We start from the raw sequence: 53,367 nt of genomic DNA, 5'->3' as shown, positions 1-53,367 counted from the left end.
TACGTAATATTTTTCAAGACTATATTCTATTTTTATTCATTACTTAGACCTAAAAAGGTGTTTTTTGGAAATGCGCGGTCAGTCTAGGATCGATCCCCATCGGCGGGTATATAAAAGACCATGGTATGTGATATCCTGTCTGTGGGATGGTACATATAAACGATCCCTTGCTAAAAAAAAATGTAGCGGGTTTCCAAGGCGCGTGTGCAGGGAGTTCAGCGGGGTTGGAGTTATAGACTGTGTTGAGCGAAGTTTATATGGGGCCATGCTCCCCCCAAAAATACATTTCATTTTTTTTTAAGCTTGGGCAAGTAAGGGTTTCGACCTCCAATACCCTCCCCCTGCACATGCACCCGATTCCTCTCTAAGATTATATGTCAAAATTACCAAATGTTAGACATCCAACAGCAGATGGAAGGAAGGATAGGATATGTTTTATTTAACGACGCACTCGACACATTTTATTTACGGTTGTATGGGGTCGGATGATTATTAAATCAATATGCTTTATCTTTGATGTCGTTAAACAACCCTAACTTTACCCTTTCCAAACGAAATAATATTTATTTGAATTTGTCGATTTTAACACGTAAAATTAAGAAGTGAAAACGTTCATTGTCTACTTTAGTATATTTTATTTTAAAAATATATACATGATTAATGTGTTACTAGTATACAAACTAAACTTTGAAAGTTCTATTAACACTTTATAAAATATCAATTCTGAAATAGGAAGGTACGACTGTCGATAATACGTTGTCAAGATCAACCCGGTTTTAACTAAATACTCTAGTACCGTATCCTCAACCGAACGTTCTTCGTACAGCGCAAGATTTCTCTTAATTTTTTGAGACGAACCCTACAATTTGAAATCGACAAACGCACGTGTTAAATGAAACTGACAACAGGCTGTCGTTTGTGCTTTGCCGAGCTATGGCGGCACAGGCGACGAATCAAGCGTATACGTTTGACGATATCCGTTCATAGCGAACACACACGACTTTTTTAAAAGTGCATTTGAGCTTGTATTTCACATCTGTACATGATGTTATAATATGGTAACCAGAGAATGTAACTTTCAAAGTGTAATGCATTTAAATATTTTTTTTTAGATTAACCATTTGGAGTATACACACAATGTATGTGTATCAATCCTTGGGAGACACGCTTCTTATACTAGCCGCCGATATAATTTGAAATATTACCATTTTACATTTAAATGCTATTTTTCCGAATGTTTCTTTACAACAAATCACTCATATTTCAAACTTTTATTTCTAGCTATTCTCTTATTAGGACATAGCATTCGTATTTCGTTCTGTTATCTATACTTAGTCATATTATACATATAGCATATGTTTATAATAAATATTTTATATTCTGTTTCGATATATTTGTTTGATTTAATTTGTTTTGTTTTGAAGTTTTTTTCACGACACAATTAAGAGTACATTAGCTATTGAATGTTTAACAAAATGTGATAATTCTGAGATATAGCCAGCAAGGGATCGTGTATTATATGGACAGCAAATGCCACGGTTTTTGATATACCAGTCGTAGGGGTGGGGGAGTGGAGGGAAGAGAAATCAGTCTAGGTCTGGGTTTTTGTTTCGACTGATCTGGCCTGGCCTGGGCTTATAAAAGCTTTTCGAGTCTAGACACGATACTCTTTCATTCAACTTATTTTTGTGCTTATATCCAATTAAGGTTCAAGCACGCTGTCCTGGGCACACACCTCAGCTATCTGGGCTGTCTGTCCAAGACAGTGGGTTAGTTGTTAGGTGGTTAGTCGTTAGTGAGAGAGAAGAGGGTGTAGTGGCCTTACACCTACCTATTGAGCCCTTAAGAACTCGCTCTGGGTTGGAACCGGTACCGGGCTGCGAACCCTGTATCTACCAGCTTGTAGTCCGATGGCTAACCACTGCGCCACCGAGGCCGGTCACGATACTCTAATAGAGTCTGAGACGTGAACGTGAAATTGTATGTGTATGACGTCATTAGATTTTGAGATTATAAGCACGGGCACAGGTCTATCTGGGTCTGGGTTTAGTCGGGTCTGGTTTGGGTCTCGGTTTGATCGGGTGTGGTGTTGCATTTCATTTCATTTCAACTTATTTTCTTGCTTATATCCAATTAAGGTTCAAGCACGCTGTCCTGGGCACATACCTCAGCTATCTGGACGGTCTGTCCAGGGGAGTGGGTTAGTTGTTTGTGGTTAGTGAGAAAGAAGAGGGTGTAGTGGTCTTACACCTACCCACTGAGTCGTTAAAATTCGCTACGGGTGGGAGCCGGTACCGGGCTGCGAACCATGTACCTACCATCCTGTAGTCCGATGGCGTAACCACGACATTACCGAGGCTGTTACGGGTGGGTTCTGGTTCTGTATTTGGTCTGGTCGGTTCTGGTTCTGTGCTTGGTCTGGTCAGGTCAAGGTCTGTGTTTGTTGTTGTCTGGGTCTGTGTTTGGTCTGATCTAGTCTGGGTCCGGGTTTTGTCGGGTCGGGTCGGATCTGGTCGGTTCTGGTTCTGTATTTGGTCTGGTCAGGTCACGGTCTGTGTTTGGTGTGGTCTGGGTCTGTGTTTGGTCTGGTTTGGTTTGGCCTGGGTCTGGCCTCGCCTTGTTCGGTCTGGGTCTGTGTTTGGCGTGGTCTAGTCTGGGTCCGGGTTTCGTCGGGTCGGGTCGGGTCGGGTCGGGTCTAGATTTGGTCTGGTCTGGTCTGGATTGAGGAATAAAACATGATAGTCAACAAATTTGTTGGGGCTTGTACAACGTTGACTGCGCCTTTTTAAATCTCCAGTTTTAACATTATCAATAAGAGTGTGCTTTCAAAGAAATGACCACCAACTTGAAGACACCTTCGAGAGAGAGATAGAGAGAGATAGAGAGAGATAGAGAGAGAGATTATATATATATATATATATATATATATAGAGAGAGAGAGAGAGAGATATAGAGAGAGATATAGAGAGAGATATAGAGATATAGAACAATACATTTTAGTTAGTTTTAGTACTGTCTATAAAAGATAGCACGCACGCACACACACGTAGGCACACAGATTTGACAGGACAGTAATCTAAAACGATGTGAGTCATCGAACTCGAATACTTCTTTTTGGTGACCGATATATATGCGAATTAGGGCGATATGAACTGCACACACTGAATGTAAACATCGGCACAGTTCTATAATCACGTTAGATATGGCGACAATATTAACTCAAGCCACGAAGATACTTTATAGAAAACTGCTTCTAAATCTAGAGCAGGTAGGTTTTAGTTTATTTAATTTTGTATGGAATTCTAAAGCGGAGATGGGTGATCTGAGGGGTGTGGGGGCATTTCCCACCATCCCTGAAGCTGACGCGACCGAAAAGGTAAACGTTTTGAACTTCAAGTGTGGCACCCACACTCATTCCCCACCCACAGGTACTTACCGGACTGATCTGTACCACATTTAAAATGTGCGACAGGCCATGGCCCCCAGGAACGAAGGTGGGAGATGGGGTGTAAAGTTTAATTCGTTTTCAAAACGCAGTGTGGTATTGCACCAAATAACATCAGGTGAGGTTACTAATCAAGTGCTAGTATTATGCAACGCATACCAAGTAAGGGCGGTCCTGAAATTGATCGCAGGGAGGGTGCATGATTCACCTTAAAGGGACACTCCTGAGTTTGCTGCAATTTTTAAGAGACTTTTTTAACGATTGTAATTACATATCAAATATATATTTCTGTATAATATATTAGTGACTGTATATTAAACGTGTTTCTAATCGTTCTAATATTTTTACTAGGTTAAATTTCATTTTATTTTCTAAAATATGTTTTATTTTGTACGTACGAAATTATTTGAAGTTTGGGCTTCTTACAAATATTAAGACGACCAGAAACACATTGAATATACAGACACTGATATTCTAAACAACTTAATATATTTAATATGTAAGTTTAATCGTAGAAATATTTTATTAGTCGGAAACATCTTACAATGCATTAAACTCAGGAATGTCCCTTTAATTGATATTTTATGCACAGTGGTCTGTCACATCTTTTGCACTATACATACTATAACATATGGGGTTGGGTTTTTTAAAATATTATTTCGTGGGTGATAGTTATATTTATTTTTATCTTTCACCCCCCCCCCCCCCCCCCCCCCCCAATCATGTGTCCAATCATACTTAGAACCGCCATTAACGCTTGACATGATAAAACTCCTGTCTAAACTGGCTAGATACTAGTATAAGCTCGTAGTATGCTAAGTAATTGTCGGTGTGTTTATCATTATAAATGAAAACAGATTTTATCTGGAATACCAAACATTGCTATGGGGTCGGATCTAGCTCAGTGGGTAGTGCACTCGTTTTGTTATGCCAGTGTTGTAGGATCAAACCTCATTGACGGATTCATTTGAATTTTATTCCCCGTTCCAACCAATGCCTAGCCCGAGTACCCTGACGGTAAGAGAGCTAGACGGACATTTGGACGGTTGGTAGCCGCCCTATTACACCGTCCAAATGTCCGTCTAGCCATCTTACCGTCAGAGTATTCGGGATAACCAATGCCCAGCCACCGGCCCGTGGTATGTACTATCCTGTCCGTGGGAAAGTGCATATAAAAAAATCCTTTCTTGCTAATGTGAAAATGTTTGGGCTTTCCTCTGAAGGCTATGTGTTATGTTTGATATTTATTAGCCAAATTTAAAAGCAAGCGTCAAGAAGAAAACACATTCAGATCTCACTACATCAGGGCTCGAACTTAAGAATTTGTCTCAGACGGCAATTTTTCAAATGTGCAAATGTTAAATATTGGTAGATAAATGTACACCAGGTGTATACACTTTGCCATTGTCGACGAGCTTTACTGATGGCACAAAAGTGCCGTCGGTGATGCTCTCTACCAACGGCAATTTATATCTCAACGACGGCAAGTGCCGTCCGTGCCATCGTTAAGTTCGAGCCCTGCTACATATATGCCAGCTGCTATTGCTATCTGTGATAAATAGCTCAAATACAGCGTCATATTTCGTATAGTAATTTATTCTCACTCTAAAATTTAAAACATTAATTTTACGTCAGGATTTAAAAAAAAAAAACCCGATCTAGTTATGTAGTATCTGTCCTTACGAGTGATGTCGGAATCGATTTACACCGGCCTCCTGTTTTCGCCCTATACCTATGTCCGCAAAAGTCAAAGGACAACATATGTGTGGAATCCAGGCTGGATACATACCGTTGATAAATATAAATTGTTTTAAAGATGCTCAGTTGTTAGAACCGAATACGTCAGTCACAACTGTGTAATGTATTGAGACTTCTACAACGACAACAGCAGCAGCAACAACAACAAACTCTGAGTTTGAAACTCACGAAAAACCTATTGATATGCCAGGTTGCCCTGGCTATGACGTCACAATGCAGCCATAATTGCGAGCAGAACAGAAGCCAAATACCCACTTACCTCCCACCTCACACACCCAAAAAAAACCACACAACCCGAAACAAACCATAACAATAAACACCGCGCCCCCCAAAAAACAACAACAACAAACAAATAAACCCCCCCCCCAAAAAAAAAAAAAAACCCAAAAACAACCCCACAACAACACAACAACAACAACTCCACAACAAAAAACAACTAAACAACCACAAAAAACCCATTATATAACAACAACAGTAACAAAAACAACACGAACACCAAAAGAAACTCCCAAAAATCTTATTGGTATACCAGGTTGCCGTGATTATGACATCATAATGAAACAATAATTACGAGAACAATGATGACAAACAAGAAAAACTCAGGATGGCACAAGTCGAAGTAAACATGACGCATGCTAACTGCGTCAGCCGACTTTTAGTCTGTGTTAGTAGAATAAAAAAATCCATATCATACCTCAGTTATGTAAACAACATGATTAATGCCGAAACATACCTTTTGCGGCGTATCTCGTTTGACGGTCATTGTTGTGATAATTATTATTTTCATTGTGACGTCATAGCCATGGCAACATAACTGTCAGCAGGCCGCGCCTAGCACCTCCTGCAGGAAGCGTATCCCCACATGTCAAACAATATGCCAAGTCTTCGAACTTTCAATTATTTCGATTTTTGAATATTTATTTATTTATTTATTTGTAGTAAAATAATTATTTTCTCAATATCCTGTTGCTGAATCAGGGATAATTTGGACAGATTTAACGTCAAACAATTCTGGCCGAATTTATGAAGTCTGTTTTTCTTAAACGCATGTGTTTAAGTATTGTACATGTGTGCAGTTACACACGCGTAAAACAAATGTTTTTTGTACATTCGGTACTTGTAATCTCATAGGTTGCTGGTGAATCAGGTGTAACAGGACTTGGAATAAGATTTGTCCACAGTACTGGCTGGAGATGCAGTCCCACTGCCGTCCAGAATGGCAGACGTCTTAATGTGGGTGTCATGGGGGCTGGTCGCATAGCAACGACGGTGCATCTCGGGAATATAATCAATCACCGCAGACTTAATTTGAAATGGATCACAGAGGACAACCCAGAACGAGTCCAGATCGTGAAGGATCTCTTTGATCTTGACGACAAGCTATTCTTGACGTCACGTGTTCTTCCAGACCTTCTGTCCAGCAAAGAGTGAGTCGCTATATGGCTATAGGCGTGTTCAGGAGGGCGAGCGCTCGCGAACATTTTAACTGGTACTATCGTCTTCTGTCGTATCTCATTCATGTCGGGTTCAGACACAAAAACCAGTCTAGCATCCACCTGACCATGTCTCAGATGTAGTTCAGTGTATTAAAGCGTTCGGTTAAAAAAAACGATGGGTCGTAGTATTGATCGCCATCCCAACCAGTGTTCCACGAAGGATACTTCAACGGTTGGTGTGTATTGTCCTGAATAAAAGATCCCTTGCTGCTTTTCAGCAGGAGTAACCTATGTGGTAGAAGCTAATATATTATTTTGTCTTGGCCTATGTATCTGTATGTATGTATGCCTCAACCCTCCCACATCATCTCCCTCCAGCTCTCACTCCCCTTGCCCTCTCACTCCCTCCTTTCTCTCTCTCTCTCTCTCTCTCTCTCTCTCTCTCTCTCTCTCTCTCTCTCTCTCTCTCTTCTCTCTCGCATACCAACCAGTGCCCCACAACTCATATCAAACTGCGTGGTAAGCACTATCATATCTATGGAAAAGTACATATAAAAGATTACTTACTGCTTTTTCAATAGGAGAATATAATTTGGCGACAAAGGTTTTCGCCCTCACCTCAATCACTTACTCTCTCTTTCTCTCTTACTGTCATATCTCTGTCTCTCTGTCTCTGTCTGTCTGTCTGTCTGTCTGTCTGTCTCTCTCTCTCTCTCTCTCTAGATAGTTGTGGTTTGAAATGTGCCGTCGTGCCGAGGTGTTGTTAAACAGATATTCTTTTCCATTAACTTCCACTTAAATACTCGTAGATTAAAATGTATAAACAAACAATCCCTTTTTATGTTCTACTTTCAGTTTGGATGCCGTGTTTGTGTTTACACCGACCGATTCACATTATAGCATCGTGTGTGAAAGCTTAAGCAAAGGTAGTTTTTTGTGCGTGTACGGGTTTATGTGTGGGTGCGCGCAGGCATGTTTACAGGACAAGAGCGTGCATGTGTGTAACTCTGTGTGTGTGTGCGCGTGCATGCGTGCGTGAGCTGTATATCTCTTTATCTTTTAACAGTAAAAAAAACCCCTGTAATAGATGAAAATATTTTATTAAAACTGAAGGTTTGTATTTTATATAATTAGTAAATTATGACATTATGTTGTCGCGAGATTGTGAGTTTATTAAAACTGGATGTGTGTTTGAATTTTGCATAAATAGTAAATGACGTTATAATAATTGAGATTTTGAATTTATTAAAACTGTAGTTGTGTTTGTATTTTGCATTAGTAAATTATCTTTTAGTATGTCGTGGCAACACGGCAGCGTTAAACAGTGTGCTGTGGTGGCCTGTCTATCACTCTATATTAGATTGTTATTCTATTTTACTAATTTCAGGCAAATCAGTGTTTGTTGAAAAACCTACCGGAGAGAATATGAAGGAAATACGAAGTTGCTACGAACATTCGGAAAAGTTCGGAAAACCTCTCCTTACGGCATTCCAAAGGTAAACAACAGGGAAAGAAGGGGATGTTAGTTATGTTGGTGTGCGGGGTGGGGGTGGGGGGGTGTTGGTGGAGGGGGCTTTATGGTTTATGTTGTTGAATGCCCCCCACCCCCACTCCGCTCCGCTCCAAGAAAATTATTTTTACTGTATTTTTATGAGGAGCATTACCCGATCCCCCTAAATTTTACCCCCTCTGCAGTCCATCTCTGCGCAGTTTTTTCACGCGCACATATAGCGACACCTCAGCACATTTTAAACTACTTGCTGTTTGATATCTAACATAATATTGTTATTTCGACATTTGGTTGATGGAGAGAACGAGAAAACCCACTGCCGCCGCATAGGCTTTTCCTTTCGATAAAGGAGCGAGATATTTTTTAATATAATATTCTCTTTCCAATAGATAGGAAAGTATATGCCATGACTTTGGTAATCTCCTTTGATTAAACAATGTCCTCAGAGTATTGCTGAAGAAAACGTCTGTCCAGGGTTGTCATTAAATGTGTATTTCCTTTTTGCTTAAACAATGTGCTAGAGTGTCACAAGCAACCTTTGCTTAACTGGACAAAGGCCGTGGTATGTGCTTTCCTGTTTGTGGAAAAGTGCATATATAAGATCCCTTGCTGCATTAGAATTTTTTTTAGCGGGTTTCCTCTGATGACTACGAGTCAGAATTATCAAATGTTTGACATCCAATAGCCGATTATTAATTAATCATTGTGCTCCAGTGGTGTCATTGAAAAAAAAAAACTTGAACTTTATTACATTTTTGTTGTTGTTGTTGGTTTAACAGTGTATTAGAGTATGCTTAAGTAATCAGTCTTTTTCTTTCCTCAGACGGTTTGACCCTGCTTTCCAAAAGGTTGTATCAGCAGCTCATAGCAAGTCGATTGGAGATATTCAGATGCTGAACTTTAGATCCAGAGACTCTCCTAAACCATCATACGATTTTCTGGGTGCTGTAGGTACATGTAAGTACCCGTTTCATCAGTTCATAACGTTAATGGAACTCCTGAAGTCACCGTCTTCCTTTCTGTCAGTCAGTCAGTCAGTCTCTCTCTCTCTCTCTCTCTCTCTCTCTCTCTCTCTCTCTCTCTCTCTCTCTCTCTCTCTCTCTCTGTGTTTCTCTCATAACGTTAATGGGACTCCTGAAGTCACCGTCTTCCTCTCTGTCTTTTTCTCTTAACGTCAATGGGACTCCTAGTCACTGTCTTCCTCTCTCTCTCTCTCTCTCTCTCTCTCTCTCTCTCTCTCTCTCTCTCTCTCATAACGTTAATGGGACTCCTAAAGTCACTGTCTTCCTCTCTGTCTTTCTCTCTCCGTCTCTTTCTCTCCGTTTTTCTTCTCCTCCCTCTGTCTTCCTCTCTCTCTCCTCAATGTCGAAATAACCATATTATATTAAATACCAAGTAGCTGTAGTTTAAAACGTGCTGAGGTGTTGTTAAACAGATATTCATTTCCTTTTCGTCTTTGGCCCCAAACCCGCCGAAGCTAGGCCTGGGCTTGGCGAGTATCATGGACCAGAAACGCGCTGAATCGAACAAGACATGATTCGAGTCGGCGCGAAAAACAGATCTGGCAGCAGACGACATAGAACGTCCTCTGTATTTTGACAGCGACAGATTCACCAGACTCAGACACAGCTTCATTGTATTTTGGACATTACTGGCAGTGCTTTTTAATGTACTGAAATTGTTTTCTCTTCCAGCCAGCACGGGATGCGGCATTCTAACAGACCTGGCGGTACACGACATTGACTTGATGGTGTGGATCACAAGGGCACAGAGACCAGAGAGTGTGTACGTGGTAACCCACACTCACGACACCAAGATGGCCGAGTTTGGAGAGGCCGACACGATGGTGGCTGTCGTCAAGTATAAATGCGGCATCCTGGCAACTCTTGACGCCAGCCGGTATGCCGCATACGGGTACGACATGAGACTAGAGGTACGTATAAAACGATAAACACTGGCGGACATTTGTAAACTGCGAAATCTTTATATTTTTTACTCAAAAAAATTAAAAGCACCACAAATGACCCCGCCAGCTACCTGGTCCGGCTGTTGGTGCACCTGGCAGCGCGGGCTGTCCCTCATCCCACTCACCCCAAACCCTTTCCTGTCCTGGACGGAGGAGCCGGCATGGGCCCATGACAGGCTTGCTCTGAATGTGCACGTTAAGTCCTATATGACCTGACCTCATCATGGCATTTGATATACTAGTCGTGGGGCACTGGTTGGTATTGAATTTGCCTATACATGTTTTGATAAGTATACAAAAGATACCTTAAATATACTTGTATGTTTTGCATACACGTTATTTAGGTAGCACTATATCAAATAACACGCGGCTAGATCAAAGTTCGAAGTAGACCTAACGTTTAATAGAGCGGTTAATACTACCAGTCGTGTCATTGTTGATAAATGTGACAGTGTTTGTACCGGCCTCGGTGGCGCAGTGGTTAAGCCATCGGACTACAGGCTGGTAGGTACAGGGTTCGCAGCCCGGTACCGGCTCCAACCCAGAGCGAGTTCTTAAGGGCTCAATGGGTAGGTGTAAGGCCACTACACCCTCTTCTCTCTCACTAACGACTAACCAACTAACAACTAACCCACTGTCCTGGACAGACAGCCCAGATAGCTGAGGTGTGTGCCCAGGACAGCGTGCTTGAACCTTAATTGGATATAAGCACGAAAATAAGTTGAAATGAAATAAAAAATGACAGTGTTTGTTGTAAAAAAGAAAGTGTTTTATTTGAGCAATAATTGTATGTAATTTTATTTAATTCAGAATCACTGTGTCGATATCATTGGCCTTGAAACATATATGGGGTACCGGTAAAACTAAATACTATAATTTTATGCAAAATTAGGAGTATTGTAAAAAAAACCACACATAAAAAACACTTCCCGCTATATCGAAAATGAGCCATCAAAGGTTCCACTTTCTTCAGTTAATAGTTTGAGAGAGGAGTTGTAATATTCATATTATGGATCATAATTTGGTTGATACATCGCATCTAGTATTTTGGTTTAAACAATATTTATTTCTGTTTATATTAACAGATGGGATTGGTCAACAGGCATAGCCTATATAAAGACCTTTCCCTACATTTGAAATTGAAATATTAACTGGTCAACATGGACATTTTAGAAAGTACAAGATATGCATTTAGTGTTGAAGAATGTAAAACTATTGTATATTTAACCTGTCAAAATATAAATATTTGTGTATAGGTTAGAACAGAGAAACAAGAAAAATAAAGGAGAAGGTGAACGGTTTTATCAGTCAAAACGTTTGCTTTGTTGTGTTAAGTTGGGATCGCCATATATTAGTGTTGATATTTAATTTCAAATGATTTAACATGGATAAATAGGATTTTTAGCCACATACATTAACTTTGTCGACTATGGGATTTTTATTTCCTATAGTGCTACATATAATGTTTCTTTGCAAGGTATTTGGCTCAGACGGACTGGCGACAGTGGAAAATCCAAAGGTTTCGTCAGAAGTGATAGACATGGGACGCGGGGCTAGAATGACGAGGCTGAATGAATCATTTACTCAAAGATTCCGAGAGTCGTACATTAATGAGATAGACCATTTCATCGACTGCGTTGACGGTAGGTCATTGGGATCATTTGATCAGAGATTCCGAGAGTCGTACATCAATGAGATAGACCATTTCATCGACTGCGTTGACGGTAGGTCATTGGGATCATTTGATCAGAGATTCCGAGAGTCGTTCGTCAATGAGATAGACCATTTCATCGACTGCGTTGACGGTAGGTCATTGGGATCATTTGATCAGAGATTCCGAGAGTCGTTCGTCAATGAGATAGACCATTTCGTCGACTGCGTTGACGGTAGGTCATTGGGATCATTTAATCAGAGATTCCGAGAGTCGTACATCAATGAGATAGACCATTTCGTCGACTGCGTTGACAGTAGGTCATTGGGATCATTTAATCAGAGATTCCGAGAGTCGTACATCAATGAGATAGACCATTTCGTCGACTGCGTTGACGGTAGGTCATTGGGATCATTTAATCGGAGATTCCGAGAGTCGTACATCAATGAGATAGACCATTTCGTCGACTGCGTTGACGGTAGGTCATTGGGATCATTTAATCAGAGATTCCGAGAGTCGTACATCAATGAGATAGACCATTTCGTCGACTGCGTTGACGGTAGGTCATTGGGATCATTTAATCAGAGATTCTGAGAGTCGTACATCAATGAGATAGACCATTTGGTCGACTGCGTTGACGGTAGGTCATTGGGATCATTTAATCAGAGATTCTGAGAGTCGTACATCAATGAAATAGACCATTTCATCGACTGCGTTGACGGTAGGTCATTGCTTTGCTGCGTTAAGGATAGCTGACTGCTTAACTGTGTTGATGGTAGGTCACTGAATTGTTGAATGTAGGTCATTATTTAACTGTATTGATGGTAGGTCATTGCACTGTTGAATGTAGATCGGTGTTAAAGCGTGTTGATGGGGGTCACCAAAAAGTTGAATGTAGGTCATTGTTAAACTGTGTTGATAATATGTCACTGAACTGCTGAACGTAGGTCATTGTTAAACTGTTTTGATGGTAGGCCATCGAAAAGTTAAATGTCGGTGATTGTTAAACTGTGTTGATGGTAGGACACTGAACTGTTGAAAGTAGGACATTGTTATGATGATAGATCACCGAACTGTTGAACGTAGGACATTGTTATGATGATAGGTCACCGAACTGTTGAACGTAGGACATTGTTATGATGATAGGTCACCGAACTGTTGAACGTAGGACATTGTTAAGATGATATGTCACCGAACTGTTGAACGTAGGACATTGTTATGATGATAGGTCACCGAACTGTTGAACGTAGGCCATTGTTATGATGATAGATCACCGAACTGTTGAACGTAGGTCATTGTTAAACAGTGTTGAGATGTTTTCTCTGTAACTATCAGATATTAATGGAGACCCAATTGCTTTTTATATTATCAAATTAGATATTGAAACATTTTGTGTGGAATCGATCAATGTGTAGTTAGTGGGCACAAATAAATGTAAAAGTAAAACAGATATGAAACTTGCAAGTATACTCTTCAAAAAAAGAAACGCAAAAGGGTACAAATGGGTTATAACTCCGATTTTATGTTTCCTACCGGTTCATGCTTTGTGAATATAAGGTCATTGCATGTCCCAAACACATTCCCACGGTTACATTCGATAAAACGCAGCTACTGTACAATAAAGTTCCAAAATGTGAATATTCGCAAAAACGCAGCCACGTGCAAACCATGTCACCACTGCACGTGCGTTGTCTGCACGTGCAACATGAACACCAACAGTATAAAAGTGCAGGGTGTTCGCTTGCCTGGCCTCTGAATCTGGCCGACAGTTGACAATCCAGGACATGCCACGTCTCAGTGAACCGCAGAGAAACAATGCCATCGGCCGACTAGACGCAGGCGAATCCAGAACGGCCGTTGCCAGGGCATTCCATGTGTCCCCAAGCACCATCTCCAGACTGTGGGACCGTTACCAGCAACATGGATCAACACGTGACCTCCCTAGATCCGGTCGACCACGGGTCACTACCCCCCGGGCAGGACCGCTACATCCGGGTACGCCACCTTCGGGAACGATTGACTACTGCCACCTCCACAGCCGCAGCAATACCAGGTTTGCGCAGGATATCCGACCAGACCGTACGGAACCGCCTACGTGAGGTAGGAATTCGTGCCAGACGTCCAGTTCGAGGTGTCATCTTAACACCACAACACCGTCGACTCCGACTGCAGTGGTGCCAGATTCATCGACAATGGCCTCAACTGCGATGGAGACAGGTGTGGTTCAGTGACGAGTCCCGATTTCTGCTCCGACGTCATGATGGAAGATGTCGCGTGTATAGGCGTCGTGGTGAACGTTATGCGGCAAACTGCGTGCAGGAAGTGGACAGATTCGGCGGGGGTAGTGTCATGGCGTGGGCAGCCATCTCACACACTGGCAGAACTGACCTGGTCCACGTGCAGGGCAACCTGAATGCACAGGGCTACATTGACCAGATCCTCCGGCCACACATCGTTCCAGTTATGGCCAACGCCAACGCAGTGTTCCAACATGACAACGCCAGGCCTCACACAGCACATCTCACAACGGCTTTCCTACAGAACAACAACATTAATGTCCTTCCTTGGCCATCGATATCACCGGATTTGAACCCAATTGAGCATCTATGGGACGAGTTGGACCGACGCCTCCGACAGCGACAACCACAGCCCCAGACCCTGCCCGAGCTGGCAGCAGCCTTGCAGGCCGAGTGGGCCACCATCCCCCGGGACGTCATCCGTACTCTGGTTGCTTCAATGGGCAGGCGGTGCCAGGCAGTTGTCAACACACGCGGAGGCCACACCCGGTATTGACTCCAGATGACCTTGACCTTGGTGGTGTGTCCTATCACTTACAATGGACTAGAGTGAATTGTGAACAATCCTGCAACATTTGGTAATTATCGGACTCACCATTCAATAATTAAATCAATTCTCCAAATGTTACTACAATGTGGTTTTGCGTTTCTTCTTTTGAAGAGTATATGATAATGCACTTTTAACCAAGTAAGAGTGTAAATATTAAGTGTCAGAGCCCAATTACACAAAATATAATAAGCCAAATTTTGCACGTAAACGTAAACCTACGAGTAAAACAGTTCTTATTACTATTAACAGTACAACAAATACAGCTTGAAATATTCATTAATCATTTTCTTTTGTCCTTAAAATGCTCTATCTTCCGTAATGATGTAATTTTCTGCTTGAAATAGATGCCAAACACGTGTAAATATATGTCTGGGTTAACAGTTAGTCGCAAACGTAAACCTACGGTGTTTTGTGAAATTTGCTCTTGAACTCATATTGACCCTCTATTTATCCATGTAAGAATATATTTCAGGCAAAGCAAAACCACTGATTACCAAAGAAGAAAGCGTAATGACAGCTGAGATCATAGAAAAAGGATTGGAATCGTTTCGTTTAAAGAGACCAGTGTATTTTTAACCGTGTGTTGGGAATTGCTAACTCCCGGACGTCACAAGACGAATCTAGGTAACCCATTACTCTAGAAACTCGTTAGAAAAACTAATTATATACAAGGTCGCCGATGGAATTTGATTTACTTCAGTGACCGTTGAATGTTAAGTTTGATATATAGAATACTAAACGAGCTTGCCTGTCATACCATTTTTATGAAATGAGTGAACAGTTTTGGTATCTGACGAGCGAAAGCGAGTCAGATACCAACACTGTTCACGAGTTTCATAAAAATGGTATGACAGGCAAGCTAATTTAGTATTTTATTTATTACAAACCAACTGCAAACAAACCGAAACGCAGTACCAAGCAGATGTCGAGACCTACTGCAGGTTATTTTTCTGCGAATTGGGTCAGCAAGTGATCTACGTCACGTTCACGTCACGCCAATATTACACTAGTTATTGAATGATTGTTACGACATGAGCAATATCTTACGCTGGTGTGTAATAAATTTCAAACCTTGTTTATAGTTATACTCCTGATATCCAGGTAGAACACATTTATAATAAATATTTTATATACTGTGTATATTACGTATGTATCGCCTGTTATCTATACTATTGAAAATTAGTTGTCATATTGTAACATTTTAACATAATTCTTTTGACAACTTTCAACATCCTATTTTGAAACCTTACAGAATTCTGGTTTGATCCCATTTTGACGCCTTACAAACATCCTATTTTGAAACCTTACAGAATTCTGGTTTGATCCCATTTTGACGCCTTACAACATCCTATTTTGAAACCTTACAGAATTCTGGTTTGATTCCATTTTGACGCCTTACAACATCCTATTTTGAAACCTTACAGAATTATATTTTGACGCCTTACAGCATTCTATTTTGACGCCTTACAACATTATATTTTGACGCCTTATAGTATCCTATTTTAAAACTTTGAAGCGTTATGGTTTGATCATAGTTTGACACCTTACAGCATCCTGTTTTGAAACTACAGCGTCCTATTTAAGAAGGAAAAAATTGACAAACACAAATTAATATGTTTTATATGACCAGAATAATTCAGGTTTGTAAGATATAATATCTATTTCATCGAGCAGTGTTGATGGTTAATCAACCCGCTGTCATTTTGTTGTCTAGATCCATGCCAGTCTTCTTTCTGAAAGAGAAAAACAAAATCATAATATAAGTCTCAAGATCACTTAAATATAATTATTTTGTTTCATAATGTATATACAAATATCAAACTTCAAAGTCTGTAATTTCAATGGGTTTTAATTCCTGCGAATACTAGGGTAACCCCTGCGAATACTAGGGTAACCCCTGCAAATGCACACGGCAATCGGCAATGTTTTAGAGATTGCCATAGAAATGTTTAATTCTCTACAGTACTTTTTTCGCTGTGGACTATATTCAAAAAGAATTTCATGCATGGTTTTGTGTGTGTGTGCTGTTTTTTAATGTATGTTTGTTTGCTTGGGTTTGTTTGTTGTTGGTTCATTATTATTTTTTTTTATTTTTTTATTATTATTATTATTATTATTTGTATGTTTGTTTGGGGGTTTTTTGTAGGGTTTTTGGATGAGATTTTGTTTTTGTTGCTCTAGACATTATCTTAATTGAGGTTGTCACGGTTGTTCTTATCTGACCTACTTGATTAAATAATGTTCTGAAATGTTCTTTCCAATGAGAACTGACAAACGTTAAACTATACCAAGCAACGGCAGTTGCATGTCTAACGATGTTATATATCCGTTAAACCCAAAATAATAAAACGTATCAGCAGGATCTGCGGGGGGGGGGGGGGGGGGGGGGGGGGGGGGGGGGGGGGGGGTGGGTAAATCCACAAAAACCATCCCAAAAAAACAAAAACCCAACAAAACAAACAAAAACAAACCCCCACAAACAAACCCCAACAACAAAATAATAATTTTAAAAACACGCACAAAAAACAAAAACCCAAAGTAAAACAACAAAAGCCAAGAAGAAATAGGCCTACAATCAGTCTGCTCTGAAAGTATTAATTACAGTCATGTTTAAAACGAAACTTACCTCTATATTTCTTCGACCATTTGATAACGACTTCATCAGAACTCTGTCCCTGAAACATACAAGTCGGCCACTACTGTCCGCGTTAGAATTCTATAACGTTGAATATTTTTGACAAATTGATAGAAGGAAGAACATGTATTAGTCTGTTATTTTGTATGTAAATAATGTGTAATATATGCATGAATGTTTAAAGGGATATTGTCAAAGACCACTGACCTATTAAATGGCCTAACAAATTATTATCTAAACAAATAAAACAAATTTGATCTGTCACTAAATGTACTTTATTCAACCATCTATGTAACCACCATACTCCACTTACTAATGATATTTTGTAAAAATTATTGAATTATGGCAATGGTCCATAATTCAAAAATTAATATTGCCAAGCAGGTTGACATGGATTTCACTCCATCATGGTTCAGTTATGGTGATGCGATAGCTAGATTTGTTTTCCAATTTTTAATTATTTTTTTTAGAGAAATAAGGTCCTTAAATCTGTGACAGTATGCCTTTAATGAAACCTCATCTCGATAAATACATCAGCTATTAGGAGGCAAACAAAGGATGATGGCGATCGACACACACACACACACACACACACATATATATATATATATATATATATATATATATATATATATATATATATACAACAGCCATGTACAAATACCAATAAAACACAGAGTAAGCATGTGAGAAAAAGATATAATGATGAAACACAATGACGCTTATGAACTCAATACAAAAACAAAATCCACCAAAAAAGCAAAGAAAAAAAGAAAGAAAAAGAAACAAAGCCAAGACAAGCCAAACAAAAACCAGACCACCAAACAAAAAAATCGCTGTGATCCTACCATCAGAACAGTGTATGGAGTTGTGGTGAACATAAAACAGCAATATAGCACTAAACTATTAAGACAATATCACAGAACATGATAAGCATATAGATTTCAAAACATTATTACAGATTTTAAAACATTACCGATATAGATTTCAAAACATGATTACAGATTTTTAGAAAAACAAAAAGACAACAAAAAAGACTGATGAATATTCATATTAATAATATGATCCAAAATATTTCATTGTTTTTAATTTTTATAATTAATTTTTTTTGTCTATTTACTTGCCTCTACTATAATCATCACTGCAAACCTTAATTGCATATATCTCGATATCCGGTTTGGGAAGCTCCTTCCACAAAGGGGAGCTCACTCGTACTGGAGAGCGGCGCTTCCAGAAGCCACTGACGTCAGTGTCAGACGTTCCATCGCCGGAAGTGAAGTTACGACGTGACGCTAGGTACTTCCTTACCTAATAATATATAAATAAACAAATATACAAATAAACTTTATCAATTTTACCGGGGGGGGGGGGGGGGGTTTATACTGTGGCGAGCGAAGTTAAGTTTAAAAGGGGAGGGTATGAAGTTAGTAAACAGTCGCCAAGAGAGATGCAGAGTGTGCAATGTGCACTGCCCCAAGTTCAGCCACCTAACGTTTCGCTATTTGATTGTTCTATTTGATTGTATGGGAGAACACCGAATAATCGTCTGTCGAACCATTGTCTATCGTCATACGTTTTCCTACTCGTGTGGTCCTTAACCATATGTCTGACGCCATATAACCGTCAATAAAATGTGTTGAGTGCGTCGTTAAATAAAACATTTCTTTCTTTTTTTTCCTACTCGGTCTGGCTGCACTCAGCCCTGATATTCTAACTGTTCTTTAACTTACCAAGTGTTACTGGGAATGCATATCTCAAGACTCGGCTGAATTCAAGATAACAATATATTTTGTTTTACTATATAATAATAATAATCTGATAGCAGAGGGGAAAAAACACATAAAACCCAGCAACAATAGAGAAGTTTTATTGGAATATCCCTAGTGGGCGACCAACAGAATTGGACACGTAGTAAGCCGTACGTTCAGTTGAAGCTATCATTCCGTGACAGGGCTCAAAACTCGCCAAAATATATGGTGATCCAAAAAATAATAATGGATATTGGCAAATTATGGCAAGAGAACCACGAGAAAGATTTCAATGTGGAATACAAATATTAATAGTGGCTCTAAATGGAAGATCGCCCACATAATATTATTTTAAACAACTTACAACTCGTTGTTTAAAAACGAATCAAACACGCTTTCGCTTGTTAGATACATTTTAAAACAACACGTTGTAAGATAAATGGTATATAACGGACACGAATGTATTATTCTCTGCATGTATATGATATAAGCGTTATTACATATACGCAATGTACTCAGTTGAGTACACAATTTTTCTGGTTCTACGCAATGCACCTACAGTATTTGAATACACTTTTCATACAAATTCTTATTCACAAACTGGACGGAACATAACACGGTCATCTAAATTGGTTGACGATGGTCAAATAACTGGGGTGTAGCAGGGGAAAAAACCAGAAGAAAGTAATGACATAATATTGGGTCTTGTCCATCTAGACAAAATAGTCGTCTTAAATTAAAACGAACATTTATTTATAGTTTTCATGGGCCATCTACCCGCTGTCTGACTCTGTTTCCAAGTCAATCTAATTAAAATTAGCTCCACTATTACATGTGGATCTAACAGCAGCCAGTTTCATGTCCACCAATCAAAACCTTACTTGCAGAATCATGTCAGTGATTTAAAAATAATTTGAAAATATTCCGAATTATCCTGAGGGTATACGATATGTTTCATATGAATTACGAATGCCTTATTTAGACCAGTAGAACTAATTTTAATCAGATTGGAGACTACGCAGTGTTGTTAGCAATGTCCAGGTTACATTTAGTCTGTAAATAATAATTTAAATATTGACCAATCACACTTCGCCTTTTATAACGTTATTTGGGAGCATACAAATTCTAAAAATATCGGGTGAGTCTATTTTAGTGGCCGCAGTACAGCGAACCATACCAATACGTACGGGATGGGTTATCAGTCTTCAATTTTACATTAAAAATTATTTATTTATTTATTTATTTATAAAAAAACCCAAACTAAATCAGTCTTCAGTTTTACATTACAAATTATTTATTTTATAAAATAAAACATGTTTTAAGGCATTCGTAATTCACATGAAACATGTCGTATACCCTCAGGATAATTCGGAATGTTTTCAAATTATTTTTAAATCACTGGCATGATTCTGCAAGTAAGGTTTTGATTGGTGGACATGAGCTACAACTGGCTGGTGTTAGATCCACATGTAATAGTGGGGCTAATTTTAATTAGATCGTTTCCAAGTGGGATATAGATGGCCCTGCTATTTCATAAAAAAGTGGAAAATTAACGTCTAATATTTAGAGTTACCTCTTCATTGCAGAGACAGTGGAGAAAGAAAATCATCATTCCCTGAAACATAAATATGTGGAGGACGTTAAATGAGGACTCAAAAATGAGAGAGAGAGAGAGAGAGAGACAGAGAGACAGACAGAGAGACAGAGAGACAGACAGAGAGACAGAGAGACAGAACGAGAGAGAGAGAGAGACAGACAGACAGACAGACAGACAGAACGAGAGAGAGAGAGAGAGAGAAACAGACAGACAGAACGAGAGAGAGAGAGAGAGAGAGAGAGAGAGAGAGACGCTGTTGCTTCACATACTACTCCTTCCAAACGCAACATGGGATCTTTTGTACGCACTTTTCCATAGACCTGACAGTTGTGATGGGAGAAAACCCGAGTCTGTTGTTGGCGACGTGTCCTGTGACCCATCGCTCCTCGTGAAAGCTCTCCACCACGGAGCTACATCCCTCCCCTTAATATTACATCTGGCCCCGTGCTTATACAACTTTTATATGTGTATACGTGTTACACAGACGTACAGGGAATTTTATGTTAAAAAAAATTTGGGGGGGGGGGGGGTAGGTGGGGCAGGCTGATTTTTGCAAGAATTAAACGTAAATGCCCTAATCTGGATAACAACATTTAATCATATACATGTATCTCAATCAACCGACGGTTCAAGCACGACTGCCTTGGGTACATCCTCCGAAATTCATCGGTGGACGTGTCCAAGACGGGTGATCATTATTTGCATCAATACACATTTTTACATGCATTACAACTAATATTACAAGCTCATTTTTACCCGAACATCGCCCGAATGAGAAAATTTGCTCCAAACCTGACATACCTCCCACGCCCCTGACATGCCTCGGGGCGAGACGTAGCCCAGTGGTAAAGCGCTCGCTTGATGCGCGGTCGGTTTGGGATCGATCCCTGTCAGTGAGCCTATTGCTCTATTTCTCGGTCGAGCCAGTGCACCACGACTGGTATATCAAAGACCGTGGTATGTGCTATCCTGTCTCTGGGATGGTGCATATAAAAGATAAGAGTAGCTAATGAAGTGGCAACAGCGGGTTTCCTCCCTCAATATCTGTGTGGTCCTTAACCATATGTCCGACGCCATATAACCGTAAATAAAATGTTTTGAGTGCGTCGTTAAATAAACCATTTCCTTCCTGACATGCCTCCCACGCCCCCCCCCCCCCCCCCTCCTTCGTACAGTTATGCCGTTATGGATCTTTGTTATGACAATCCTACCGGTCTCGGTAGCGCAGTGGTTAAGCCATCGGACTACAGGCTGGTAGGTACAGGGTTCGCAGCCCAGTACCGGCTCCAACCCAGAGCGAGTTCTTAAGGGATTAATAGATAGCTGTAAGGCCACTACACCCTCTTCTCTCTCACTAACCACTAATAAACTAACAACTAACCCACTGTCCTGAAAAGACTGCCCAGATAGCTGAGGTGTGTGCCCAGGGAAGCGTTCTTGAACCTTAATTGGATATAAGCACGAAAAATAAGTTAAAATGAAAATATGCCAACTAACCCACTGTCATGGACAGACAACCCAGATAGCTGAGGTGTGTGTACCCAGGACAGCGTGCCTGAACCTTAATTGGATATAAGCACGAAAATAAGTTGAAATGAAAATATGACAATCCCTCACCTGGAGCGAGTTTCCGATCACGAAGAAGTAATGGAACACACTGCTGAACGGGACCAGGATACTCAGGAGCCACGTGGTTCCAAGGAGCGGAAGGAGCATGCCCGTGGCGCGCAGACTCGCTCTGCAGAATAGAAAAAAGAAAAAGAAAGGAATGTTTGTTTTACAGCACCTCAGTACATGATTTAAATAGATGTAATTGAAGGAAGGAAGGAAATGTTTTATTTAGAGACGCACTCAACACATTTTATTTACAGTTATATGGCGTCGAACATATGGTAAAGAACCACACAGATATTGAGAGAGGAAACCTGCTGTCGCCACTTCATGGGCTACTCTTTTCGATTAGCAGCAAGGGATCTTTCATATGCACCATCCCACAGACAGGATAGCACATACCACGGCCTTTGATATACCAGTCGTGGTGCACTGGCTGGAATGAGAAATAGCCCAATGGGCCCACCGACGGGGATCGATCCCAGATCAACCGCGCATCAAGCGAGCGCTTTACCACTGGGCTACGTCTCGCCCCTTTAGCTGCAGTTATGTGTCAGGTGTGTTGTCATTGAGACATTAGGTTTAAAAGTGATAGAGAAGAAACCCACCACCACCCCATATGTGGGTTAAGATATGTTAGTGACAAGAAAATTTTAGAGAGAGGACCAAGGGCAAAAGGGCATGTGGACCAACTTCCTGAAAAAAGAGAAAAAAAGAGAGGGTACTTTAAAATGTTTTTAGAGAGAAATGTCCCCCTGGTCCCCTGCTTTTGATCTGCCCCTGAGAAGGCCGTGACCAACTGATATTTATATAACCGAAATTTATAACATTTATCAATTAAACGCCACGTGCTTACTTGAAATTTATTTCAAATGATGTTAATTTTATTCTTGAAAATCTAAAAAACATTGTGAGGAAAAATATACCGTAAACGTGCTGCCTCAGTCTTTTGTGAGTTTGCTCTCAGGGTGAGGAAAACTTTGATTACCAGAGCCAAGATGATCAAGTTGAACTGAAACAGAAAAGAAAGTTATGTGTTTAACGACACTCCTGCACATATTAAACTACGACTAGCAGTAAGGGCTCTTTTATAGCTGTCTTATCAATGAGAAAGTTTATATAAAAGATCCCTTGCTGCTAATGTATATTAATTTAGATTTAATTTTTTTAATTTATTTTAAAATATTCTGTTTGAATCGCATTCTTTTTTTGTGTGTCTATTAAAATTATTAATAACAAGTTTATGAACATTTTAGGCTCATTTTGGCTGTCTGTTTATTGAGTCGAACTCTGAAGAGTCGAATACACCGCAACGCTCGAACCGAAAACGAAGTCCCGAGTTACACTTAGACGATGTTGACCGGATGGTTAGGTCGAACTACCTGATGGGTCGAACACTTTCTCGCGCACCGACGGGGTTCGAGCCAACGGGATTCAACAGTGTTTGCGTCCATTTTGTTCAGTATAATACATTTTCGTTGCCTTTCAGCACTGTTGTATGACAGACTTGAAATATCAGTTCTTACGGCTGAGAAGTATTTGTACATACCATCACCACCAGCAGCATTGGACCCATAAAAGCCCAAATGAGACCATTTTTCAGAGACAGCCAGCAGCTGGGGAGAAAGAAAAATCGTTTTCATATTTCAGATATTCCAGCTTAAAACAAGTGAGGTGGGGGGTGAGGTGGGGATGGGGTGGGGATTGACTGTCAGTAAAACAAGAATCAGGACATAACACTATTAAAAAAAAGGAATTTTTTTTACAGGCGCGTGTGCAGGGGGAGGGTTTCGGCGGTCGAAACCTCTTCCTGCTCAAACAAATAAAAACAAATCTCAATACTTTTATGGGAAGTATGACTCAACCCCCCCCCCCCCCCCATAAAGTTTGGTCGTCACAGCCCAGACCACATCCTGCTAAAAATCCTGCTCACGCGCCTGTTATATATATATTTACAAAAAACATTACCCAGAATTGTTTTCTGTTAAAACAAAGTAAAATTTCAAAATAAAGCTTTGTTCTTATTTTCTGATTACTATATAACCATTGTTGAAAGTATAAACATTATGATCAATATAATGGGAAACAATTTCAATATTAAAGCCCATAAATATATATATATATATATATATATATATATATATATATATATATATATATATATATAAAAAAAACAACAAACTTTTTTTTTTAAATCACCAAAAAACCAAATCATTAAAAAAAACAAAAACATCCAAACATTTGGCGAAATTGTTTTAATAATATTAACAAAAACATGACAATAACGTAATTTGATCCCACGTAACAGTTTCCAGGAAATCCCTTTTAAAAAAAAAAAAACACTGAAATTACAGATGTCACCTTTGACCAGTGCCATCTCCATAGTTAGGAAACTCGACGCCAAACGATATAAGAACGATAACGATTGGTACGCCCCAGCCAATGAACATGTACTTGACGCGCATGTCGCCGTAGTTGTACATGCCGCGTGTGCAGCTCAGGTACAGACACAGTCCCTCCACCATCATCCACGTGAACGACGCCATGAAGAAAAAGTGCAGCAAGATGGCGACGAATTTTACACATTATCTGCAAAATACAATGTATAGGAAGGAAGGAATGTTTTATTTAACGACGCGCACTCAACACATTTTAATTATTATGGCATCAGACATATGGGGGGTGGGTGGGGGTGGGGGGTGAGTGGGGTGGGGCGGGACGTAGCTCAGTGGTACAGCGCTTGCTTGATGCGCCGTCGATCTGGGATCGATCCCCGTCGGTGGGCCCACGGCTGATATATCAAAGGCTGTGGTATGTGTTATCCTGTTTGTGGGATGGTAATACTGCTAATCGAAAAGAGTAGCCCATGAAGTGGCGACAGCGGGTTTCCTCTCTCTCTCTCAATATCTGTGTGGTCCATAACCATATGCCCGACGCCATATAACCGTAAATAAAATGTGTTGAGTGCGTCGTTACATAAAACATTTCCTTCCTCCAGACATACGGTTCAGAGTCCTGTTTTATGAAGCGATCTTACCGCTAAGATCGTTTCGTAAAAAGGGCCGGACTACAAAAATAATTAGAGAGGAAACCCGCTGTCGCCACTCTATAGGCTACTCTTTTTCGATAGTGCATATCGCGATCTTTGTTATACCAGTTGTGGTACACAGGCTGAAAAAGGAAATATTCCAAAAGACCCACCGACGGAGATCGATCCCAGAATGATCGCGCACCAGGCGGGCGCTTTCCTACTAGGCTACGTTACGTCCCCAGATACAACGTACATAAAATAATTTTACTTAAAGAGACATTCCTGAGTTTGTTGTAATGTTTAAGATGTTATCGACTAACAGAGACTTTCTGATGACTGTAATTACATATTAAATATTTTTTTTTTGCATAAAATATTAGTGGCTGCATATTAAACGTGTTTCGCATCGTTCTGATATTTGTACTAGGTTAAATTTCATGCCAAAATCCAGTTTGGGCTTCTCACAAATATTACGACGACCAGAAACACATTGAATATACAGACACTGATATTCTAAACAAGAAAACATATTTAATGTGTAAGTTTAATCGTAGAAATATTTTATTAATCGGAAACAACTTACAATGTAGCAAACTCGGGAATGTCCTTTTAATATGCTCTGTCCCTGGTTGGGTCCCCGTTTTTCCAGAGATCGAACTCCGGGGCGGACACATGCTCGAAACCTCTGTGGTATATGAGCATGTTAAAAACGTACGCAACGCAACTTAATAAGTTCTGTAATAAGACTAAAACTAATTACTAAATTACTTAAGATTGAATCATTATTTTAGTTTTAAAACTATTGCAACAGAGATAGTGTTTCGGACTGGCAAGAGTCTTGCCTTGTGTTGGTGCGCGTCACTTGACGACACGAAGACGAGTTGGGCACACAACAGGGAGGCGGCCAGGTTAGCGTGGATCAGAATCTTCTCTCGGTGCAGGATTCTACAACGATCAGAAAACACATTTAGCATTATTGCCTGTATGGTTAAATAGATATAGGTACATATCAAAGTGATACGTCCCAAGTGGGACTAACACTTTGTGACGTCATCGATTGGCGCACTACAACCTTTCAACTCCAGAAAATAGCATACACACCTCAGGGTTTAATTCGTATAGTGTTTCATTTGTATATAAAAAGTAGTGCCCAACACCCTAGGATTTTGATCAGGGTACGGCCCTGTTATGGGTAATAAATAGGATATTAAACTCGCTACCATTTTATATATTGTTTATGTCCCTCGTGAAATAAGTTTCATTGTCAATCGCTAAAGCTCGTGACAAATGATACGAAATGAAAGCTCGTTCAGTATAACTATATCCACGAAGAACACTGTTAATTGGTTATTGTTTACTGTAACCCAAACAGTGTTGTAGTCCCGAGGTGGAAATCCAGGCTTTGAACAATTTGAAGGTAAAAAGTAAAAACAAACAGCACCCACATTTAAAGTTTTGTTTTGTTTAACGACACCACTAGAACACATTCACAGATCATAAGTGTCCCTACTAAGTGGTTATGGGTTTGATATGGTTTGAAATTGAACACTGCATTTCAGAAACATTGACAACTATTACTATCATCTTTAATATATATATATATATATATATATATATATATATATATATATATATATATATATATATATATATAAATACTCTTCAAAAAAAAAGTAGGGAAACTCTAATAAGAATTTACAATTGCCAAAATTATAAGGTATATTGGCTGTGAGGAATGGTTATATGATAATAGTGAATTAATTGGGCAAACATTACAACCGGAAGTTCAGTATTACAGTAGGTTTTATGACCACCAAAGATATTGAAGGACGATTGGGGTCAGAAGTGAAATTTGAAAGTTGACGTTTTTTTTATCAGTAAATCGCAAATTCAAACAATAAAAATGACTAAAAACAAAACAATAACTACTGTATGATCAACAAAATGATAAAGATTGACAAAAATAATGTTCCACAGTGATTAATCGACCTTGCTGGAAATTGTCAAAATCGAGAATGACACCCCACGCACATGTACGGGACAACTGCGTGATGCATGTGCAAACTATGGAATGTGTTTCGGTGTGTTGATAAACAGACCTGAACGTTCTTTACTAGGATGTCTGTGGTCAAAACGTATGTTCAGTCTAATAGCTGATATTAACATTAATATTTCAGGTTCCCCTACTTTTTTTGAAGAGTATATATATATATATATATATATATATATATATATATATATATATATATATATATATATATATATACGTATAAGATTGTATACATTGTACATTAATTTCCAAGACTTTAGGGTACGTAATTTTAACCACCATACCTTCTCTGGCAAAAACCCTGGATTCGTATACAACCCACTGATGAGACAAACTGTTGATAAATACCATTATCTTTAAAGTCGCTGACTTATTTTAGGCAGTGTATAATGTTTTTAGCTATTCCATCTTTTCTTACCGTTAATATTAATTATTTTATAATTTCGGTTACGTTTTCCATTTTGGTAAATGCAATAGGTTTTTGGTCGTCCTGGTGTTTGAGAAAGTTCAAGATCCACTTCGTGTAAAACAAAAACGGTTCGTACCTCTCGAACTAAGCTCAGCGACTTTAAAATACGATAATATAATTTTCGGTATTGAAGGTACTCTTCCTTTAAAAAAATATAATAATAATAATAATAATAATAATAATAATAATAACCTGCAAAAGAACCCCCACCCTTCTCTAACTACTTAATTATAAAGTTAATGTTAAAGTTTGTTTTGTTTAACGACACCACTAGAGCACATTAATTTATTAATCATCGACTATTGGATGTCAAACATTTGGTAATTTTGACATATAGTCTTTGAAAGGAAACCCGCTAATTTGTTTTCATTAGCAGCAAGGGATCTTTTATATGCACCATCCCACAGACAGGATAGTACATACCACGGCCTTTGATATACCAGTCGTGGTGCACTGGCTGGAATGAGAAACAGCTCAATGAAGGAATGAATGAACGAGTTTGACTGTACCTACCTGAGATATACATAGCTAAAGAGAGTCATCGCGAGTCCTGCGATAGACAGAGAGCAGCCGACAGCTGTCATGATGAAGAGAGCGCGTGCGCTGTTGTATGTGTTCTGTGCAAAAATAAAATAAAACTACCTAAACGACAACATTGGAGAACATTGACCTATTCATTAATGGCTACTGAATGTCAAACATTTGATACTTATGACGAGTAATCTTCAGAGGTAATCTGATACATATTTCCAGTAGCAGTAGGCCAATAAGGTTTCATCGCATCTCGGGCGAGCACTCTATCAATGAGCTACATCTCATCAATACTTGTAACCCTCCCTCCCCCCCAAAAAAACTCCCCCCTACCCCCCCCCCCCCAAAAAAAAAAAACCCTTTAAAAAAAAAAACCCCAAAACCCCCAGCTGGCACTCATTTATCGTCCGTGGACCTGTTTCACTGAGTGACCTGTTTCGGTGGTTGTGTCTTTTAAGCGCAACAGTACGTTAACTTGAATATTTCTGTCATCGATGACTTTTGCATGGGGAAAATAAATGTCTGTCACATTCATAGAAATGTTCTTAGAAATAAAGTTAAAGGGACATTTCTGAGTTTGCTGCAATTTTTAAAATGTTACCGACTAACAGAGATTTTTTAACGATTGTAATTACATTTCAAATACCTGTTCCTGCATAACATATTAGTGGCTGTATATTAAACGTGTTTCTGATCGTTCTAATATATGTATTAGCGTAAATTTCATTTTATTTCCTAAAATAACTATTTTCGTACGTACGAAATTATTTGAAGACAAAATCCAGTTTAGGCTTCTTACAAATATTAAGACGACCAGAAACACATCGAATATACAGACACTGATATCCTAAACAAAAAAATAAATTTAATATGTAAGTTTAATAGTAGAAATATTTTTTAATTAGTCGGAAACATCTTACAATGCAGCAAATTCAGGAATGTCCCTTTAAAACGAGAAAAGAAAACAAGATTGAACTTAACCCACACATACACACGGCACATTTCTTAATACCTTTTTTTCTATGATTTTCAAAGACTGTCATTTGAAAGAAAACTTTATTTTAAAACTATGTTGGTCTGTTCTCAGCTATACTGCTATCTGGTTATTGAAGTCACATGATTGTCACGGCGTCTGGTCGCAAAACTCTCTTTACAGATACTTGCCAAAAATATACTCTTTAAAAAAAGAAACGCAAAAGGGTACAAATGGGTTATAACTCCGATTTTATGTTTCCTACCGGTTCATGCTTTGTGAATATAAGGTCATTGCATGTCCCAAACACATTCCCACAGTTACATTCGATAAAACGCAGCTACTGTACAATAAAGTTCCAAAATGTGAATATTCGCAAAAACGCAGCCACGTGCAAACCATGTCACCACTGCACGTGCGTTGTCTGCACGTGCAACATAAACACCGACAGTATAAAAGTGCAGGGTGTTCGCTTGCCTGGCCTCTGTATCTGGCCGACAGTTGACAATCCAGGACATGCCACGTCTCAGTGAACCGCAGAGAAACAATGCCATCGGCCGACTAGACGCAGGCGAATCCAGAACGGCCGTTGCCAGGGCATTCCATGTGTCCCCAAGCACCATCTCCAGACTGTGGGACCGTTACCAGCAACATGGATCAACACGTGACCTCCCTAGATCCGGTCGACCACGGGTCACTACCCCCGGGCAGGACCGCTACATCCGGGTACGCCACCTTCGGGAACGATTGACTACTGCCACCTCCACAGCCGCAGCAATACCAGGTTTGTGCAGGATATCCGACCAGACCGTACGGAACCGCCTACGTGAGGTAGGAATTCGTGCCAGACGTCCAGTTCGAGGTGTCATCTTAACACCACAACACCGTCGACTCCGACTGCAGTGGTGCCAGATTCACCGACAATGGCCTCAACTGCGATGGAGACAGGTGTGGTTCAGTGACGAGTCCCGATTTCTGCTCCGACGTCATGATGGAAGATGTCGCGTGTATAGGCGTCGTGGTGAACGTTATGCGGCAAACTGCGTGCAGGAAGTGGACAGATTCGGCGGGGGTAGTGTCATGGTGTGGGCAGCCATCTCACACACTGGCAGAACTGACCTGGTCCACGTGCAGGGCAACCTGAATGCACAGGGCTACATTGACCAGATCCTCCGGCCACACATCGTTCCAGTTATGGCCAACGCCAACGCAGTGTTCCAACATGACAACGCCAGGCCTCACACAGCACGTCTCACAACGGCTTTCCTACAGAACAACAACATTAATGTCCTTCCTTGGCCATCGATATCACCGGATTTGAACCCAATTGAGCATCTATGGGACGAGTTGGACCGACGCCTCCGACAGCGACAACCACAGCCCCAGACCCTGCCCGAGCTGGCAGCAGCCTTGCAGACCGAGTGGGCCACCATCCCCCGGGACGTCATCCGTACTCTGGTTGCTTCAATGGGCAGGCGGTGCCAGGCAGTTGTCAACACACGCGGAGACCACACCCGGTATTGACTCCAGATGACCTTGACCTTGGTGGTGTGACCTATCACTTACTCACAATGGACTAGAGTGAATTGTGAACAATCCTGCAACATTTGGTAATTATCGGACTCACCATTCAATAATTAAATCAATTCTCCAAATGTTACGACAATGTGGTTTTGCGTTTCTTCTTTTGAAGAGTATATATGGTCCTTACATGTTTTAACAAATATATTTCTGGATTTCTGTTTATATATTTATTAAAACTCAGAATGCAGCTTATATTTTTTAACCAAACAATTTTACCATTATAACCATTCATTTGCTCAACTTATAACACGATTGCAAGACATCAGAATTGTTATATTTGTTTTCCAAAAATGTTGTCTGTTAACAGTGGTTCTCGAGAACTCCATTTTGTAATTTGTTTTAAATATTGAATATCATTTTAATAAATTATTATAAGTACATATTTTGTTGAACAACATACATGTTTTGATAACACACTGAAAGGTTTTGTGGTGGAAAGTTTTGGCTGTAAGCTATACCACTAAACGTTTCACTCACCGAAACAGGTAACATAGTAAAGGGACATCTGAGTTTGCTGCATGTAAGATGTTTCCGACTAATAAAATAGTCACTAATATTTTATGCAGACAAATATATTTGATATGTAATTACAATTGTTAAAAAGTATTTTTTAGTCAATAACATCTTAAAAATTGCAGAAAAATCAGGAATGTTTCTTTAACAATATTTACGGCTGATGTTGCTATATAGCGCCGCGGTTAGTTTAGTGCATAGAAATACTAATAAAATGTAGCTATTTGGATAACAGCTGTCTGTTAACTATTAATATGCTTTATAACCGAATGCTTTTGCTCACCGAAACCGGTTCACCCATGACAACACAGAAAGTCTCTGCAGACACAAATATAGAAATGGAACATCGGAGGGACGGACAGATAAAACATCATTCCTGAAAAAACTCGAGAAACATACTGAATGAAACACACTTATCACAGTTACTAACCTTGTCGTCACCAAAGTAGAGGACCAACACAGCAAAACTCGTAAGGTGGTCACACGAGCATCTGGTATGTGAGTGGTTGCCACTGACAACACGGCATCCGTTGTCCGACCACGACCTGTCTTCGACGTCCCAGAACATGCATAGTCTCTTCTCCTCGCGACCTCTCTGCCGTCATTAATATGACGTAATAGTATTATACACTTACGAAAAAAAGTTCCTTTTTGAACATGTATTGCACAAGGTATATAGTTAACCAATCTAATTAAAATTAGCTCCACTATTACATGTGGATCTAACACCAGCCAGTTGTAGCTCATGTCCACCAATCAAAACCTTACTTGCAGAATCCTGCCAGTGATTTAAAACTAACAACACTGCGTAGTCCCCAATGCCCAGGTAACATTTCGTCTGTAAATAATAATTTAAATATTGACCAATCACACTTCGCCTTTTATAACGTTATTTGGGAGCATGCAAATTCTAAAAATATCGGGCGAGTCTATTTTAGTGGCCGCAGTACAGCGAACCATACCAATACGTACGGGGTAGGTTATCAGTTTTCAGTTTTACATTACAAATTATTTATTTTATAAAATAAAACATGTTTTAAGGCATTCGTAATTCACACGAAACATGTCGTATACCCTCAGGATAATTCGGAATGTTTTCAAATTATTTTTAAATCACTGGCAGGATTCTGCAAGTAAGGTTTTGATTGGTGGACATGATCTCCAACTGGCTGTCTTTAGATCCACATGTAATAGTGGAGCTAATTTTAATTAGATTGATAGTTAACGGTACTGAAGGTAAAATCAAAGTTTTATAAAAAAAATATTTATTTTTCATTAAACAAAATTTAAGGGCTGGTTTGCGACTATTGTATTTGATGCGCAGGAACTTTTTACCGCAAGTATATTGAACTCATTTGTAATACACTGACAAACGTTTTACTCGAAGTTAACACACATACAAATGTTTAGCTAACACACTGACAAACAAACTGACAAACGTTCAACTCATTTGTAAAACGCTGACAAATGTTTTACGTCAGTTGCAACACAATAATTAATGAATGCTTAACTCATTTGTTACAGAATGAATATTTAATTATTTGTAGCAAAATGACAAATGTTGAATTCACGTAAATAGCAAATATTTACGTTTTTTTTGTTTTTTTGTTTTTTGACGCGCTAACAAAATTTATGTTTAATTTATGAATTTATAAATCTTTAACTCATTTATAACACACTTATGAATGTTTAACACATTTGCAACTCAATATCAAATGTTTAACTAATAGTTCACACACTGGCGAATGTTTAATTCACTTGTAACACTGACGAATATTTAACTTACAACATAGAACTAAATATTTAACTCACAGACAAAATGTAATATTTATCTCATTTGTAACAAAATGACAAAACCTAACGTTTATCACACTGATAAATGTTTAACTCATTTGTAACTCATGTTTAAACACACAAAGAAATGTTTAACTCGTGTAACACAATGACAAATGTTTCAACTCGTTTATAACACACCTGTTAAATATTTAAGTCATGTTTCACAAATGTTTATCTCGTTTTTAATACATTAATACACATCAGACTAATTCTAAAATAGGCTTACTTGCACATTTTCAAATGTTTCGAACAGTGAAGCAAACGGCGTTTTTCAGTTACAAATGTGTAAGTCATGTTTCCGCAGTTTATTTTATTTTCAAATGTTTCCAACAGTGAAGCAAACGGCGTTTTTCAGTTACAAATGTGTAAGTCATGTTTCCGCAGTTTATTTTATTTTCAAATGTTTCCAACAGTGAAGCAAACGGCGTTTTTCAGTTACAAATGTGTAAGTCATGTTTCCGCAGTTTATTTTATTTTCAAATGTTTCCAACAGTGAAGCAAACGGCGTTTTTCAGTTACAAATGTGTAAGTCATGTTTCCGCAGTTTATTTTATTTTCAAATGTTTCCAACAGTGAAGCAAACGGCGTTTTTCAGTTACAAATGTGTAAGTCATGTTTCCGCAGTTTATTTTATTTTCAAATGTTTCGAACAGTGAAGCAAACGGCGTTTTTCAGTTACAAATGTGTAAGTCATGTTTCCGCAGTTTATTTTATTTTCAAATGTTTCGAACAGTGAAGCAAACGGCGTTTTTCAGTTACAAATGTGTAAGTCATGTTTCCGCAGTTTATTTTATTTTCAAATGTTTCGAACAGTGAAGCAAACGGCGTTTTTCAGTTACAAATGTGTAAGTCATGTTTCTGCAGTTTATTTTATTTTCAAATGTTTCGAACAGTGAAGCAAACGGCGTTTTTCAGTTACAAATGTGTAAGTCATGTTTCCGCAGTTTATTTTATTTTCAAATGTTTCGAACAGTGAAGCAAACGGCGTTTTTCAGTTACAAATGTGTAAGTCATGTTTCCGCAGTTTATTTTATTTTCAAATGTTTCCAACAGTGAAGCAAACGGCGTTTTTCAGTTACAAATGTGTAAGTCATGTTTCCGCAGTTTATTTTATTTTCAAATGTTTCCAACAGTGAAGCAAACGGCGTTTTTCAGTTACAAATGTGTAAGTCATGTTTCCGCAGTTTATTTTATTTTCAAATGTTTCCAACAGTGAAGCAAACGGCGTTTTTCAGTTACAAATGTGTAAGTCATGTTTCCGCAGTTTATTTTATTTTCAAATGTTTCCAACAGTGAAGCAAACGGCGTTTTTCAGTTACAAATGTGTAAGTCATGTTTCCGCAGTTTATTTTATTTTCAAATGTTTCCAACAGTGAAGCAAACGGCGTTTTTCAGTTACAAATGTGTAAGTCATGTTTCTGCAGTTTATTTTATTTTCAAATGTTTCCAACAGTGAAGCAAACGGCGTTTTTCAGTTACAAATGTGTAAGTCATGTTTCCGCAGTTTATTTTATTTTCAAATGTTTCGAACAGTGAAGCAAACGGCGTTTTTCAGTTACAAATGTGTAAGTCATGTTTCCGCAGTTTATTTTATTTTCAAATGTTTCGAACAGTGAAGCAAACGGCGTTTTTCAGTTACAAATGTGTAAGTCATGTTTCCGCAGTTTATTTTATTTTCAAATGTTTCGAACAGTGAAGCAAACGGCGTTTTTCAGTTACAAATGTGTAAGTCATGTTTCCGCAGTTTATTTTATTTTCAAATGTTTCGAACAGTGAAGCAAACGGCGTTTTTCAGTTACAAATGTGTAAGTCATGTTTCCGCAGTTTATTTTATTTTCAAATGTTTCGAACAGTGAAGCAAACGGCGTTTTTCAGTTACAAATGTGTAAGTCATGTTTCCGCAGTTTATTTTATTTTCAAATGTTTCGAACAGTGAAGCAAACGGCGTTTTCAGTTACAAATGTGTAAGTCATGTTTCCGCAGTTTATTTTATTTTCAAATGTTTCGAACAGTGAAGCAAACGGCGTTTTTCAGTTACAAATGTGTAAGTCATGTTTCCGCAGTTTATTTTATTTTCAAATGTTTCGAACAGTGAAGCAAACGGCGTTTTTCAGTTACAAATGTGTAAGTCATGTTTCCGCAGTTTATTTTATTTTCAAATGTTTCGAACAGTGAAGCAAACGGCGTTTTTCAGTTACAAATGTGTAAGTCATGTTTCCGCAGTTTATTTTATTTTCAAATGTTTCGAACAGTGAAGCAAACGGCGTTTTTCAGTTACAAATGTGTAAGTCATGTTTCCGCAGTTTATTTTATTTTCAAATGTTTCGAACAGTGAAGCAAACGGCGTTTTTCAGTTACAAATGTGTAAGTCATGTTTCCGCAGTTTATTTTATTTTCAAATGTTTCGAACAGTGAAGCAAACGGCGTTTTTCAGTTACAAATGTGTAAGTCATGTTTCCGCAGTTTATTTTATTTTCAAATGTTTCCAACAGTGAAGCAAACGGCGTTTTTCAGTTACAAATGTGTAAGTCATGTTTCCGCAGTTTATTTTATTTTCAAATGTTTCCAACAGTGAAGCAAACGGCGTTTTTCAGTTACAAATGTGTAAGTCATGTTTCCGCAGTTTATTTTATTTTCAAATGTTTCCAACAGTGAAGCAAACGGCGTTTTTCAGTTACAAATGTGTAAGTCATGTTTCCGCAGTTTATTTTATTTTCAAATGTTTCCAACAGTGAAGCAAACGGCGTTTTTCAGTTACAAATGTGTAAGTCATGTTTCCGCAGTTTATTTTATTTTCAAATGTTTCCAACAGTGAAGCAAACGGCGTTTTTCAGTTACAAATGTGTAAGTCATGTTTCCGCAGTTTATTTTATTTTCAAATGTTTCCAACAGTGAAGCAAACGGCGTTTTTCAGTTACAAATGTGTAAGTCATGTTTCCGCAGTTTATTTTATTTTCAAATGTTTCCAACAGTGAAGCAAACGGCGTTTTTCAGTTACAAATGTGTAAGTCATGTTTCCGCAGTTTATTTTATTTTCAAATGTTTCCAACAGTGAAGCAAACGGCGTTTTTCAGTTACAAATGTGTAAGTCATGTTTCCGCAGTTTATTTTATTTTCAAATGTTTCCAACAGTGAAGCAAACGGCGTTTTTCAGTTACAAATGTGTAAGTCATGTTTCCGCAGTTTATTTTATTTTCAAATGTTTCGAACAGTGAAGCAAACGGCGTTTTTCAGTTACAAATGTGTAAGTCATGTTTCTGCAGTTTATTTTATTTTCAAATGTTTCGAACAGTGAAGCAAACGGCGTTTTTCAGTTACAAATGTGTAAGTCATGTTTCCGCAGTTTATTTTATTTTTAAAACATGAATAAATGTGAGACAAATACAATCATTCAAAACATGTATGTATCAGTGGCGGATCCAGAAAATCCATTTAGGGGGCCCCAGTGACACGAGGCGGAATGCTAAGGGAATTTCGGGGAGGTTTGGAGGGGGATCGTAAAAATTTAAAAAAAATTGATATACAATAAAATTATAACTTTCGTGAAATTTAGGGAAACCCGGGTCCCTGCCTCCCCGCCCCCCCCCCCCACTCCCGTCTCCTAGATCCGCCTCTGTGTATGTATGTATACTTACACCGATGTAAATGTTCCGCACCGTAAAGTATACGGCGTTTTTCATCTTCACCTTAGCTTTCTTTGTACTGTTAGTCTGTATCCCAATGGATACAACCTTACTTCCTATTTCAGCTTTTCCATACTTTTTAGTTTTCTTTGACATTTTCTTATGCATATTCTTGTAACGTATAACTAATACTCTTCCTGCAAAAAATAAAGTTGTTTCGAATTCATGCAAATGACCAGTTCTTGTCAGTTGATAAAATTGACATAGTTTAGTACCCGTGATCGTATGTATACTGAACAAAAAAAGAAACTTCCGATTTGTACATATAGTATTTGTTGTGTTAAAGAATTCATTGTGTAATGAAATTATATAGGTAGTATTAGCCTTGAGCTGTATTATCAGGATTCATGAATTTTATCGATTATTTTTGCACTGTTAATCGTCGACAACGTGAAATTCAATTTGCACGTGCATGCATGGTTCGACATGTCCCATGTAGTATTCGGTCAATTTGTTTTACTTGTCTTACTGACATTGTTGTCAAGTGAACGAAAACGCTTCAAAATTTGTAAAAAAAATTAACGTTTTTCACATTGTAGCATTTTTAGTATGCCAAGAATACCCAATAATTTATGCAAACGGGCGATTCGCATGCTTGATGCTGGCATGTCGACAGAAGATATTGCAAGGCATGTTGGGAGTTCTAGCCGAGCGATACGAAATCTTCGCGTAAGATTTCGAACGACAGGAAGCACCAACGACTTGCCACGACGTGGACGTCCGCGTGTTACAACGCGTGGTCAAGAACGCTATATCATGAACACGTATTTGCGCAATCGATTCCAAACTGCCACTGCTACTGCTGCTAACACACCTGGGCTTCATAATAACCGAATCAGTGGGCAAACTGTTCGTAATCGTCTGCGGGAGAACGGTTTACATGCACGACGTCCTTACGTCGGATGTGTTTTAACGCAACGTCATCGTCTAAATCGTCTTAATTGGGCACGTGTACACACTCGTTGGATACGGCGACGCTGGAATACCGTTCTTTTTTCGGATGAATCCAGATTTTCTTTACAACGTGGTGATGGCAGGGTGCGCGTCTACCGTAGGAGAAATGAATGCTATGCTGACTGTTGTGTTCTTGAACGAGATCGTTTCGGGGGTGGGGGTTGTGTCATGGTCTGGGCAGCCATTGCCCATGGTTATCGTTCACCACTAGTCGTCATTGATGGCAATTGAAATGCTCAACGTTACCGCGATGACATCCTCGCTCATCACGTCATTCCTCTGTTCCATAACAACGCCAACATCTCGATTTTTCAGCATGATAATGCCACCTCTCATACAGCTAGAGACACTGTAAATTTTCTTAGGACAAATAACATTGATTTCATTGATGACTGGCCCGCTAAAAGTCCTGATCTCAACCCCATCGAGCATGTCTGGGATAGTCTGGACAGACGATTGAGGCGTCGTCCCAACCCACCCGCTAACGTCAACGAACTTCGTCAAGCGCTCATTCAGGAATGGAACAATATTCCACAGGCAGAAATCAACACTTTAGTCAATTCTATGCGCCTGCGATGCACTGCAGTGGTCAATTCAAGAGGTGGTCATACCCGTTATTAAGTGGGGTTTTGTTTTTAACCCCTACCACACTTGGTCAAAATTTCTCCCAGTTTCTGTTAACCTATGGCCATGATTTTTGCACCAAACGATGCATCATGGAACACTCTTTAAACGCATATATAACAATGATTCCCCTGGGTTTTTTCCATCAAGTTATGTTCAAGCAAAGTTAGCGAAAGTTTCTTATTTTGTTCAGTATATGTATAAGACTGTATGATCGTATCTATATATAAGACTGTATGCTAGCATCTATGTATAAGACTGTATGATCGTATCTATGTATAAGACTGTATGATCGTATCTATGTATAAGACTGTATGATCGTATCTATGTACAAGACTATGATCGTATCAATGTATAAGACTGTACGATCGTATCTATGTGTAAGACTGTACGATCGTATCTATGTATAAGACTGTATGATCGTATCTATGTAGAAGACGGTATGGTTGTATCTATGTACAAAACTGTATGATCGTATCTATGTACAAGACTGTATGATCGTATCTATGTATACGGCTGTATGATCTTATCTATGTATAAGGCTGTAAGATCGTATCTATATGCAATACTGTATGATCGTATATATGTACAAGACTATGATCGTATCTATGTACAAGACTGTACGATCGTATCTATGTACAAGACTGTATAATCGTATCTATGTACAAGACTATGATCGTATCTATGTACAAGACTGTATGATCGTATTTATGTACAAGACTGTATGATAGTGTCTATGTACAAGACTGTATGATCGTATCTATGTATAAGACTGTATGGTCGTATCTATGTAGAAGACAGTATGATCGTATCTATGTACAAGACTGTATGGTCGTATCTATGCACAAGACTGTATAATCGTATCTATGTACAAGACTATGATCGTATCTATGTACAAGACTGTATGATCGTATTTATGTACAAGACTGTATGATAGTGTCTATGTACAAGACTGTATGATCGTATCTATGTATAAGACTGTATGGTCGTATCTATGTAGAAGACAGTATGATCGTATCTATGTACAAGACTGTATGGTCGTATCTATGCACAAGACTGTATGATCGTATCTATGTACAAGACTGTATGATCGTATCTATGTATACGGCTGTGTGATCGTATCTATGTATAAGGCTGTAAGATCGTATCTATGTGTAAGACTGTATGATCGTATCTATGTGTAAGACTGTATGATCATATCTATGTAGAAGGCTGTATGATCGTATCTATGTACAAGACTGTATGATCGTATCTATGTACAAGACTGTATGATCGTATCTATGTAGAAGGCTGTATGATCGTATCTATGTACAAGACTTTATGATCGTATCTATGCAAAAGATTGTATGATCGTATCTATGTATAAGACTGTATAATCGTATCTATGTATAATACTATGATCGTATTTATATACAAGACTATATGGTCGTATCTATGTATAAGACTGTATAATCGTATCTATGTATAATACTATGATCGTATTTATATACAAGACTATATGGTCGTATCTATGTACAAGACTGTATGATCGTATCTATGTATAATACTATGATCGTATTTATGTACAAGACTGTATGGCCGTATCTATGTACAGGACTGTATGATCGTATCTATGTACACGACTGTATGATCGTATCTATGTACAAGACTGTATGATCTTATCTTTGTACACGACTGTATGATCGTATCTATGTACAAGAATGTATGATCGTATCTATGTACAAGACTATGATCGTATCTATGTACAAGACTGTATGATCGTATCTATATACAAGACTGTATGACCGTATCTATGTAGAAGACTATGATCGTATCTATGTACAAGACTGTACGGTCGTATCTATGAACAAGACTGTATAATCGTATCTATGTACAAGACTATGATCGTATCTATGTACAAGACTGTATGATCGTATCTATATGCAATACTGTATGATCGTATCTATGTACAAGACTATGATCGTATCTATGTACAGGACTGTATGATCGTATCTATGTACACGACTGTATGATCGTATCTATGTACAAGACTGTATGATCTTATCTTTGTACACGACTGTATGATCGTATCTATGTACAAGAATGTATGATCGTATCTATGTACAAGGCTATGATCGTATCTATGTACAAGACTGTATGATCGTATCTATATACAAGACTGTATGACCGTATCTATGTAGAAGACTATGATCGTATCTATGTACAAGACTGTACGGTCGTATCTATGAACAAGACTGTATAATCGTATCTATGTACAAGACTATGATCGTATCTATGTACAAGACTGTACGATCGTATCTATGTAGAAGACAGTATGATCGTATCTATGTACAAGACTGTATAATCGTATCTATGTACAAGACTACGATCGTATCTATGTACAAGACTGTATGATCGTATTTATGTACAAGACTGTACTCTGTGTTTATGTAATAACTATACAAAAGCGTTACTTGATTACAAATCATAATCAATGTTCATCTGTATAGTCTCAGTTTTTATCTACTTCAAATTTAAAATGATAGAATTTTTTTTTTTTAAATGGCTTATAATATGTCTAAATGTACCTAAGAGCAGAACATAATTATTATGTATAACAATCAAATAAAATGCAACTATACATTATTGTAAATTAATGTATGGTCGCTTGTATTTTTAAAAGACGTCGTTGCAATGCATTTGTTAAGGGTTGAATTCGATGTTTTCTATAATGGATATGTAACACCATTATAAAATAAAAAAATAAATCCTAGATTTTTATCACACCCGCCCCGAGACTAAAGGCCCGCCCCCATTTTCATTACCCCCCCCCCCCCCAAAAAAAAAGAAAAAAAAGAAAAGAAAAAAAACCCCAATAAACAACCAACTAATAGTAATTTAAATAACAATAAAAACAAAAAACAAGAAAGAAGGAAAAAGAAAGAAAAGGAATTTGAATTTTGTTTTTAAATCTGTGGTATTTCGAATGTCTTCAAAATACAAAATACAAAATACAAAACAAACATTGTACTCGTGCCCCCATTTAGAAAAACAAAAGCAATAAAGCAATATAGTCTCTCATTTTGTTACCTTTGCCTTTAACGAATACTCCTGGCGACAGTTGTACTATTTCAGTCGTATTTTCTGAAGCAGGTTTGATAGTTATTAGTTGATGTGTAACAGCAGTCACAGTTCGAATAGTAACACCTGTAAAAAAAATACAGTAGTGCCGTACACGACAGCTTTGTTGTATACTCTACGACACGACAAGTATACGAGTATACGTTTATATTTATAATTGTAAATTCTCATCTGATGCAGTGCTGTACCTAGCCCAAAAAGCTGATGGGTGGGGGGGTGGGAGGGGGGGGTGGGGGGGAGGATAAAAAAACGCAGAATCAGAATAGGGTAAATCGGGTAAAGTAGAAAGAAAGAAAGAAAGAAAGAAATGTTTTATTTAACGACGCACTCAACACATTTTATTTACGGTTATATGGCGCCGGACATATGGTTAAGGGCCACACAGATGTTGAGAAAGGAAACCCGCTGTCGCCACTTTATGGGCTACTCTTTTCGATTAGCAGCAAGGGATCTTTTATATGCACCATCCCGCATACAGGGTAGTACATACCACGGCCTTTGATATACCAGTCGTGGTGCACTGGCTGGAACGAGAAATAGCCCAATGGGCCCACCGACGGGGATCGATCCCAGACCGACCGCGCATCGAGCGAGCGCTGTACCACTGGCTACGTCCCGCACTTGGGAAGAGGAGCGTCTTCTGGGGCAATACAAAAAGAGCACTTCCATTCGTTGCATTAGGTTTGGTTTGTTTTTATTTTCTACAGGCTGGTAGGTACTGGGTTCGGATCCCAGTCGAGGCATGGGATTTTTAATCCATATACCGACTCCAAACCCTGAGTGAGTGCTCCGCAAGGCTCAATGGGTAGGTGTAAAACTACTTGCACCGACCAGTGATCCATAACTGGTTCAACAAAGGCCATGGTTTGTGCTATCCTGCCTGTGGGAAGCGCAAATAAAAGATCCCTGTGTGGTCCTTAACCATATGTCTGACGCCATATAATATGTTGAGTGCGTCGTTAAATAAAACATTTCTTTCTTTCTTGTTTTTATTTATTTATTTCTCTTTGAGGGGCGGGATTTAGCTCAGTCGGTAGAGCGCTCGCCTGAGGTACTTGCGTCGCAGGATCAAACCACCTCGGTGGATCCATTCAACTGATTGGATTGGTTTTTTTTCGTTCCAACCAGTGCACCATAACTGATCAACGGCCATTGTATGTGCTTTCCTGTCTGTGGGTAAGTCCATATAAAACGAACGAACGAGCGAACGAACGAAATAACGAACAAAATAATGCACGAATGAACGAACGAGTGAAGGATGAATAAAGCTCGTCTGTAACATAAGTTAACAGTAAAACTTAAAAACATGTGTTACGAATGTCAGTTTGTGATCAACTGCACGCATGTGTGCATGAAAAATCAACAAATAAAACAAACCAGGGGCGGATTATTGGGGGGTCCCCAGTTGCTTCGGGACCCCCCCCCCCCTTACCTAAAGCATAATCCGCCCCTGCATACAAACAAAACAAACAAAAAACAACAAGCAAGAAAACAAAGAAGAACAACAACCCTCCCTCCTACCCGCCCCCCCCCCCCCCGAAACAAATATCCGCCACCCCCAACAAAACAATAAAAAAGAAAGGTTTTATTTAACGACGCATTCAACACATTTTATTTACGGTTATATGGCGTCAGACATATGGTTAAGGACCACACAGATAACGAGAGGAAACCCGCTGCCGCCAATTCATGGGCTACTCTTTCCGATTGGCAGCAAGGTATCTTTTATTTGCGCTTCCCACAGGCAGGATAGCACAAACCATGGCCTTTGTTGAACCAGTTATGGATCACTGGTCGGTGCAAGTGGTTTACACCTACCCATTGAGCCTTGCGGAGCACTCACTCAGGGTTTGCAGTCGGTATCTGGATTAAAAATCCCATGCCTCGACTGGGATCCGAACCCAGTACCTACCAGCCTGTAGACCGATGGTCTAACCACGACGCCACCGAGGCCGGTCCCCAACAATAAAGAAAAATTAAAAAAAACACCCAAAAAATCCCAAACAAACAAACAAACAAACAACAACATAGTTATCATACTGAATGCGGAGAAATCCTGATCCGAGTTAGAAATGTTAGTAGCGAACGTCATGTCCTCCATAGCACCCAGAATGAGTCCAGCGTTCTGAAATAAAGAAACGGAATGTTGGTTTAATAACACCCCAGCACATTGTTTAATCAGATGGTCTAAAAAATACTTCCACAAAGTTTCATTAGTGTACTTAAGATGTGTTTTAAATGTGCTCTTAAATTGGTTTTGCACCAAATTCGACACCTAAGAACTAGTGATCCTTCATCAGGATGGTCTACAGAACATTTCCACAAAGTTTCATTGATGTACTCAAAATGTGATTTAAATGTGAAAGTAGCGCCCCCTTTAGGCCGTTCTTAAATGGGTTTTACACCAAATTCGGCACTTAAATATGGCACATTTGTAATCACAGTGCTAAAATTAAACTTTTGGCACCAATCTGATCGATGTACTCAAAAATGTAATTTTTAACTGATTGTTTTTTTTTTTTTTTTTTTTTTTTTTTTTTTTGGGGGGGGGGAGAGACTTTAAGCAGCGCCCCCAACTTAATGCACCAATTGGAAAACTTAAGAATGGTCATTTGGAGGTCCCTATCCCACTAACTCAAGATTTTAGCTCTCAAACCTTTTGTACTCGAGATGTAATACAAATCTCTATTAGCTCCCAGACTATATCTATCGTTTTAACTTATATTATAAGTCAGTCTGATAGATTATGCAAAAATAAATTCAATTAACCCATTTTATTTCTGTATAACCTGTTATATCCTAAACTGAATGCGCTAATAAACAATGGGATACGCAGAATTGGATTCGTAAAGGTCTGTATCTTTATTATTGACTAAAAAGTAAAAAGTACAGTTAGTTTTGTTTTACGACACCACTAGAGCACATTGATATATTAATAATCGGCTATTGGATGTCAAACATTGGCTAATTCTGACATACAGTCTTAGAGAGGAAACCCGCTACATTTGTTTCTATTAGTAGCAAGGGATTTTTTATATGCACCATTCCACAAACAGGATAGCACATACCACGGTCTTTGATATTCCAGTCGTGGTGCACTGGATGGGACGATGGCCCCACCGACGAGGATCGGTCCTAGACCAACCGCGCATCAGGCGAGCGCTTTACCACTGGGCTACGTCCCTCCCCAAATTCGCCATACAACCAGAGGAATGTCTTACTTCGTTTGACTCGTCCAGTGTCTGGTGATCTGGAATCATACTTTCTACAAGGGTGGACACACTTTCTGCGTAATGCTGCAAGAATAGAGAGGTATATTTGAAACACCTCAACACATTTACAGCTATGGTTATTTGGTGTTACTTATAGCTAATGAGAGAGAGAGAGAGAGAGAGAGAGAGAGAGAGAGAGAGAGAGAGAGAGAGAGAGAGAGAGAGAGAGACAGACAGACAGACAGACAGACAGACAGACAGACAAAGACAGACAGACAGACATACAGAGAAAACAGATAGAAACAAACACAGAGATACAGACAACGAGAGAGAGAGAGAGAGAGAGAGAGAGAGAGAGAGAGAGAGAGAGAGAGAGAGAGAGGGGGGGGGGGGGGAGAGAGAGAGAGACAAACAGAGAGAAATTGAGAACAAAAGAAGGGGGGAAAGAAACTTGACGCTAAGAACTGTATTATATTAACAAACAAAACTATGGCCAGAAAAAAACAAAAACCAACAGAGAACACCCGTTACTGCCTTCGAAAACCATCAAGGAATCTTTTATACTTTCATATGCCGAATTGTCTCTCACGACACGCACAGTTGCTATCATTTAGCTCTGCCGAAATATTTAATTTTAGTAAGTTTCCACCCTGTTTGGATAACCAAGACTTGGACCAAGTATTCATAACACCTATTGGAATTTGTGGTGAAAATTGTTTTAGGAGAGGATTCTAACTAAAGGAGTTTTTGCAGAAAAACTGTCCATGGAATATCCAAAAGTTTACAGGAATAATTGTTCCAACTAAAATAGTGAGGCCTCCCAAGGGATCTTTGCTGATTTAAGAACTGAGGTAAGATGGTTAATTGTTAAACAACTCCTTAAATGACCCCTAACACATTTATACCATGTGATTGAAATCTATATGCTGCATGGCCCTAATGGCCACAGCTGTGCCTGAACCCTTGGAGGAGGTCTGTTTATCATCTGATCCTATTACCAGTGAGAAGACAAACATATGTAATTCCAATGGCCCAGCATTAAAAATACAAAAAGAAACCAGGAATTATACACTTAACAAAGATAAGGCTATAAATAAAATAAAAAATACACAAAACAATGTTGATGTGAAAAATGACCTATCAGCATTTACTTGGAAAAACAACAATAAATGTGCAAGTGTGATATTAACACCGGACAGATTTCAGCTGTACAGACAGGCCATTTTTTATAGGTACTGGAAAGAAAGCGAAAATGACCGATGCCTAAGAGTTAAATGGACAGAGGTCACTGATGATACAAAGAAAATAATCACAGAAGATAAAATATGTATATCACTGGTAGACAAAGATGCAAAAACCCTTAAAATTAGGAACACTTCATGTCTACAGAACTACTTGTCATTTAATGTTCCAGGGGCAGGCCCAACTGTGGTACAATAATGAAGTACCAATCATTTCAGATATTGCTGAAAAAATTGGCTATTGGATCAATCAGCAACATAAATGTCCAACAACTGATGAAACTGGAAGATAGCAATGTTCTGAATGCTATTATGGAAGATGAGAATACATCAGAACCTTTCATCATAAGCACAGAAGTGACAATGGAACATGCCAACACAATTGAATCCAGTGATATTGAGACTGTTCCAGTTGTTGAACTTGCTAGGTCTGATTGTGATTCGGATACAGAATACCAAATTAACAACGATCACAACTGTACTAAAGTCAAGAAACTTTTTAAAACCAAAAAATCACCAGCCAAATCCAATCACTCAAAACGTTCCATACGGAAAAGTATTCAGGGCACAGGTTCAGCATTAGACTTTGGTCACAAGGTGACGGATTTACGGGAAGCCTTTTGCACCCAAGAATCAAGACTGGATGATCACATGAAACATACAGAAGAGCTAATTAATGATATTCGTATGCAGTTTGCTAACCAAGTCAAAACAGTGCATGAATCCAACAAGGGAGTTGTTGAAACATTACAACTTGATAACCTTCAAATGAGAAAGGAAAATGACACACTCAATCACAGAAAACGTTATCCTCCAATCTGCAAACAAATGTTGTCAAGCTTGAAGCCCTTCAGGATATTCAGAAAGCATCTACTGAAAAAATACAAGAAACCATAGACACAGCGGTTACACAGCGGTCCTCACCTGATACAATAAACTTGCCATTAGTGCGTACTAGTGAACCACAACATGACAAAGTCAGCTCAGAGAACCAGTCTAACACATCTAATGATGGATTCATCCAGGTAAAAAAAGAACCAAACCAACTCGAATCATGTCCAAACAAACAAATATCATGTCAACTCTAGACCATCAGTAGCTCAAGTACGTCCAGCTTACATCAGTGATGAAGTGACATCACTCTTCCTAGGTGATTCTGTTCTCCGGTTCATCGGTCAGCATGTTCCGAAGCGTACATCAAAGGTGCTGTTTTACCCGGGCCATGGGATAAATAAACTAACAGAACAGGTGAAACAATTATCACCAAAACCAAATGTACAAAATGTCATTGTGCATACTGGAGTAAATGACTGTCATACCCCACCAGATTACTCCTTTGAAGTAAGTGATTACAAAACTACTTTTCAATGTATGCAAAAGTAAATTTCCTAATGCTGCAATCTTCTTCTCAATGATCTTCCCCTCTTCAACTAGAGGTCAGCTGTACCAAGCCATCAACAGTGCCAATGAGAAAATAAAACAGTTGGCTCATTCTCTGAATGTCAGCATCATTGACCATTCTTCTCTGTTTTGTACTGCAAGTGGTGCTCCAAAAAGAGTATGTACCATGATAAAGTTCACCCCAGCAAGTACAAATCATATGTGTTTGCTAATTCATTCTTGGAATCGGTGGGTCTTACTTGCACTTATGGCAGCAGTAGACAAGGTCAAGGTACAGTCAACAATATACAGACAGCCCCTAGGGAGACCAGGCACTCTAGGCACGATTTTCCGCCATTACCATCACGTGCAACGGACCGAGTCACCACCAACAAGGAAAACACTGTATCCCAAGTGCAGTGTGAGCACAGTACAAGCAACCAGTTTTTATCAACAAGGAACTCAAAGTACTACTCCATCAACCAGTCCTTCTAACATATACCCAGATCGTAATGACAGGATGAACAGACAACAGACAACAAACAATTATCCATCAAATTTTATCACTAACTCCTATGCAAATGATAGAATGCATGGACAACAAGGCATAAACAATTACCCGATTGCACCTCGTTCACATACTAGCCATGTGCCAGTTAGAGATGAAAATATTTCTTGGAATGCTCCAACTAGTGTTAGCAGCAATCAGCCATTTAATGACTACCAAAGTGCCCATTATGCACTTCAGTGTCTGAATAACTTATTCAGATACTCCTGTGCATAATTTTATGTAACAGTGTGAGTGGTTCAATACTTGGGAGCATGATAACAGTATGTTTTCAAGGGTAGCAGCTTAACAGCCAGCATTTTTTATTATGATAACAAATGCTAATATGCTTAATATTTCCTTCTGGAACATTCAGGGAATATCTGAGTTAAAACAATCTGATCTTTTAAAATGTTTCTCTTATTATGATTTTATTGGCCTGTCAGAGACATGGACAGAGAATGTATGTGATTTGTGTTTTGATGGATTTTACTGTGTTTTGAATCCACGAAAACAATTTGTGCAAGTCGGACGTGGTGGCTTAGCTTTTTTATGCAAACTTTACTTAAAACCTTTTATCACTGTTGTGTCCAATAGTGAATTTACTTTGTGGATTAGATTAGATAAAACAGTTTGGTCGGTTGACCAAGATATATATATATGTACCACATATATTCCCCCTGATAACTCGTCATACTGGAAATGTACCAAAAATGACCCATTTGATCATATTTATAAGGAGATTCTACAATATTCACAATATGGGCATATAATTATTGGAGGTGATTTCAATGCCAGAATGGGGAATGTTTTTGAATGTGTGACAAGTGATGACCAGAATTTTTTCCCAGACATACCATCTACTATCTTCTCTAATATTCAAACACAACGAAACAGCAGAGACGAATTAACAAATAAATTTGGCCAATCACTCCTATCACTAGCAGCGTCTTGTAAGTTAACGGCACTGAATGGTCGTATGGCTGGGGATCACTTGGGACAGTTTACTTGTCACACATACAACGGGCAGAGTGTAGTTGATTACATTTTCATCTCTGATGAACTTTATAATTATGTTACTTATTTTAATGTGAAACCACTCACGTGGTTATCGGATCACTGTCAGTTGTCTTTAAAACTTGATGTGTCTGTTAAAACCATACAAGAAAAAAAACCCAGAAAGTGTAAATATATATTTAGGAAAAGAAAACGAAGAAAGTGGCACACTGATAGCCAGCAATATGTTTACTCAGCAGTGATGTCTGATGCAACTAAGCAGGCACTTGATGCATTCATCATGGGGCCATCCCCAGATTCACCTCAAGATGCAGAAGTTATGGTAGACAAATTTACATCAATCCTTAATTCAGTAAATGTGTCTGCTACCAAAGCTAGTAATCCAACTAAAGTTCAAAAGAAAAACCCATGGTATGATTATGAATGTAAAAAGGCAGAGGTAGACATGAAATCTAAATTTGTTAGCCTGAATAATAATAATAGTCCTGAAACAAAACAAAATGCATTCCTATCTAAAAAGATGTATAAGAAATTAATTAGAAGAAAAAAGAGAGCCCATAAAGATAAGTTAGTTTCAAAACTTAGGGATGTACCAGCAACCGATTCAAAATTGCTATGGCAAACAATAAATAATATTAAAGGGAACGATAAAAATAAAACATTACCAGACTCAGAAAATTTAGTGAAGTATTTCCAAGACACCTTATACAAGCCATCAATTATAACTAATCCAACCAATGATGGATATTATTTTAATGATAATCTTAAACATAATCAATCAATTAATATTCCAATCTGTGCTAATGAAATCTTTTCTGCAATAAAGGAAATAAAATCGGGAAAAGCCCAAGGAGATGATAATATAAGTAATGAATTTATCAAATGTCTTTTTCCAATAATAATTGATCATATAATTAAATTATTTAATGATATTTTAGTAGTTGGATATTTCCCACCAAAATGGGCTCACTCAATTATTGTTCCATTGCATAAGAAAGGAAGCAGAACTGACCCAAGTAATTACAGAGGAATCGCCCTCAGTAGTTGTATTGGAAAGCTGTTTTGCAAGATTATTGATAAACGAATAGTTAGTTACATAACTGAAACTAATCAAAGTGACAAGTGCCAAGCTGGATTTCAGGAAGGCTTTAGGACTACAGACCATATATTTACTCTAAAAACACTCATTGATAAATACCGAAGTAAAAAGAAAAAAGTCTATGGCTGTTTTGTTGATTTCAAACTGGCATTTGATTCTGTTAATAGACACAAACTATTCAACAAAATTGCATTAATGGGAATTACGGGCAATATATTAAACATAATCAAGTCCCTTTACTCAAATGTAACTTATAGTGTTCAAACTAATAAAGGCTGTTCAATGCCATTTCATTCAAACATTGGATTACGGCAGGGGTGCATCCTATCACCAACCCTTTTCAATATGTTCATTAATGACTTTGAAACATATGTAGCAGATATTGAAGGTAAGGTATCACTTGACAAAATGTCATTTAGCCACATGTTTTTTGCAGATGACTTACTTCTGTTATCAGAAGATCCAGATGGCTTACAAAACCTCCTTGGGCAACTTTCCAAATATTGCAAAGATAATGATCTCAACACTAATATAAGTAAGACAAAGATTGTTATTTTTGGAGGAAACAGCAAACAAATAAGATTAAATGGTATCTATCTGGCAACCCTGTACCGATTACAAACAATATACCTATTTGGGAATAGATGTTACTCAAAATGGGAATTTTAAAGAATGTGTTCATTCTCTATGGAAAAAAGGATTAGGCTGTCTCTACTACCTTCAGAAAAATCTGTTAAACTACAATCTGCCAACCGATATCTCTTGCAAATTGTTTAGCACTCTGGTTGAACCTGTTGCCCTATATGGTAGTGAAGTATGGGGTGCAAATTATATATCTTTAAAAAACATAGACACATTTCTGCCTGAAAAACTGCTTTTAAAATTCTGTAAACATACATTACAAACTACCAAGAATTCCCACAACTGGAGTTCAAGAGCTGAACTTGGCTTATATCCTATTTTAATGAATGTTGTAAAACGAATGGTGAACTTCCACTCTCATATGCAAAAAACTAAAAATATTCTACTGCAGTATGCTTTTAAAGAAAGCATGGCTTTAGAAAGAAAGAATATTGGTTGGCTTCACAAATTACATTCATTTATCGACCACTTAGGTCTAAACAGAAGTATTATTAACAGCCCAAACTATCTAATAAAGTTATTAAAGAATTTTTATCAAAAACATTTCCAAAAAAGTCTAAATATTATAAAAAAGACAAATAGCACTGGCAATAAAATGAGAACATATGAAACTCTCAAACAAGAAATATACTTAGAACCATATTTAATTCACTGCTTAAACCCAGATCATAGAAAACATTTCTCTAAACTCCGTCTTAGTGACCATAACTTGAAAATTGAAACTGGCAGGCATACAAAACCATATACTCCTCTTGACCAGCGTCTCTGTGATGAATGCAATATCATTGAAGATGAATTTCATCACATTGTACAATGTAAGAAATATAAGCATCAGCGGTCAAAGTTATTTCATTTTATCTCCAACTACAACCCTTCATTTTTAAATATGACACCCAAAGAGCAGTTTATTTTTATTATGAAAAATCAGGACCCAGCCAACATAGGTGTTATTTGCAAGTTGGTTTTCCAATATAATGAATAGACTGTAGTAGTGACATACATGTATGTGTATATATGTATGTAAAAATATAGTCATTAATTGTTTGTTGATATTGCAACTTTCTAATGTTATTTTGTGCACTCTGTTCCCATGTGGAATGTTTAAATGCAATAAATTTTATCTTATCTTATCTTATCTTATGCAGTTTTCCATAAACAGGACAGCACATGCCACTCCCTTTGATTTGTCATTCATGGGACGAGAAAAACCCGACCATCAAGAGACTTAAAAAGATGGCGTTTATGAGCAGATAAGTGTAAAAAGGACAAATATGATAGTTTTTCCACCTCAAAACTGGTGATTACTGCCTTTGTTTACACTGTACACACAGCAGTTGGTCGGAGTTTACATCACTTCGCCCCAAGCTAGAGTACCGGACGCATCGAAAACAAAAGAAAATGGCTGCTCCCAGTTAGCAGAAATAATCACGGTGGTTTTTTTATTAAATCTAAAATTACGCGTTTTTCATTTGTTAAAGTGTTAGTATATGTTGGTGATCCGGGTATTCATCTTTCCAACTCATAAGGCTCATGTTTGAGTTTATTGTCCCTCTAAGGTGCTATTATGCTTTTGTATTCTCTAAGCAAGAAAACTGAGTATACTAATTTAACATTTACAAAATCTCACATAAAAGGTTTCGTGATCCACGGAAGAGACCCTGGATATGGTGACGAGCGCTCGCGTTATAACCGTTCTCGTGTGTGTGTCGATCTCTGTACTGTGGTGGACGATCCCGTGTATCTCACTCGTCCAGTCCTTCACTTGGTCTGGCCATCCGCTGCTGTTACCCATGGCGCTAACACTGTTTAAAAACTGAGAGAGAAAAAAATGAAAGTGGTCGTCATAATTATAAGGCAAATAGACCGGATCCAGGAAAATATTAAGGGGAGGGGGTAAAATGGTACATGGACAAATTAGTGAAAATGGCAAACCGATATTTTTGTTTTTTAACTGAACAAAATAAGAAACTTCCGCTGACTTTGCTTGAACATAACTTGATGAAAACAAACCGGGGGAATAATTGTTATATATGCGTTTAAAGAGTGGCAATAAAATGAGAACATATGAAACTCTCAAACAAGAAATATACTTAGAACCATATTTAATTCACTGCTTAAACCCAGATCATAGAAAACATTTCTCTAAACTCCGTCTTAGTGACCATAACTTGAAAATTGAAACTGGCAGGCATACAAAACCATATACTCCTCTTGACCAGCGTCTCTGTGATGAATGCAATATCATTGAAGATGAATTTCATCACATTGTACAATGTAAGAAATATAAGCATCAGCGGTCAAAGTTATTTCATTTTATCTCCAACTACAACCCTTCATTTTTAAATATGACACCCAAAGAGCAGTTTATTTTTATTATGAAAAATCAGGACCCAGCCAACATAGGTGTTATTTGCAAGTTGGTTTTCCAATATAATGAATAGACTGTAGTAGTGACATACATGTATGTGTATATATGTATGTAAAAATATAGTCATTAATTGTTTGTTGATATTGCAACTTTCTAATGTTATTTTGTGCACTCTGTTCCCATGTGGAATGTTTAAATGCAATAATTTTATCTTATCTTATCTTATCTTATGCAGTTTTCCATAAACAGGACAGCACATGCCACTCCCTTTGATTTGTCATTCATGGGA

At 38.4% G+C, this 53,367-nt stretch overlaps 2 protein-coding genes across 2 annotated transcripts; one reads left to right on the top strand and one right to left on the bottom strand.

The window, feature by feature from the left end:
* Positions 1-2,931: 2,931 nt before the first annotated feature.
* LOC121373574 (myo-inositol 2-dehydrogenase-like) lies at positions 2,932-15,462 on the top strand. The gene is made up of 8 exons (XM_041500260.1): positions 2,932-3,268; positions 6,335-6,630; positions 7,495-7,565; positions 8,027-8,135; positions 8,973-9,106; positions 9,844-10,082; positions 11,593-11,758; positions 15,086-15,462. The coding sequence occupies exons 1-8, from the start codon at positions 3,203-3,205 to the stop codon at positions 15,187-15,189; spliced, it is 1,185 nt and encodes a 394-aa protein (XP_041356194.1). The 5' UTR covers positions 2,932-3,202; the 3' UTR covers positions 15,190-15,462.
* A 1,577-nt stretch (positions 15,463-17,039) lies between these two features.
* LOC121373564 (adhesion G-protein coupled receptor D1-like) lies at positions 17,040-52,511 on the bottom strand. The gene is made up of 15 exons (XM_041500249.1): positions 52,338-52,511; positions 44,794-44,868; positions 43,613-43,697; positions 41,522-41,638; positions 36,827-37,011; positions 31,786-31,950; positions 28,268-28,371; positions 26,074-26,180; positions 24,566-24,788; positions 23,754-23,820; positions 23,131-23,216; positions 22,211-22,331; positions 20,570-20,611; positions 18,398-18,556; positions 17,040-17,288 (listed from the first exon to the last, which is right to left on the bottom strand). The coding sequence occupies exons 1-15, from the start codon at positions 52,500-52,502 to the stop codon at positions 17,208-17,210; spliced, it is 1,782 nt and encodes a 593-aa protein (XP_041356183.1). The 5' UTR covers positions 52,503-52,511; the 3' UTR covers positions 17,040-17,207.
* Between the last annotated feature and the right edge of the window lie 856 nt (positions 52,512-53,367).

Source organism: Gigantopelta aegis, chromosome 1 (assembly GCF_016097555.1).
Source record: "Gigantopelta aegis isolate Gae_Host chromosome 1, Gae_host_genome, whole genome shotgun sequence".
Taxonomy (NCBI): domain Eukaryota; kingdom Metazoa; phylum Mollusca; class Gastropoda; order Neomphalida; family Peltospiridae; genus Gigantopelta; species Gigantopelta aegis.
Note: the sequence above shows the minus strand (reverse complement) of the source record. Positions and strands in the feature narration are given on the sequence as shown.

Excerpts from the sequence above, each read along its gene's own strand:
- LOC121373574 (XM_041500260.1), top strand. The coding sequence starts at position 3,203 with ATGGCGACAATATTAACTCAAGCCACGAAGATACTTTATAGAAAACTG. Across the intron at positions 8,136-8,972 it reads CTCCTTACGGCATTCCAAAG|ACGGTTTGACCCTGCTTTCC; the intron begins GTAAACAACAGG and ends TTCTTTCCTCAG. Across the intron at positions 9,107-9,843 it reads TCTGGGTGCTGTAGGTACAT|CCAGCACGGGATGCGGCATT; the intron begins GTAAGTACCCGT and ends TTTCTCTTCCAG.
- LOC121373564 (XM_041500249.1), bottom strand. The coding sequence starts at position 52,502 with ATGGGTAACAGCAGCGGATGGCCAGACCAAGTGAAGGACTGGACGAGT. Across the intron at positions 44,869-52,337 it reads TGGATCACGAAACCTTTTAT|CATTACGCAGAAAGTGTGTC; the intron begins GTGAGATTTTGT and ends CTATTCTTGCAG. Across the intron at positions 28,372-31,785 it reads TCTACTTTGGTGACGACAAG|AACACATACAACAGCGCACG; the intron begins GTTAGTAACTGT and ends ATTTTTGCACAG.